At 32.1% G+C, this 72,089-nt stretch overlaps 2 protein-coding genes across 2 annotated transcripts in view; both read left to right on the forward strand.

Annotated features, from left to right (window-relative positions):
* Positions 1 to 3,636: 3,636 nt before the first annotated feature.
* On the forward strand, positions 3,637 to 30,204 carry LOC134253517 (uncharacterized). Its single transcript, XM_062736040.1, has 18 exons — positions 3,637 to 3,719; positions 7,340 to 7,415; positions 9,909 to 10,966; positions 11,275 to 11,356; positions 11,872 to 11,895; positions 12,225 to 12,248; positions 17,684 to 18,717; positions 20,103 to 20,196; positions 20,417 to 20,485; positions 20,749 to 20,907; positions 21,211 to 21,390; positions 21,578 to 21,763; positions 23,049 to 23,222; positions 23,637 to 23,822; positions 24,620 to 24,793; positions 27,570 to 27,743; positions 29,566 to 29,733; positions 29,837 to 30,204. Exons 2-18 carry the CDS (start codon positions 7,340 to 7,342, stop codon positions 30,127 to 30,129), a joined length of 4,155 nt encoding a protein of 1,384 aa, XP_062592024.1. The 5' UTR covers positions 3,637 to 3,719; the 3' UTR covers positions 30,130 to 30,204.
* Positions 30,205 to 60,201: 29,997 nt separating this feature from the next.
* LOC134253516 (uncharacterized) overlaps positions 60,202 to 72,089 on the forward strand; it is a 25,857-nt gene continuing 13,969 nt past the window's right edge. The window contains exons 1-7 of the mRNA XM_062736039.1: positions 60,202 to 61,020; positions 61,231 to 61,312; positions 64,529 to 65,523; positions 66,328 to 66,418; positions 66,876 to 66,929; positions 67,963 to 68,121; positions 68,886 to 69,074. Of these exons, the coding sequence (XP_062592023.1) occupies positions 60,202 to 61,020; positions 61,231 to 61,312; positions 64,529 to 65,523; positions 66,328 to 66,418; positions 66,876 to 66,929; positions 67,963 to 68,121; positions 68,886 to 69,074 (2,389 nt within the window). The remainder of the gene's footprint in view (positions 61,021 to 61,230; positions 61,313 to 64,528; positions 65,524 to 66,327; positions 66,419 to 66,875; positions 66,930 to 67,962; positions 68,122 to 68,885; positions 69,075 to 72,089) is intronic.

Here is a 72,089-nt window from a genome sequence, read left to right on the forward strand (position 1 = left end):
GCCACATGTATGCTGACAAAGAAAATTTCAATCCTAGCCAATCTCGCATTTTTTCAAAAAAGAATGATCCATCCATGCATCTAATCATCAAATCCGATATTTGTCTATACTATTTTATGAAATTATTTAAGAAGCAATTGTGATTGAAAGCATATTTTTTGAAATTCTGTCTGCTACAAAATTCGTATACCTTTGTTCTTAGGATCCAGGGCAAAGAGGGGGAATTTGAGATATCCCGAACCCGATCTAATTTTAGCTAACCCAACTCAAATAGCAGCAACAAAGTTAAAGGCATCTATTCTTTAATTAATAGATGCTATTATAAGTCTATGAAAGATAACTCTATTCAACATAAAAATAAAAACTGGCTCCCCCTGCAGTTTCTCATTCCATAAAGTATTTTCATAAAGCTGTTCAGAAGGCAACTTATATTGTTTTAAGATTTTTCTTCCATCTATCTTTCTAGGAAACGATCTTGGTGTATAAATTTTTTTCGGAATCTTACCCTTTTTACGAAATTTTAACACTTCTGAACTAAGGTGACATTATGATATGTTTGTAGCAAGTCCTCTTCGATTTTTGCATTTATCAATCTAATTACATAGTTGAAAACTGAGATACTTAAATCATAGAATGTATAAAAAAGAGAATTTTTATAACTATAATCAATTTCTCTTTGGTAATTGTTTCCATTTTTTGACAATTACAATAAAAAACAACCGGCATTAAATATCAGCAACCTTACGCGTGATGTCTAATTTCTTGGTACAGATCATAATAAAATTACGATAAGAAAGGTTTAAGGAAACATATTTCCTGAAGAGATATTTCCTTTGAAAGTAGATTTTCATAAACAAAATTCAACAAACAAGAAATGATAAAAGTTGAATTTTTCGAGAGGCGCATTGTCAGTCATTTTACTGAGTATAAACTACTACATGAATAAACAGAATAAGCAATTTCTTCGAAAAGAAAAAAGAAATACCTTAATTGAAAATAATGAATAATTGATGCAGAAATATACACGTTACTCTCTGTTGACATATTCTGAAGTCACACATATCTATTAAATCAATAATGGATTGGTTTTGAAAGTAGCTTCTAATCTTCGAGATGAAAATGAGATTGTTTCTCTGGATAAAGTATGAGGTAAATATGATTAAATTTACTAAATTATACTGATTTTTAAAACATGGCAATGTTTCATTTCGTGATGAGGAATTATGCATATGCTCATGTCTGAACACACTTCACATCCAAAGATTGCATAGATATTTGTATTGTTCTGTATTCTTGTGAAGTAGAATATTTTAAACTATTTATAGAAAAAATTCTTCTTATCAATTTTACTCAACATATCCGAGTTAACGCAAATAATAGAAACATGTACCACCTATTCGTACAGGTCAACAAACAATTAATAAGTTACATGACAGAAGGGTTTCTGCAGCTTTTTCCTCGTCAACTTTTCTTAATTATGCAGTTGCATGATTTTTATCCACAATCATCTTTTTTATCCATTTTACTTATAAAGTTGTTATTGTCTATCACTGTACAGTTCATCTATCTTATCAAGATGTACATGTATAAGGAAAGAAACCAAAATGTTGTAAATCATGTATTTATGACCCATGCCTTCATTAACCCATTGAATGTTTAGAGTGGACTATTATTGTAAGTGCCAAGTGAACTAAAACTAACAATTCTTAATTAATTTTCAAAAAAAAGTTAAGAACTTCAATTAATTAATTGATGAACGTCATATTCAGTCCTAAGTCTGTAGATTTTTTTTTATTTTGTTTAGCATTAAATATTATTTGACATGAAATTAATTGATATGACAAAAATATTCAAGCTAAAAAGTGCTTTCAAAACAATACAAATCAAGAGAAGAGCAAACGCTGACCCTTGAAACATCAGAGGTACGATCAGGTGCCATGGAGGATTTAGCATCCCTTGTCGAGCGATCACACACCGGCCGTGTGCTCCTTGTCATGATCAGGAAATAATGGGAAAATCCGTCCATTCAGAGTGGAAATAAGGGCCTATCAATAAGAATGAAAAACGTTAGTCGCCAGCCTTTCACTTCATGATTAATTGCATTTTCTGACATTTTGTATCGACAATAGAACCAATGATGTGATATAGCTATTTCATGATTTCCACTGTTTTTAAAGAAAATGTATCCACATTTTTAATTTCACATTTCTGAAGCAAAAACATAGTGGCATCATAATTGTGGATATGAAAACGATATATAAATAGAACATTTTATGAAATTCCTACTCGTGTTCTATACCATTTTCGCTTATGACTAGGACTTAGGAAAACATCCCATTAAGATATCTTACCCATAAATAAAAATGTTCTACTTTAACCTTTTAAAGATGCTTTGTTGCAACCACTATTGAAATACAACCACTATTGAAATAATTATATCAATAGTGGTTGAGGGAGCATTTCAATAACAAACATAGGTAATAACCACTATTGAAATACGACCACTATTGAAATAATTATATCAATAGTGGTCGAGAGTGCATTTCAATAACAAACATAGGTATTAACCACTATTGTAATACGACCACTATTGAAATAATTATTTCAATAGTGGGTGAGATTCATTTCAATAACAAACATAGGTAACAACCACTATTGAAATAATGTTCACTTTTGAAATAAAGATTTTAAAATGGATTTAATTATTGATTCCAATAGTACATTGAACAATAAATCCAATATATTAAAATAATTATTTCGAAAGTTGCGGACGCGGTGAAACTTTCTTTCAATACTGATAGTATTTTAGTAGTGGTTGAAAGCTATGGTAACAAAATTGAAATGCACTCTGACCCACTACTGAATAATTATTTCAGTAGTGCTGGTATTTCAATAGTGGTTGAAACCTATGGTTATTATATTTAAATGCTGTCTTAACCACTATTGATATAATTATTTCAATAGTGGTCGTATTTCAATAGTGGTTACTATGTTTGTTATTGAAATGCACTCTCAACCACTGTTGATATAATTATTTCAAAAGTGGTCGTTTTTCAATAGTGGTTACTTACTATGTTTGTTATTGAAATGCACTCTCAACCACTATTGATATAATTATTTCAATAGTGGTCGTATTTCAATAGTGGTTACTTACTATGTTTGTTATTGAAATGCACTCTCAACCACTATTGATATAATTATTTCAATAGTGGTCGTATTTCAATAGTGGTTACTAACTATGATTGCTATTGAAATGCACTCTCAACCACTATTGATATAATTATTTCAATAGTGGTCGTTATTTCAATAGTGGTTGCAACAATGCTTTTCTACAGAAACTACCGCGGTAGTTCTGTTTTTCTATTTTGCAAATTGGTGTAGAACTAAAATATATTTATTGTGATAATCATCATTAAATGTACAATCTTACGCACGTACGTCAAATCTACTTATTTACTGAAACATTTTATATCGATAAATATTAATGAATCTATATGTTGCATTTTTTTTTTCGACTATTTCTGACTTTATGAAGAAGAAATTTTAATTCCATTTTAAATTAATAATTCACAAATGCACCATGTCATGTTTATAAACTGTAAAGATCAATCAATAGTGAATCCTATGTTCAGCCAAACAAGTTTTGTCAAGTGAACAAGCATACAGAAAAAAAGAGAGCGAGTTATCACCTGGCTCCGCAAGGGCAGCATAAAGGTATCGTAAGTAGGCCTATTTGCTTATATAAATATATGTTTAATATGATAGAGACTATGTACGCTCATTATAATGATTAATTCTACTTATTTTCTTATTTTTCGTTAAATTTCATGTCTTAGTTAAAATGACGATAGTACAGATCCTAGAAATTAAAAAAAAATCTATTGTGTTTTATTAATTAAACATCAATTTCTACATCGTGTAATTAATCTAATGTAGAAAATAAGAAAAATATCTCGAATAAATAAAATTAAATAAAGGAAAAAAAAAATGCTAATTTTCAAAGCTTAGTATTAGTAACAAACAAACCACACAGTCCTTGAAAGTTGTTATCTTAGATATGACATAAGCCAATGGTTGCTAAATTGTTTGAGCTTTTTGCGAAAGAAAGAAAGCAATTACAGAATGCAACAGGGGCAACAGAGCCTCAAACTTAACGGTATAATATCCAACATAGGCCAAAGGCATGAATTTTTAAAAATGCACACGAAAGCAATTCCGAAGTAATCAGTCATATGTAGGGCATTCACTTATCAATTAATTTAAGGTAGCGAAAGTAGAAGGACAATTTTTTTTATTTCAAAGTGCAGATATAAATGAGGAGAAAATATGATGCGTATGTCATTTTCGACGAAATTCATTCGGTTTACGAAACATATGACCGAATCAGGGCATGGTTTAACTTTTTATATTTACATCCACTGAATATTTTCTTCTTTATTTCTTAAGAAAACCAATTGCGTTCATCCCTGCATAAACTACATTAGGCATATCACCTGTACAGATTTCTTGATCAGTGGCCGTTCCATCAATGAAACGTACAAAGACGTTCGCATCATTAACACAATAATTAATATTTTAATCCTACTTAAAATGATAATTTAAACAGATATAAATATAAACAATAAAATGTCTTTCTTTGTTTGTTGTTACTGGAATGAACGGTCGCAGCAATTGCAGAAAAAATTTACATAACCCGCTTACGCGGGTTATGTATTTTTTCTGCAACAGCTGCTTCCGTTCATTCCAGTAACAACAAACAAAGAAAGCATTTTATTGTTTAAATACTAACTAGTGTAATACTTTGATTTTCCTTGATTCGTCCGCGTTGCGCAGTGGTTAAAGAGTCTGTAATAGAGTTGCGAATTTCGAATCCCACTGTGGGACGTGGAGACTGGTCCTTCGGATGAGACCATATAAACCGAGGCCCTGTGTCGGAGTAGGTGCTGGCACGAAAAAGATCTATCACTGCTCAATAGTCCTGAGTGCCTAGCTGCAGAACGGTAGCTCTCTGCTTGAGAAAATTCGGACAGATAAAGCTTTATCTGTCCAAATTTTCTCAAGCAGAGAGTTCTGCAGCTACTGGGTGCCGAGCATAAGACAAAATTTGTAAATTGTAATATTGTGGCATATTCATATGAGTGAAAAATTCTCGAGAGGAACGTTAAACAACATAAAAGTTTGATAACACATGTAATTTCTGCAATTCAAAGTCGTCAATGATTTCCTATGAGAAGTGTTTATTGTATGTCTTGTCAATACTCCAGAAAAAATAGTTAAGTTTGGAAATATTGTTACTAAATGTATGAATCAACGCCAATTTAAAATCTATCACTTATTGAGTCATTATCACATTTTATTCATCAAACTAACTGAATGTCAAATCGTTCTTTCATTTAAGATGGTTTATAAACTCATTTTGTTGATATTTCAACTCATGAATTAATTATAAGCTGTTAATGACAACCGTTACTTTTCAACAATCATAGAATTTACTGGTTAAATCGTTTAAAATCGATTGAATATCTCCTTGTATACATGTGTACATACAGAACATCTGTGAAAGATTTTCTCCTCTCATCAGGATAATTTTGTTTATTGATTGAAAAGTTTTTGTCAATATAAAACAATTTCAAACAACCTGGCGTAAGAACTTGAGACTGCTCTGGAACAGGTATTTTTCAAACTATTCCCTTGACAGTGTAACATTTTAATAAAACAAGTAAATTTCCATTATCTAGAAGTGGATCTTGTTTTCCATAAATTTACAGAAATTAAATATTTATAGAGATTGAGTACAAAATGTCTGTTAACACTTTGTTAATTTTAACGTTCATTGGACAATTTTCACTCATACTGAGATGCCACCACTTGTTTACTTTTTCCATTACCAAATTTTTCCTGATACATATCTACATAACCCTGATTTTGACTGTGCTGTGCAAAAAAAGGTAGTATCTCTTTTCAACGAACATTTCATATAGTAAAAACGTGTTCAGATTGAAGTGTTCCACCCCCCATTGGTCCGCCTGATACTTCGAGGCTGAAGTGAGTGACTATTAAGAAAGGAAATGGAGACAGTTAACGATTATGTTTGTTCTTGGTGTCCAGTAAATACGGAACATATAGAAATGAATTTCGAAATTGAATAATTGCAATGAAATAACAGCAATTCATATTAAAAAAAAAATTCCGAGAATTTTAATAACAAAGGTAAATGTGATTCTTAATCATTGTGTATTTCTGTATTTTCATGCATTTATTTGGAACTGTGGCCAACATCTTTACGAACTTATTATTATTGTTATTAAATGGGGTTCACTTAAACTTAAAAATGATTTTTTTTTTCAAAAGTTAGTAACGTACATCAAAACTTGTCATGCAACCATTCTTGAAGATAAGTTAAAAAAAAGATGCATTCTAAACCTTTGGATTCATAAACAGCTGAATATACAATGGTCACCTAATTATTCATTTGTTGATATTAGCCCTCAGTCTTTATATAAAGTACTCTCAAGTTAATATTAAAACGATGATGGAGTTCCTCCTCCGCAATGTATAAGTATTGTTTGCTATCATGACTTCCACTATCTTTTGGAATTCCTATTTGATTCTAAATGTTGATTATCATAGCTAACTTGTTAACCTGTTCAGAATCTTTTCAATCCCTGTTCGTATTGTAATTTGAATACTACTGTTACGTTATAACCTTTTCTGATTTCAAGTTTCCTAGTTTCTATGGAGTTTTTTTTAGTATTCACATTTGATTCATAACATTTTTCGAATGTATTGTTGTACAGTACTCCGGCAGTTTCACTACTGTTAAAATTTTAATGAAGAGAAAAGGAAGAGATTTGGAAGAACATTTACCGGAACCTGTTATGAATCTTTGTAAGGTTTTTTAGGAAGTTAAGGAATCCAAGATAGGGGGGTAATTTCAAGTCCATTTTGGCTTCGTTTAGAAATATCCTTGAGTCTATAATCCACAAGGAAGTATTACAGTTCTCTTTAAAGGATGAAAAACTTTTTAAAAATCCTTTTTTTTTCGAACGACATTAATGACAAAAGTGAATGAACAATATATGTATCTTAGATTATTTCAGAATGCAAAAGACACAATGGTAAAACACAATGGTAAAAACCTAAATAAATAAAAGACAATAAAGTCAAAATACAAGGCTATTTCAGGTCCCAATTTATCTATGTCTGATATTAATGACCCAGTGAAATCATACTCGGTTATATGCATATATCAATATTTTGATTATTAAAAGTACTACTACGAGTGTCAACTTGGCTTTTTCAATATATATTTTAATTTTTTAAAAAATCTTTCCCACAGATGGCCATCGTCCTGATTTTTATGCTGTTTTTGAGTGTCTGTAAAGGCAATTTACCTCCTAATACTTGTCCAAATGGTAAGATAATTCTGAAATAAATAATTCTGATATCAATAAAAATGTATGGTATTGGGGACGAAAATTGCTTTCATAATTATATACTGTATATATATGCATGTACATGTTTCGAAGGAACTTTTTTTGAAACATTCTTGGGATAAAAAATGAAAAAAAAATCAATAATTGCAAAACAAGAGAATAAATAGTAAGTGCTAAAATACTGGTATTTGGTACGTATATATACCTTTCTAAACTGTTCTGATCGAAAATTGGATTTTTCAAGACTCGGTCAAAAAGCTGTTAGAATCATTCTCACATAACAAATATACGGTATGCTGTATTTAATATTGTACCATAGTTAGGTGCGATTTCTTTTGTTAAAAGCGTGGGTTTTCTGTACATAACCCACACTTTTCTGTAACTCCGCCCATCGAGCCGGTGTAACGTTGAATATTGAAGAAAAAGATTGAAAATAACGGACAAGCATGTGCACGTTGAATATTGAACCAGGGGAGTTTTTTCTCCGTTGAAAATTGAGACCAAAAGTCGTTGAATTTATACCCGGGTTCATTTTTCAACAGCTTGATATTTTTTTCTTATCCATGGTGACCACAAGTTAAAAATTGACCCTGTTGAATATTGACCCCAGCTCAGAGTTTGAACATTATTTGTATTTGGAGGTTGATTTATGGGATTTATCGATCAGTATTTCTATACTTATATTTCGGTTTCAATTGTTCCCTTTTCAAGAGTAATAGAAAAAAACCCTATCATCCAGTGTGTGTATTATGTACATTTTGATCAGTGCATGATTTCAGTTATCTTTAAGCACGGCAAGTTAATTTTTTGATTGATTGTATATTGTTTAACTTCCCTCTCGAGAATTTTTTTACTCATTTGGTGACACTGAAGTTGGCTGTGATTTTTTGAACAAAAGCGGTGAAAGTGATTCAAAAAAGACATTCCACTAGCTATAAAAAATGTAATTTTCATTAAATTGAAATATTTTATAGTTAACAAACATTTAATATTGTGCACATAGTATCGGGTTACAAAAATGTAAGTAAATTTAAAATATTTGATTTTGAGAAAATTTTTTATATCTTTTATTATAGTTGTAAACATTTTATTTTGAATTTTGAATCGAATCATAATTTAATGTCATGTCATGGAATATTTATAATAAACATTTTATAAACTGTGATTTACGTTAACTTTAGACAATTGTCATGACCGGCTTATTTTCAAAACAGGCTTATGCCACCGGCATGAATTATTAATGCAAGAAATGAGTGAAAAATTCTTCAAGAACCGTTATTAACAAATACAATCAATTTTTGAAAAGTATTTTATATATATCACTTACATGTATCGAAGGAACTTTTTGAAACATTCTTGGGATAAAAAATGAAAAAAAAATGTATAATTGCAAACACTTAATATTTAAATAAATCCGACCAGTAAGTGCTTACAAATGAATGATTTTTGAAAACTATATACACACTGTACCATATCAAACTTTTATGTGCAGAAAATTGGATTTTTCAAGACTCGGTCAAAAAGCTCATTGAATTATTCTCACATAACAAATATACGGTATGCTGTATTCAATAAAACTGTTAACCATTAAGGAGTGTTCGCCTGATTTAGAGGATACGAGTAAATCTCTCTTTAGATATCTTTGTGTCGAGATAGTTTTCATCATAATAAAGTGATAATAGTTTTTAAGGGATAAGTGTACAAAATAACCCAACTTTACCTTTGATTAACAATTACATGTACATACAATGAAAAGTTTCATAAAAAGATACAAGAAACAAAATTTCCACATGCATAAATGTATTTGGAAAACACGTCCATCATTCTCAAAAAGGCAGAGGTAAACAAGTTTAGCAAAGTATGTGGAATATCAGTATTGTCGGGGGGGGGGGGGGGTTAATGTTTGTGGATTCCTGGTTCTTACGAACGACTGGTCATGTCCTGCATAAGCAGTTACCCACGAAATTACGTTCCCAAGAACCATCCAAATTCTCATTCCAATAAAAACTTAAGCCACATGGAATCAATGAAAGGCTGTTTCACAAAATTTGTCGTAAAATACTGTACACCGTATGGATATCATAAACAGGCTTTTTAAATGCAAGTAAAATTCTTAGGTCAGGCTCATGAGGTCAAAACTATGGCATTTAGAAATTACAGCTGATATTAACTTTCTACAAATTAAGAAAAATTAAAGTCAAAAGTCAGGATCAATGATTCAATTTATTGGTAAACAAAGATAGCTATTGAAATATGATACCCAAGAATCAACCGTATAAAAGCTATGACCAAGGACTTTATTGTGGAAAAACAGACACACAGACCAAACTTGTATGCCCTTGTATCTTTATCCATGGAGGCATAATCAAAATATTAGGAAAAAAGTAATTTTTAGCCAAATTTCAAATTCATTTAGAAAATAAGTGCATTAATGAATTCCAGTTTCAAAATATCTGTTTGTTTTTGCTTTAGGTGGAGAAGGTCGTTCTCTATTTTTCATGTCTGTTGGATTCAGCGGGACACAAAGTAAATACATAGAGTCAACGTCAGATTCATGTGTTTGTGAAAAAAGTTCCAGCTGTACTTCATTACAATGTTTTCCAAACTGTACTTATGAGTCAAACAAAATTTATCAAGTTATTTCCCAAAAAGATGTGTATGGAATCTTGGGGAACGAATCAATAGGAGAGATGTTTAATATATTAAAAGATGAGCACCTGGGATTGGAGTATGTTGCCTCAGTGTATATTGATGTCACAGGCAAAAGCTTCATAGGATTAGGAAATCCTTCCAGTTCTGACATCGTTGTGAATATAGTTCTACCGGATATAAACAATTACACTCAAAGAGTATGCATGAATAAAACAATAACTGTAAATCTTAATAGCTTGGAAGCAACTACACTGGATTTTAACTGCGATATTACTGGGGCACACATTAGTGCATCTGGTAACATTATAGCATACGCTGCAAGTTTTTCCTCACTAGAACAAAATACAGTCTTTAATCTTGAGTTTATGGTCGAACAGCTCATTCCAGTCAACCAATGGGGAACACGTTATGCCGTAGTGCCTTATGGGAAAAATGAATACGGTGACATAATTAGCATAGTTACTTCTCAGCCCGATACCTTTGTTCATATCTCGGGGTATGATCACGTGATTATACCAAACAAATACGAAAATATACGAAGAAGAATAGACGGTAAAAAACCAGTGACAATACGCTCGTCAAAACCAGTTTCTGTGACTCAGTTTGTTTTGAATTCTGCTCACAAAAGTGCTATGGTAATCAATGTTCCAATAACATTTAACACCGATTACGACGCTCTAAATCACGATTCTGGATTTAACCATTCTTATATGAATATCACATACGAGCCAGAAAATGACAATAACGCCCCTCTCACTCATTTTTTTGCACATAGAGGAGATCTTTCTCCGCCATCGGGGATATTTGGATGTAGTTTATACAGAGATGGATCACGTTTTGGAGGCACTTTCTGTGGATTTAACCAGACTGAAGATAGTGTAAGTTTTTATCTTAACAGATTCAGCACATATAAATACATATATATGTGTCGTTTCAAACGTTCTTTAATTATGATGATAATGCTATGACAATGAAAATATAGGTATAGATTTTTTTCATTCTTTGATCTGTAACAAAATGAATAAAAAGCAGCAGTAATAGAATTCTAATTTTTCACTTTCGGAACTTTTAAGAATATTTAATCAGATAGACACATTAATTTTAACTAGTGATTTCTTGCTGAAATTTATCGTATAGATTATATTCTGATAATATTGTTTAAATTTACTTTTGATACCTCTTTCAGAATGAGCGACACTGGCCCCTAATGGTGCCTGGAGACGGAATAGATAATGACAGGGATGGACAAACTGATGAAGACGATTGTTGTAAGCAAGAATTTAAAAAATACAAAATTTAATTTTTGAAAAGAATATTTTAAATTACGTCAGTACTAGTCTGTATGTTAAACTTTGTCATATATTTAATGAAAGCTTTATATTTATTATTGCAATTTCTACATAGCTTTAAAAAATAATAAACAGTTTATTGACAGAAGTAACAGTAGCATGTAAATAAACAAATAATTATCACTTTCGGATTTAACTATATATCCATCTTTGCACTTCATTGTGCATAGTCTACAATAAAAGTATACATGACATGGACAAAAGAAAAATGTTGATACAATTGAATCTAAAGCTACTAGAATTGTTCCTCATTGTGTAATGATATTAAAAGAAAAAGATGCATTATGATTTAATTCCAGGTTCTGCGTCTTCCAAAAAAAATAAAATAATACTTAATGTTCATCAATAAGCAGAAAGGCTAAGAAAATAGAAGTATTTGTAATTTTACAATTTTAAACAAATAAAATCACTTACTCTTATAATTTCAATTTTAGATGCCAATCTATGGAGTGACTTAAGTAAGTTATATTGTTTATTGGCATCTTTACGATTTTTTTGTATACATTGGTATATTTACCAATTTTGAAACCTATTCCTTTTTCAAAATAACAAAATAATTTTAAGCACATGTCTATATACCGAATTTTGAGAAATGTTGGAGAACTAAAATTTGATCATAGAAAATGTGTTCAAAAATACCACACAAAGATATATATGTCATGAGTTATTTTTAAAATATCATGTTAAATGAGGATGTCAATTTTTCTTTACACCCGCTCCCGTTAAGAGCAATTTGATTGCAATGAATGAATCTAAATTCATTTTTGGTATTTTTTTCTTTCTGCAGGTAATCCATATTTATCGCCTTTGGGTGAGTTTAGACATGAGTGCGTTTCTTTTCTGCTTTAAATAAACATATTTCATTTCCTTAAAGAGGGGTACTATTCCCCTTATAATTGTATTTATAAAGCTATCTAATATTTTATATTGCGGAAAGTGCGACTCCTTTTTTTAAAAAAAACAAGATGTGTTTGTAAATCACTGATGCCCCCGTATGGCAACATAGCAAAGATTAAGCTTTTCTTAAATGCAAATTTAATTAATTGGTACCAAAAGTAGGGTATTCTCACTAGAAAACAATTGTTAAATTTTGAAAGTAAGCTAATGTTAAAGTTTTTTTTTTTAATAAGTACAAAAATCTCCAAGGTCAAGGTCAAAAGGTCAATGTTATTAGTATCAAATGAAAGGTCTTGCCACATAAAATAGTCATGTAGAGCATGAAAGCCCTAGCCCTTACTGTTCAGAAGTTATGGTCAATGTTAAATTTCTTAAAAAGTAGGTCAAACTCCAAGGTCAAGGTCAAAGGGTAAAAGTTATTGTTATCAAATGAAAGGTCTTGTCATAAGGATCAAATATGTAAAGTTTCAAAGTACTAGCCCTAACTCTTTAAAAGTTATGGTCAAGGTTAACTTTTTTAAAGTAGGTAAATCTCAAAGGTCAAGGTCAAAGGGTCAAAGTTCTAGGTATCCAATGAAGGGCCTTTTCACAAGGATTACATATATGAAGTATGAAAGTCCTATCCCTTACCGTTCAAAGTTATGGCCAAGGTTAAAGCTTTTTCACAAGTACGGAAATCTACAAGGTCAAGGTCAAAGGGTCAAAGTTGTTGGTATCCAGTAAAAGGTCTTTTAACAAACATTATATATGTGAAGTATAAATGTCCTGGTGTCTACTGTTCAAAAGATATTGCCAAAGTAAAATTTTGAAATTTTCATGTAAAAGTGGGTCAAACTCCAAAGTCAAGGTCAAAAGGTCAAATTTGGTGGTACCCAAATAAAGGTCTTGTCACAAGGAATACACATATGAAATATGAAAGTCATTGCTCCACTAAATCAAAAGTTATGGGCAAGGTTAAAGTTTTTGCAGACAAACAGACAGAGAGACAGACAGACGGACACGACAAAAATTATGCCCCCGAAACTTCGTTTACGGGGGCATAAAAAAATAACCATCATCTTTTGATTGCTATTAGAATTTTAATGTTTCATATTCATGGTATGTTGCTTTATGATTGATTTTATATATATATATATATATATATATATATATATATATATATATATATATATATATATATATATATATATATATATATATATATATATATTTGAAAAAAAAAATTAATCAATTATTGGTGTAGGCACTTCAAAACGATTACTTTTAAATGGGAATATAAAACATACGTTCGTAATCATTCTAAAAGAATTTTCGACATCAGCAAGTTTTTCTCTAAATATCTATGGCATCTCGATATTCTGCTGTGATGTCCCATTTTAGTCGTGTAGGTAAGAGCAACATATGCTAACTCCAGGCCGTGCCTTTGGAGGATGTTGTCTGTTTATATTCTTGTTTCATCAACTTGAAACAAGTGTTGACGATTGAAAAGTTAGTCACCACGTTTCTTGACCCTTTATAAATTGAAATCAATCTACTACAATCTGCTGATGTACGTGACATTATTTCTTTTTTAAATTTAAGGTATTGTGAGCACAGAGCTCACTAAATGACATCCCGCCTCTCATAATGGCACAGTCCATGTTTGCTCTGGGAGACGTCAAATCAGAAAGTATTATGTAATAAGAATCTGTAAAAGTTTCATTGAATTTTATTCAGTGGTATAGGAGGAATTGCGGATAAGAGATGTGTGCCCTTCAATATTATAGAAAGAATGGCAGTGTCAATGTTTTCCTATGGGAAACCCGAGATATGTGTCCGATCAAAAAGCAAATTAGGAGGTCACAATGGCACTATGTAACAAAGATTCTGTGAAAGTTTACCCCCAGCGGTGTAAAGAAGTACCGGATAAGAGATGGGTACCCCATAGGGAAATGGACGGACAAACATACGGACGGACGCATATCCCAATCACTGTATAACCTACCGCTTTTCATGCGGGTTATAATAAACCCACCAATTTTTTTTATTTCAAAATAAAATTATTCATTTAGAAAGTGAAAAACTAGGTTGGTTTAGATTGACTGATGGCTCTCTCTTTGCTATATTCTTTTCCTTATTCACACTGTTAGTAAATCGCTTGGGAATCTATATGTGTTTTATAATCATTCCATTTGTAGCTCTACTGGTCAGTAAGGTGTCCGTCATCCGTTGTCTGTCTGTCTGTGTCTTTCTGTCCGCCTGTCTGCCAGTCTGTAATCGATTTTTAGGTCACCTGAGTAAACTTAGGTGACCTATTGCTATCTGTTTTCGTCCATCGTCGTTCGTCGTGCGTAGTTCGTTAACATTTGAACATTTTCAGATTCTTCTCTGAAACCACTGAAACAATTTCAACCAATTTTGGCATATAGCATCTATGGGTGAAGGGGAACAAAAATTGTGAATTTCATGGTCCCTGCCCCCCTGGGGCCTGGGGGTGGGGCCAAAACCACTAAAATAAGAGTACAATCTTTAAAAACCTTCATCTTTACTCCGGGACATCAAGCAGTCAAACTGCTGGCATGATTATTATCAGCATTTAGTCCTCTACCAATATTGAGAAATTCATGGCCCCAGGGTCAGGGGTTCTAATGCTAGGGTGGGGCTACATTGATTATGTATTGAAAATGCATTATTTCTTTGAAAAATCTTCTTCTCTGCTCCTGGGTTTCAAATAATAATTACGATGAACAAGAATGCTGCTTCTAAAATTGTGAATTTTAGGGCCCCAGGGTCAGGGGCTCTGGTGTTAGGGTGGGGCTCCATTGAATATATAGTGAAAATGCATTAAATCTTTTTAAATAATCTTCTTTGCTCCTAGGTATAAAATAAACTAACTAAGCGCATAGTTATGGTGAGCAAGAGTGCCTCTGCCAAAATTGTGAATTTTAGGGCCCCAGGGTCAAGGGTTCTGGTGTTAGAGCGGGGCTCCATTGAATTTTTTGAAAAATGCACTAATTCTTTGAAATTCTTCTCTTCTCCTGAGTATCAAATAAACAAACTAAGTACAAAGTTATGATGAGCAAGAGTGCCTCTGCCAATATTATGAATTTTATGGCCATAGTTAAGATAAGTAAGAGTCCCTTTTCTGGCCCCAGGGTCAGGGGTTCTGGGTTAGGGTGGGGCTCTATTGATTATATAGTGAAAGATGCATCAATCCTTTGAAAATCTTTTTTGTGCTCCTAGGTATTAAGTAAACTAAATAAGAACAAATAAGAACAGAGCTATGATGTGCAAGAATGCTTCTACCAAAATTATGAATTCCATAGCCCCAGGGTCAGGGTTCTGGTGTTAGGGTGGGGTTCTATAATGATTATACATGTATAGTGAAAATGCATTAATTCTTTGAAAATCTTCTTCTCTGTCCCTGCGTAATAGCAAATGAACTACCTACATATATATAGTTATGATGTGCAAGGGCTCTTCTTCAAAAATTGTGAATTTCCAGGCCCCTGGGTCACGGATACCATAGGGGGGGGACTCGACTTATATACTGAAAATGAATTGTTTGAAATCTGCTCCTTGGTATCAATCAAACATTTTTGATAAGCAAATGTGCCTTTTCAAAAATTGTGCAATGTGTGGACCTAGGGTCAGGGGTTCATGTGTGGATGGGACACTTCTGATTATTGCTGAACATTACTGATTAGTTAATATGCATTTTTTGTTCCCATAAATTGCCTATCGGTATTAAGGAGGCTTGGGGGTCAATAAATTAAAAATAAATTAACCACCAGATATAACTTACATTTTTATATATGATATCTTTAGCTGTCAACTATCATTTGCAGACCTGCCTACCCTTCCGCTTTGGGCGTAATTCTTCCGCTTTTTACAACAAATTTACGCTCTTACGCCACTTTAAGCTTTTTATATTTTTTGTTTAAAATCTTTTTTGAACGACTCAATTTAGAGTTAAAGTACAACCTGCTAAATTGAAATAAAGTTCTCATAAAATAATTAATAGAGGATGGATTCGATAACATTCGTAATATTTATACCTTGCTCTTACATGTAAACTGGTATGGCGAAGATTCGAAAGAAGACGAGATGGCATAACATACATTAACCATTTAATGATATTGTAATTAGTACAGCCATTTTTATGCTCAATTTAGTTTATTTTCACATTGCTTAGAACAAGATAGAGAAATATGTGTTAAAAAGATAAAGTCCAATATCGTAATATACGATTTGTATAAACATGCAAACGGAAGCCTTCATTTAACTGATCTGATACAGATTGATCAAATGCTTCAGTAAGGGTTACGGTTGAATTGAGTTTGATATAGGATACAGGTATTTACAACACATTTGCAAATAAATGATTCGAAAAAGAAAACGTTATACCAGCTTTGATTAGTAATATACAATTTCGGTTGTTTTGAAAGAAAATAAAGTATAGTAAAAAACAAAAAGGAAAACACGATTGATTACGCTTTAACCTCTGAAATTCCACTAAAAATGTACTGAAATTACACCCTCGCAATGAAAAGGGTAGGCAGGTCTGCATTTGACAAAAAAATTTCATACATATCAGTTTTAAAATTTGATTATTTCGGTATATCTTGATATGGAGATCATCTTCTAAAGGAGATCGAAATAGCCTAAAAATGGCAACGACCACCTAGCCCGGTTAGACTAGCAATGGTGCCAGCCTCTTTCAAAATTAAGAATGCCAAAGCATCTACCTTAAAACATAAACCAAATTCAATCGTTTGGAAGTTGTTGTATGATTCTCAGGTGACCTATAAGGCCCATGGGCCTCTTGTTCAAAATGCTATTCCTCTGACAGTTTTGGTCTGATTTCAATATAACTTGGCACACATATAGACTAGACTAAGATTAACAAATTTTGTTTGTCGGTTTTTGATGTTGATGAACGATATTGCCGTGGTTACATAAATAGAAATTTCTTTGAAATACTTTAAAAATGCTACTCCTCCCACAGTTTTGGATTGATTTCAATATGACTTGACACACAAGTAGACTAGGTTAAGATACATTATTCTTTTTATCGGTTTTTGATTTCGATGAACGATGTTGCCGTGGTTACTAAAAATAGAAATTTATTTGAAACCAGTAGAGCTACAGTCCTCACAGAGACTTCTGCTTGTTTATATGATACACATGTTTGCTACAAAAATATCCCAAAACCATGATATAATAATATTTTTTCTTTTCTATATTTTAAGGCGCTTTCGACTGTAAAAGTAATGGTAAGCACGTTTAAAACATCAATTTCTTTAATGTTAAAATATAAATACCATCGGTTATCCTGTAAATGAGAAATTAATACAATTGTTATTTCAGTTGCTGCATCTTCTGTGAGGGAGATCTTTATCTTGCCAAGATTTGACAATATACCATCAAAAGTTAGATGCAGAATTGAACCACAAACTTCTATTACCGATATCATGTATTGGTATAACTCGACCGCCACAAGACAATGGCAACCACAGACTCGAGTTGAAAATTGGTATCTTTTTGAAAACATCCCAGATGGCAAACCACTGATAATAAAAGCAAGATCATCGCAAAAACTATCGTTGATGTGTAACTTTGTATGTGATTCAGTAGATCCATGTTCTAATTCATTTCTTGTTCCTCCTGTCAGTAATTTGGGAACAGAATATACTACTATGTTCCCCCCTTGTTATAGTGGTTCAATGTGCCATAACCAATGTGTTGCAAGCAACGTATTCAATAGTACAAGTGTTAGTTATGTCCATGGTGCTGAATATAGGAAGTATCCACTAAGACAACATTTAGTGCAACAGCCTTTGCATAATATTATTGATGGAAGCTACATCGTTGCAAATTATCCTGTAGCGATCATGTGTGCCAGCTTTACAACAAACAATTATCTGATACATTTTCTACCACCGGCTTCTATGGGAGGAACGGAGTACAAGATCATAAAAACAAATGACTTACAGAATGAAAAGTTATTCTTCGTGGCTACAGATGGCAATACCGTGGTAAATTTGTCTGGAAATGAAAATCAGGCTTTGGGTAGTTTCAGACAACATTTTTTGCTTGAAAATGCTGGTGAACAATATACAGTGGAACTAGCGTTAGATAACTCTGACTTCACTTATTCTTTTTCAAGCAGTAAACCAGTCCACGTGATAGCTGAATTTAAGCAAAATTATAGCACTGGAAATTTTAATGCACTACCTTTTAGTCCAGCTGGATACAATTTTGTCTATTTACCACCAGTATATAACATTCTCACTCCGACTGATGAAACGAAAATTTCCCAAACAGTCTCTAATGTAAATTATTATCATCTGTCAAACTCTGGTTGGCCTCATCGCTCAAATATCCAAGGACAAAGGGCCAAAGTAAGCATTATTTTTGTGGTGGGTAATTTCGAAAAAACAAGAAAAGAAAAATTAAATATGAATTTTATAAAGAAAGAGGGCGTATAAGGTGTGGACAATCACCCGCTCTGAGACAAAATGTTTCTCAATTTTCAAAATTCACAGGAAAGTTATATTTTTCTAAAATCATGTTCCCAGTAATGTCATCTTCAAAACATTGTATCAATTTTTTTTATTAAAATGACTTATTATTTGATAGTATATATTTCAAAGTCGACAGCATATTTAGTGGGTGTACTAGATCTATAAAACATGAATTTAGAACATGATCGAATTGGTCAAGTCTCCATTCTTCGTTAACGCTTAAATGATGGAAACGTAAATGTAAAATCTATTTCATTTGTCCAAAAAATGGAATCTGAACCCATTCTATATGAAAATCGAAAATTTCTGAAAAAAATGTACGCTTCATCAAACCAGTTTATTGAAATCACACCGACAGACGTCAATAATGCATATACGTACATGTACTTCGTAGCGTGGTTAAAGCGGTCGGTCTCGGACCAAACCCTGCGCTATGGAGAGAGTTCGAATCGTACGGGAAGCTTTTTCGTTTTTGTTTTCACATATCTTAAAGAGGCTGGGAGGGGGTGGGTGGGGATGGGGGGCCATTTTTAGACTATATTGATCTCCTTGAGAAGAAGAGCTCCATATGAAGATATAGAAAATGATCAAATTTTAAAACTAAATTTTTTGAAATTTTTCTTTGCCAAAATGAGAGGTTGACAGCTTAAGATATCATATCTAAAAAAATAAGTTAAATCTGGTGGTTAATTTGTTGACCCACCCCAGCCTCCTTCGAAACATGAGTGAAAAATAGATTATTAATAAAATATCAAAGCAATGAAATACAGAATCAAATGCGTAAAAGTTGATATAAACAATATAATTTTGAAAAAAAAAATAACTTTTAGAATTAAGAAATGTCTTTTCTCAGAGCGGGGGATTGCCCTCGCCTTGTACGACTCCATTCTTTTCTTCAACAGTTCTAAGATCAGTCTCTGAGTACACTTGAATCAGCTATTTATTTACTAAAACGTTAAAAAAAATGTTTGGGGTTTGCTAAAAAAAATCCAAGTTCTTAAATTTATGTTTTGATGCCACAGATTACAAATTATTACTGAATGTAAAAAAAGAAAATGATTCAATGGTAGAAAAAATCTACCTTAAATATATTTTACTTCCAGAATCTTGTTGACTCATGTTAAATGTAAAAAAACAATATGATCTACTTTTTTGAAGAACGTATCACATTGAATTAAACAATTATTTAATGTATTCGATTTGTTATATGATCTTTTATAACTCAAGTAACTGTCAACTGCTATTTTTTTTGCTATTTGCAGCCTTCTATAGATCGAAACCAGATACCTGGAGACGGCATAGATAATGACAAGGATGGACTAACAGATGAGGAATATTGTGGTTTCATTGTCGAAGGTTCATAGGAATCATATTAGCAAATATATAATAATACCCAATATAAATAGCCTTTGCACGTACATGTATTCACGTCACTTTGAGAGAATAACTTGAGATTGGATTATACAAGCTAATGTCAAAATAAAGAATGGTTTAAATATTACTTTCCATAAAAAAAAAAATGGAAAGTACGTCATGTTAATGAAATATATAATTTGGAATGTCCTGTTTTTAACAGAAAATCCCAGTGAAGTGGTAACCCTTCACGACATAGATCTAGATGGATCGTATAACGAAGATTGTAAAGGTAACAGCTATCTACAGGGAGATTTTTGCACCATTTTTTTTCGCCATTTCAGCAATTATATATATCTTTTAGCACATTATGTTTGGGCATTAAAATGGAGGCAAAATTGTTGCAAGTGTGATAGCAATCCTGCAATCAGTTTTGAAATTAAGGGTATCTTGAACAATTGTGTATAACAATTTTAATTTTTATCGTTTAGTTTTTTATGTAAATGTGAATATCTCAAATAGAAATAATACCTTTTATGCAATGTTTCGCCCTAGGATGCCAGGGTGGACAACAATTAACCGAGTTTCTGATTTGCATGGAATGTGACTTTGGAACCTACAGAGAAAACCAGTCTAAAATTGATAAATGTCTCTCCTGTGGTGAAAACTATACTACATTTGAACAAGGAAGCTTTACTATGGACCAATGCGTTCGTGGGTGCTATTTTCTTTTCATTCTATCTTCTCTATAACCGGGGATAAAGCACAAGAAAGAGTTATAAAAATGCTCAAATGAAATGAAGAATGTGATCTGATAAATTATTTACATTTGATGAGTTCAAGATATTTAAAATACATGGTTAACTATGGTTACATATGATAATGTCAGTTGTACTGTACCATTTGTAGTTCATAATATAACCGTTGATATATTAAATTTTATGTAACTGTATTTATATTTTATATTTCAAATTGAGTCAGATATCGAATTTTAAAGTCTTGTAAACATGATTTCAGCTGCTTGTATTGAGGGGATGGAACTGAGGGGTAGAGTTTGTGAACCTTGTCTGATTGGATACTTTAAAAGCGTATCAGCCAATGATACAAGCCTAAACAATACAGACAGGTTCTTTTGCAAACGGTGCCCTGATAGGCTGACAACATATGACGTTGGAACAATAACGGAAAATTGTATCGGTAAAATTATAAAAATAACTGAGGAACCATAATACACATGGACATGTATTGATAATATGTAATTTTTAATAACAAAAATATTATACATTCTTTCATTACACCGTACTAAGTAATTTTTGCATTAAAAAATGGAAATTGGGATACGCAGAGCTTATAATAGAAGTTTTTTTTTTACTTTGATATCTAGTGCATTGTAAAGAAGGAAAAGAATTAACGGATCAGGGAACATGCCAGGCCTGTGGTATAGGTTTCTACAAAACAGAATCGAGTACCAATTTGTCTATCCCCTCAGACAAACGCTGGAACTGCACGATATGTGAAAACAACAGAACAACTATTGAAAATGGCTCTTTACAAGAATCAAAATGTATAGGTAAATAATCTGAAAAGAGATTGAAAAAAATCTAAAAGCAAATATTTATTTTATTTGTCAATGCAAAGTTAATAAAGAATTAATGGGAAAAAATGAATGTGACTCCACCTTACTTCTTCAGGGCATAATTTCAAGTCTTCAGTCCTTGTGGGGTTTTTTTCAGAGACGATTTTTTAAAAGATTGATTTTCTCTTAATTTTGTCGTTACATGTAGAGTATCATGTAGTACAGTAGCTAACTTGATTCTTTCACGGTATATCGATCATTCAGGTATTTTCTTCATACAAGTAGTTTTCAGTTACTCATTGGTAATTTTTTATGCGCCTGGATCGATAGATCCCGGGCGTATATTGTTTTTGTCCTGTCTGTTTGTCTGTTTATCTGTTTTTCTGTTTGTCTGTCTGTCTGTTGCCAACTTTAACCTTCGCCAAAATTTTTGAACCATAAGAGATAGAGACTTCATATTTGGTATGCATACTCCACTAATAAAGTTCTTTCAAATGACATCAAGGTCAATGACCTATATGCTAAAAATAGTTTTTTCAACTGTTTGTCATAACTTTTGAACCATAAGAGATAGAGACTTCATATTTGGTATGCATACTCCACTAATAAAGTTCTTTCAAATGACATCAAGGTCAATGACCTTGTGACCTTGACTGTGACCTATATGCTAAAAATAGCTTTTTCAACTGTTTGTCATAACTTTTGAACCATAAGAGATAGAGACTTCATATTTGGTATGCATACTCCACTAATAAAGTCCTTTCAAATTACATCAAGGTCAATGGTCTTGTGACCTTGACTGTGATTTATATGCTAAAAGAAGTTTTTTCCTCTTTTTGTCATAACTTTTGAACCATAGGAGATAGGGACTTCATATTTAGTATGCATACTCCACTAATTAAGTTCTTTCAAACAACACCAAGGTCAATGACCTTGTAATCCTGACTGTGACCTATATGCTAAAAATAATTTTTTCCACTTTTTGCCATAACTTTTGAACCATAGGAGATGGGGACTTTATATTTAGTATGCATACTCCACTAATTAAGTTCTTTCAAACAAAGCCAAGGTCAATGACCTTGTGACCTTGACTGTGACTTATATACTAAATATAGCTTTTTCGAACTTTGTTGACGCCGGGCGCATAGTGTTTCACAAACACATCTTGTTTTACATTTAAAATCTCTTAACTAAGTTCTGGTGAGTAAAAGGCATTTTACAGTTTCTTCCTTTTGATCTCTCAAGTCTGATCTTGTTTTTTCTTTAATTTTTTATTCAGATAATTGTGTTGAAGGAATGTTCCTAAATGGTACAATCTGCTCGCCTTGCCCTGTTGGTTTTTACAAGAATACATCTAGTATGGATTACTCTCTTTCTTCGCATCTAAGATGGAATTGTACACAATGTGAAGATGGGAATACTACGTTCAGCATAGGAAGCCGGAAATGCTTAGGTGATCTTTTAAAAAAATTTCTTTCAAAAGTACAGGGCTGATTGTAAAAAAGAGTTTGCATTTTTAAAAAGAATTTAGATATTATGTAATATTTAAGTAAATGTGCGTGTGTATATGTTTACTTAGAATTATCTGTTCAGATGAAAGGCTTTACTAGAGAAGCATAATTAACGTACGGAAGTCCATGGAAATGGATCTACCTGTGTTTGGGTATATTTTAATCGTAAAAATCAAAATTAGTAGTATATTATTAAAGGTAACAGTTCTTGTGAATGGAACTTCCTGAAATGTATTTTCATTTAATAAAAAAAAATATCAATTACTTATTTTTTTCATCGCAAATAATCGTTGTATTAAAAAAATGGAAATTGGGATTGACAGAGATATTAATATTATTTATACCTGAACATCTAGGCCATTGTGAAGAGGGAGAAGGCTTAACGGATCAGGGGACATGCGAGCCCTGTGGTATAGGTTTCTACAAACCAATGTCGAGTCAACGTTTGTCTGTTCCCTTAGACAAACGCTGGAACTGCACGATGTGTGAAAACAACAAAACAACTATTGAAAAGGGCTCTGTGCAACAATCAAAATGTATAGGTAAAATATATAAAAATCTTAAAGCAAAATATATATTTTATCTGTCGGCACAAAGTTTATAAACAAATCAATGGAAAAAATTGTATCATTTTTATCTGTTGTGTAAAAGCTATTTCCGCAAAAATATTCTGTATTAATAGTACACATTTGGGAACTTCTGTACTTGCTACACGTAATATATTCTCGTGGAGTTGAACATGTTCTTATGTCTTGTAACAAAAAAAAATCTAATATATTCAATACTATCTAAATATTTGAATTAAAAAAATTTACATTCAGTTAGATCGTTCTGAACTTAATTCATGTGTTTTAGCTCACCAGAGCCAAAGGATTAAATGAACTTTTTGAAAAAAAAATCCAAAATCCGCCCGTCTGGCGTGTAGTGTCTGAAAGGTTTTCTTATTCTACGACTTCTCAAGAGCCAATTTTAGATAATTAAGAACTATTGAAAATCTCTGCTCCTGGTGTAACCAAATCTTACTTTTTCAGGTCATAATTTAAAGTCTCCTGACTGAAACGATACGATTTTTCAAAGATCCCGATAAATTTTCTCTAGATAAAGACTTTACATGAACACTTACATGTAGTACATAAACTAACTTGCATGTCGACTAAATTTACTTTCCCATTAATATGATTTTGCTGTTTCCTTAATACATACAGTTTTCACTATTTGGTATTTGCATTTTTGGGCGTTAAAATCTCTCACCAGTTTTGTGAATAAAAGGTAAATAACAGTATTTGCTTTTGATCTCTTAAATCTGATCTTGTTTTTTTTTCTTCAATTTTTTATTCAGATAATTGTGCTGAAGGAATGTTCCTAAATGGTACAATCTGTTCTCCTTGCCCTGTTGGTTTTTACAAGAATACATCTAGTTTGGATCACTCTCTTTCTTCTCATCTAAGATGGAATTGTACACAATGTGAAGATGGGAAAACTACATTCAGCATCAGAGGCAGGGAATGCCTAGGTAATATTTTAATAGAATTTCTATCAAAAGTGCATTGCCGATTGTACAAAATATAGTGTCTTTATCATAAGAGTTTACATATCAATTCATTTTTAAATAAAAGAATGTGTGTAAATGCGTACCTAGAATTATCTGTTCAGGTGAAAAGCTTTGCTAGCTAAGTATGGAACTACCTGTTTTCGGGGTATATTTTTTAGGGATGTCAGAATATTAATTTTCCTTAGTCGAACATTCGATTGCATTATTCGAACTATTGTCGACTATTCGGAGTATTTATTTTTTAATATAGCACATTGTTTTTGAAACCTTATTAATTGAAATAAATTGGAAAATTGAAATAAATTGGAAAAGGGGAATTGTAAACACACACTATCCACACCTCCAATGAAAATGTTAAATACTGTTTGTTCAGTTAATAATTGCCCAAGCTATTTATAGAAATGTTTTTATGTAAGATTATTGTTTTAAGAATTATCTATCTTTAAAACCTTACGGCTATACATATAGTGTGTGTTCCAAAGGATTTGAAATTCCTAGAGTTTATAAATAAATAATTGGTACAAGTCAATTATTGAATTAAATAATTTTCATAGTCCAGTATAGCGTTGCATAATTTACTACGTACAATGACAAAAAAAAAGTCAGTGATTGAAAAACAATTATCGCGGTATGTTTTTACTGTATTTTCCATATATACAATGTGGAAAATTATTTATATATTGTAACTGTGTTTGAGCTCTTATTCGTCTGAGGACGTACACTATACAGCTATATAGTTTGAGGAAGGACCTTTTTTCCAATTTTGAGATAAAAATTTCATTATCACCCCTTTTCTTGGATTTATTTAATATTCGAATGTTGTTTCATTATTCGATAGTAGGTCCATCTGACTGACAGTCGAATAGTCGACTATTCGTTGACATCCCTAATGTTGATACATGTACCTTTGAAGGGGAAAATGGTTATTTTGGGGGGTTTTCTTCTCAATGAAGGTCCTGCGAATGGGACTTCCTCGAGATATTTAGGTATCACTCCTTGTGTGAACTTGAATGCATGGAACAGTCAAAGGGAAGTGCAACTCACAATATACTTGTCATATCAATTTAAAAATACCCAGGGGATCATAATAATTATTAATTCAGAACATTAGATTTCAAAACAGAAGAATGGTTGGAGAAGGGATAGGAAAAGCCAATTATTATTACATCCCTCGCTTGGAAAGCTAGAGGGTATATAGTAATCAGTATGTCCGTCCGTCTGTCTGTTACGCTTAGGGGTACCCATATCCGCAACTCCTCTTATACCACTGAATGAAGTTTAATGAGACTTTCACAGAATCTTTATTACAACCCTATTTTGCTTTTTGATTCGACACATATTTTGGGGTTCCTTTAGCAAAACATGGACACTGCCATTATATTCATTAGGGAGGGGGGGGGTCATTTATTGTCTAAGGTAATACTTTAAAAATAATTAAAAAATATTTTCTTATTGCAACGGAAAAAATGAGAACGAGAACCTTAAACAGCCTTTTATTTTCTTTCATTTTATAAAAGGTAGAACTCCTATAGGATGAGTATTAAAATTTATTTAGAATGAGGACAAGAATGTCTAAGTATGTATTCGATGATAAAAATTACTCAGTATTTAATATACAGAACCTAGAGAATAAAGGTCATAAGTTCAAATTTTCATGAAGTTAACCTTTCACCATATTTAGCCTCAATATTTGAAAGTTAAAACTAAATGAATCATAACTTTTAGTAATTTTATGATTTGAAGGATATCCGATCCTCAGCCAGGAAGGCTAAATCCAAAATTTAACATTTAACGAGGCTAGGGGGTGGCAGCCATTTTTAGACTATTTCAATCTCCTTTAAAAGGAGAGCTCCATATAAAGATATACAAAATGTTAAAATTTTAAAACTAAAATATATGAATTTTTTCATTGCCAAATGATAGTTGACAGCTAAATATACCATATCTAAAAAAAATAAGTTAAATCTGGTGGTTAATTTAAGATTAAATATTTGACCCGCCAGCCTCCTTAATTTGAAATGCATTAGAATTAAGTTTGAAAATCAAATTTTTTAATGCAACAATTTTCATTTTATTCATCTTTATAAGATTCAAGGTCTTTGGAAATCTTAGAAAAGGTCTTATAAAAGTTGACATTTTTACCCTATAAAAGGGTAAAAAATTAATACAGTTTTAGAGAAATAAAATTTTCTTGAATCTCTCCTTAGATACCAATGCTTATAAGCATGATATGAAATGAAAAGTGATTTATGGTGTCTTGCAATGATAGCAAAAGCCTTTTACACTTTGTATTATAGAATACATGATGGAAATAGAAAACGAAAATACCAAATAAGAATTAAAAACAGTTTCTCTGAATACCTAGATACATATCGTTTTTTCACCTAAAATATATTTGTTGATCAATTTGCAATTAGAAAATGCATAGCTGATATTCCAATTCGCTTTTTCTGCGAAATATTGGAGATTTGACAATTTTCCCTATATAATATGATTAACTTTGATCTTTAACTTTAAAGAAAAATTGTGGATAAAATTACTTAACTTTGTGGATTCAGAGATACTTTTATGAGTATTTTTGATTACTTAACTGCTAATTTTATACATTTGTAACCCTGAGGATCGGACTACCTTAATATGGGGTTATTTTTATGTAAAAATTTTCAGAAAGGTAATGTGTCTACAGTGAGCATTGTGGCCCAATGGTCTCTCAGCCTTTCTTTTTAATCTGTTTTAGACCACTGCAGAAATGGTCAATATTTGAAGGATGGTACTTGTACACCTTGTGAAATCGGTTTTTATAAGAATACTTCAAGTGAGGACGAATCACTTCCGGAATCACTGAAGTGGAACTGTACCGCATGCCCTGCTGGAGAGACGACCAATTCCACGGGAGCGGAGAACTGTATCAGTACTGAATTGCCATCACTTTTCATTTTTAATTTTTTAAATCTCGATAGTTAATCCCGCTTTATTTTATAATTAAAGAGAAAACAATTTTGATCATGAAGATGGAATCAATATTTCACCTTAATTAAAAACAATTAGGCTAATAAGGACAAGATTATGTGCTATATTCTCAATGTTCTGAAAGTCATGAAATGGAAAACATATCTATGGGCAGCGGAAAGGGCAAAAATTACAATAATAAGAAAACAAACAATTATTTTATTTCAATGACCATAAAAACTTAACAAATGATATACAATGCATAATCAACAGACCTTTTCGCAGAACAAATATACATTAAAGCAAAACCAACGAACAAGTATGTAGCAAACATACATGAATGCAAAACCAACACACGACAAACGAAAAAAACTTAACCAACGTGCACGCGGTAAATCTAGTCTTCCCGACTCCCGGCTCCCGACGGTCCCGTTTTTTTTTCTTGCCGATTTCTTTTTTGTCGGCGCAATTTGTATTTTTCTTTGGTTATCCCCTCCTTTTAAAAACGATGCTACGTCAATGTATAATAATGCAGTACTTTCATTTTGCATTATTTTACCATGTTAGATTTAGCTATTTTTATGAAGAATTTGATAAAAATCTTTTTTGAAATCAAATCATTTTGATGTTATGAATTTTTATAGAATTTAATTGTTCATTTTTTTATTAACACCACCAATTTTCACTGAAATACTAATTCAATCTTTTTGAGAAGAAATATCTTCTCAATATCAATACCTTAAATATCTTTAAAGATACATGGACACAGATTTGAAGTTAATTTATTTCGTCTTAAAGTTATTAAAGTTATTGAAACAAGATTGCCACTTTTCCTAAGTATTAAGAATAAAATTAAAATTTGTGAGAGTGCAAGGATGTGTCAATCAAACCCGTCTAAAAATTTGAAGTTTTAATAACTTTTAGATGAAATAAGATTTTTAATATATTTTTTGTGTGAAATGCTATTAAAATATACATGTCGTAATATTATACAGAAAATATTAACTTCAAATCTGTGCCCATGCACCTTTACTATCTACGACACTTACGTCTCTCTGTATCGATGTCCGTTTTTGATTTTCATAATTATAACGGAGTACTACATTTACCGCTTTTTGAAGGTGATACTGATGATTCAGTAATAAATACGCAAATTTGATTAAGTTTTTACATATTATTGAATTCATTTAAAAAGAAAATGTGCCTGAGAAGTTTGCAGAGTTTCTGTGCACCGACAAAAAAGAAATTAAAAAAAAAATCCGATACCGTCGGGAGCCAGGGAGTCGGGAAGACTAGATTTACCGCGTGCACGTTGGTTAAGTTTTTTTTCGTTTGTCGTGTATCTATGTACGTTTGTACTGCAAAGATGATCGTTGGTTTTGCATTCATGTATTTTTGTTACGTACTTGTTCGTTTGTTATGCTTTAATGTATACTTGTTCTGCGAAAAGGTCTGTTGATTATGCATTGTATATCATTTGTTAAGTTTTTATGATCATTGAAATTAAAATAATTGTTTGTTTTCTCATTATGGTAATTTTTGCCCTTTCCGCTGCCCATACATATCCGTTGAAACAGATACGTTTGTATAAATGGTGTTCAACCAGAAGAGATTATAATTAAAATGAAAGAAACAAACTTACATGTTATTTTTTTCTTAATGATTAATTGATTGATTGTATACTGTTTAACGTCCCTCTCCAGAATATTTCACTGATGTGGAGACGTTTTTTCTTAATGATAGTAAATGGTTTAAGTGCTGCCTCTTTCATTTTTTTTTTTTAGAAACTTGTCCAATCGGTAAAGAGTATAACAAAACAACCACGAATTGCGATCCATGTAGATTGGGTACCTACAAAAACGTTAGTGGAAGTCATATCAATTGCTATCATTGTCCTGAAAATTACACAACCAGGCACACGGGAGCTGTTAGTTTTCAAGACTGTAAACTTGGTAGGTATCTATTTTACTATTTAATGATTAATTTTTTATATTGAAGCAAGATTAGACTTACAATGTCTTTTAATTGTGACTGAAACATACATATATTTGACAGCGGATTGTAAGTGTCCTTGTAATAGAGTAAATGAAGTGAAAAATTACACAAGTAATGAACTAGCAACCGTCATCGCCGAAATGAAGGAAGAGTTGACGGTTAACAAGGCTCAACTGTCCGCCAGTGTCCGGAAGAAGATCAGTGTCATGGACCGCCGTCCCTCTGTCCAATACATAGGGTCCTTTGGTGTTCTTCTTATTACTGGGGTGATGGCATTCCTCATCGGAATTGACTTTTTCACTCTAAAAGAACATTTAAAAATGTTTTTCAAAAATTTGAAAAGTATTTTTTGAAATTGTTCCGTTAATTTCTCAAAATGTAAAACTTATATTTTTTACTTGTTTAAAGTAGTAGAGGGTGATTGTAAATAAGTTTTGTGTGTTTTATTGTATTCTTTGCTTTATCAAAATTTGTAAATTTACTCTTCTATAATATAATACCCACGGAGCACATTAACGGCAATATAACGTCAAAACATAGCGTCAAGAATTTCTAAAAAATACTATCCCTATATATTTCACACAGTATAATTCAATACCCACTCATTGATCCTTGTTCTAATACTTGACATTTATTAGCTCACCTGAGCCGAAGGCTCAAGTGAGCTTTTCTGATCAAAATTTGTCCGTTGTCTGTCGTCGGTTGTTGTTGTCGTCGTTGTTGTCGTTGTAAACTTTTTTCTAGAACCACTGGGCCAGTTTCAACCAAACTTGGCACAAAGTATCCTTGGGTGAAGGGGATTCAAGTTTGTTCAAATGAGGGGCCACGCCCTCTTCCAAGGGGAGATAATCATGAATTAGTGAAAAATTAATAGCATTTTTACAAAATCTTCTTCTCAAGAACCACTGGGCCAGGGAAGATGAAACTCATGTGGAATCATCCTCAGATAGTGTAGATTGAAGTTTGTTCAAATCATGACCCCCGGGGGTAGGATGGGGCCAAAATGGCCGATCAAAGTTTTACATAGGAATATATAGGAAAAAATCTTTAAAAATCTTCTTCTCAAGAACCACTGGGCCAGGGAAGATGAAACTCATGTGGAATCATCCTCAGGTAGTGTAGATTGAAGTTTGTTCAAATCATGACCCCTGGGGGTAGGGTGGGGCCAAAATGGCCAATCAAAGTTTTACATAGGAATATATAGGAAAAATCTTTTAAAATCTTCTTCTCAAGAACCACTGGGCCAGGAAAGAATGAAACTCATGTGGAATCATCCTCAGGTAGCGTAGATTGAAGTTTGTTCAAATCATGACCCCCGGGGGTAGGGTGGGGTCAAAATGGCCAATCAAAGCTTTACATATTTCATGCCCCCTCCCCCCTCAGTAAACTTTCAGTTTTGATCTGATATGTGCTTTTTCCTAGCCAATTGCTCAGGTGAGCGATGTGGCCCCTGGGCCTCTTGTTTTTTAAGAATTGCTCTCGTTGTATAAAGTCCTTTGTTTAGGTTTTAATTTATTTTATTACTTAACTCTGCTTTCACAGGACACGCGACTCTGAAGCGCCAATGTCTTTCCTTGACATTCCTACTTTTAAGGTTTTTGTTAAGATTTTTACAGTTAAATCGTATTTTCACAGATTGTTCTCATTCGTTACAGAGTCTCTGTCACTGAAATACTGCCTGTACTATTTGTACACACATGCACAACTCGCTTGTGACATATTTTCTTGATTCTTCAAACATTTTTAGAGTTTATTCAGGAATTTTGCAGAGTAAAACACCAAATTGCATCGTTATCTGCTGCTCCGTGACGTTCTCAAACGTCATCGTTTTTGTCGTTTTCAATAAGGACTACCTATCTTCTCAAGTGATTTCTTTTCAACAAAGCAAAGAATAAAGCCATTATTTGGTATACGAATCGATGTAACAGTTCTTAATTTTAATTTCTAGGTTGTTTTTCGTTTTTGCTCCATTTTACTGAGAATACGACTATAGACATTATATAGTGTATTGTCTGTAACTTACCAAATTTTGACCAGCTCCGCGATCCGATTTTTGCATGTTTTGAATAAATCGTAATATTTTGGAAAAATTTACTAAGTAGTACAAATCATCTGGATTTATTGTAAAAATATTTCTACCAAATTTGGATAACATATAACGTCAAATGAAAAGAATATGACAGTTGTCCACGAACTTTTTGAACAACCCTCGTATAATAGAAATGTTGATGAACTTATATGAGGGTAATTTGGATTACTCCCCTTTTATCGAAGAACATGACTGATAGTAGCTCTACATTTAAATTTTATACAGTGTTGATGTATTGTTGAATTAATTGAAACATTTTGTGTTTCAAAATTTTGTTTCATAGTTTCATATCAATCATAATACAGACTATTATATTTCTGCTTACAAATCTTACATTAGGTGAATTTTGAGCATTATTACTATTTGTTATCTTGCAAATGATTGTATTTTTGTTACTATGACTAGCTGAAGCTCAGACATTGATATGTTGATTTGGAATTATTTTCCGATCAATATATCCTGTTGTCGCTATAATTTCAGGAAAAAAATAGACATGTTTAAAACATCAAATGCATTTCAAAATATATACGCGTATATAATGTGCAATGCAACAATGACCTTGTCGACATATATTTTATCATTTAGTCCGGACACTAATTGATAGGATATTATACACACACTGAATTGTCGATGGATTTTTCTGTAATTTCCCGATCATGACAAGGAGCACACGGCGGATGTGACCAATCGACAGGGGATACTTACTCCTCCATGTCACCTGATCCCACCTCTGAAAGACCTACATTAGATTTTTTTCTATATTTTGGACCTACATTGGGATTTTTTATTCTGACCTCATCATGTCAATCTCAACTTCCACATTGTAGTAGTTTTCTCATAAACCTCTGTCAAAACCTAAAATCCCATGGGAGAATGGCGGGATTTTTCATCCCACCAAAAATCCCACCAAAATCCCATGGGAGAAAAAAATCTTTGAGGGATTTTTTCTCCCATGGGATTTTTTCTCCCATAATAGGCGACATAGGATTAAAAATCCCATATTTGCCCTTCTTAGGATTAAAAATCCTGCAAAGTACATAATACTGGGTATTTTTAATCCCATGGGATAAATAAATAAGCAGATATAGGAATAATGGGATAAGAATGCAATGTCTGAATATACTTTATGAAGCATTTTATCTTCAATTATATACAAATTCAAATTATTTTTTATGTGGCAGATCTAGAGGCATAACAATGCAAAATTGACTGTTATATATCCATTGTTAAACTGCTTTTGTAGAGCCATTTTAATTATAGTGAGGGTCATAAACAAATACTATTGCCAGAGAAAACTCAACCAAATGACTTGCCAAGAGAAGAGGAGTGTCTGAAATACTGATTTTTATTTGTTAAGAAAAAGTACAATCAACCGAAAGGGGACTTAAATTTGTGCTAGTGACACTGTCTTATCTTTGTTTGCATACAATACTGAAATCTCCTGATTCTGCTGAGTAATGACCAGTTTCCAAAACTGCTTCCTGATGGAAAAAACTGCATTAGTGGGAATCTTCTGTAAACACTTGGATGGACAGCAATTCTTCTTTTTAAAAAACTAAAATAAAAAAATCCTTTGATCCACCACAAATTTTAAAATAAAAAATTTACTCCTCAAGGATCCACCACTAATGTAAGTTAAGACCATGATCACACATGGCATATAAGCTTAATGTTGAAATCAGTTAGCCATAATCATTTATATCCTTTGATCCACAACAAATATTTAAAAAAAAAATAAAATTAATATCCACTCCCCATGGATCCACCACTTATAAGTTTAGATCTTTATCATACATGACATATAATCTTAATGTTTGAAATCAATTAGCTATAAGCCTATAATCATTAATATCCTTTTACCCATCACAAATACATGTATTTAAAATTAATATCCACTCCCCTTGGATCAACCACAACTACTATATAACATAAATATCCACTCCCCCTTGGACCCATCACTTTAAAATTAAGATCATGATCAAACATGACATATAAGCTAAATGTCTGATATAAATTAACCACAATCATTGATCATTAATATTCTTTGATCCTGCACCCACCACCAATATTTAAAAAAGATTAATATCCACCCCCTTGGATCCACCACTTATAAGTTTAGATTTTGATCACACATGATATATAAGTTAAATGTTTAAAATCAATTTACCATAAACATCACATGATCATTATTGATTCCTTTGACACATTACAAAATTTGATATTTAAAAATATATCTATCCACCCCCTTGGATCCACCTCAACTATCAAAACAATTACCGGTGAAATATACATGCCTTTGATCCATCACTTATCACACAAAGAAAGGTTACTTAAATGTTTAAATAAATGTGCAATAATTATTAGTATATGCCATGATGATCTACAATAAGCATGATAAGTAATTAAAAATTCAATATCAACTCCCCTTGGATCCACCACTCATAACTTTGGACCATGATATCACATGACTTATAAGCAAACTGTTTGAAATCAATTAGCCATAATCAAAAAGATAAAGCCTCTTAATTAGATCAACCTACAAATAACTCATTTTGATTTGTCTGGGGTAAATGTGAAATTCAAAACCATGCAATAAACAAAGGAAAATATTGGAACCCATTCCCTTTAGATCCACCATCCTGTCTTTTGGATATTGATCACCAATCTGATTTATATTCTTTATCTTTTAATCATTATGTTGGGTATCTTCATCATCTTTATGAATGAATATATAAGAATGAAATTTAATTACATCTCGTATGTTTCTCTTTATTAACCAGTAACCTAACTGAAATAACCACCTACCGGCAAAAAAAAAAAACCCAGGTACATGTAATGAACATGATGAAATAAGACATTTTTATCAATGCATTAATTCAAAGCTACTACGGTGCTTTATTTACCACTAGTTAGTTTTTGAAATGTATCCCTATCACCATGATCACATCCATCAGCTTGACTATTAAAACTACATTGGATAACAAATCAATTAAGTTTTTACATACATTATGTTCACTATAATTAATGTTAGAATTTATATGTTGGAAGTGAACAATAATTCTTTATGTTTCTAATTTAGTGTTACTAGGGGTTTTGAAAAAATATCAAATTGTGAAAATGTTTGCATTATTCAAATAAATATACAAAAACAAGATGTGTTTGTGAAACACTGTGCCCCCACAGCAACAAAGTTTGAAAAAGCTATTCTTAGCATAAAGGTTACAGTCAAGGTCACAAGGTCATTGACCTCGGTGTTGTTTGAAAGCACTTAACTAGTGAAGTAGGCATACCAAATATCAAGTCTCTATCTCCTATTGTTTAAAAGTTATACCAAAAGTTCGAAAAATCTAATTTTAGCATATAGGTCACAGTCAGGGTCAAAAGGTCATTGTCCTTGGTGTCAGTTGAAAGTGCTTAATTAGTGGAGTCTATGCATTTTATATATGAAGTCTCTATCTTGATCTGTTCAAAAGTTATGGCGAAAGTTAAAGTTGATAACAAATAGAACAAGCATTCTGAGAGTATTGCATAAGCAATACATGTCCCCTACCGGGTTCCCCTTTTTCTTCTGGATGTCATTTTATAATATGCAAAAGTCATGTCCAAGGTAAAACTGAAAGATTTTCAAGTTGTAAATGCCTTAAAACTAATAAAATAATCCACATTAAGACGAAAATTCAACTCATTTCTCCACCGTCCTTTCCTCGCTTCATATTTTTGTCGACAATCGGAAGTTAGCGCAGTTAGAATCCGATCTCAATTAAGCGATTATGAAAAAATATTCAAAATGCCCTAATTCTGTCAAAAATCAATGAAGCAAAGCAAAATTCAAACTTGATCTGTAACTCATTAAGATACACTCACATACCAAAATTCAGCTCAATATCTGCAAGCGTTTAGGAAAAAAGTGTGGAAAACCAAGTGGGACAGACTGACGGGGACAGACATCTAGACAGACGGACGGACGCAGAGGAAACCTATAGTCCCCCCGGTTTCACCTGTAGGGGACTAATAAAAGTAGGTCAAACTCCAAGGTCAAGAGGTCAAATTTGGTGGTACCCAGAGAAAAGTTATGTCACAAGTAACACACCTATGAATTATGAAAGCCATAGCCCCTACCCAGGGTCCGACACTCGTCAAAATTTGGCCTCGCCATTCGGGCAACCTTGGTATGATCTCAGGTTGCCCAAATGAATTTCAGGTCGTCCAAATAAAATATCAATGGAAACAAAACTTAATGTGCAATTGTTTATAATTTGTTAAGATAATTAATAGAAGTTGTGTTTTTGCATTAAAAAATGTAAACCACACATTTTTGGAATTTAAAGATGTCTTCTACTGTTTTATCAAACAAAAATATAAGCAGAATCAGACATGCAGAATGCTTAAGTTTGTAGCTTAAAACATTCATTTTCACTTGCCATGAAGGCCTAAATATATAGGGTCAAATAACCCTGGACTGAATTAATCAGGTGTTACATTACAGTGGACACCCAAATTGGCTGTGTAGCAGCAAAAAAAAGTGATCATTATGATCAGAAAGTTGTAGGGGAAATGCAAGATGTTACAATGATGATTATTACTATTAAATAATTTAATATAAGGTGATTTGACTAAGTTAGCATCTTTTATATCTCAAATAATACTTTATTAAAGACTTTTAGTAAAAATTGCATCAGCTGATTGATCGAACAAAGATTTGGCAGGAGAATTACGTTATATCGCGACTACCAATGAGTACCTCGCAGTTATCTAACTTACTACCGCTCTTTTGCGGGGGAGTCGAGAAAAGTCTACATTTCTGGGGGCAAATAAAATTGTTTACAGTAGTGACAATCGAATGATTCGAACAATTTAATGCCGAAATCACGATGTTTTGCCAGATATTGGGCTCCAAATAGTAGATTGTCAAATAAGGAAAGCTTAGAATATTTGATCTGCTTAAAAATGTGACGATTTTCAATCAAAATTTTACGAGAAGAGTCTGCTTAATTAAAAAATATCGTTAAAAATATGATAATTAAAGATTGGCTCCTCTCAAAAATATATTAGGCTGGTTCAGCGATTGTTTAGCGAGGTATTCCACCAGGATTTTTTACATCTGTCCTTATAAATGCTACAATGATCGATCTTGCATTGTATTGAAAAGCACATTGCCCCCACCCAACAGACGAATCCTACCTCCTTCGCGAAAGAGTTCCGCTAAGTTAAGTAATCGCGATATCAAGTATTTAAACATGTTGAACATGTTGAATGGGTTGGTTTTGTTACAGGAAAATATGTTTTCAAGGTCTTATGAAGTTTAGTTTAAAATATTAAGCATCATTATAAAATATTCCCAACTTGTCCCAGGTCGTCATTTGGGCGAGCCAGACTGAAAATCAGGTCGTCCGAAGTCATTTTAGGGTGGAAATGGCGAGGTGACGAGCGCAAATGTCGAACCCTGCCTACCACTCAATAGTTATGGGCTAGGTTAAAGTTGGGGGACAAACAGACAGACAGACAGGCAGGACAAAAACAATATACCCCCCATCTTTCGATCCGGGGGCATAATTACAGAACATAATTTCCAGATTTCTTTTTCATCAAACATAGTTTTAGAAGAGGTGTACAAATCCATATAAAGAAAGTATTCAAAGTATTGTACCCAGGTCCTTCATTAAGTGAAACTCTGAAACTCCAGGGAAGATCCTAATAAAGTTCAAACTACCGGTATGTTGCGTATGACCTTTAAAGAACTGAATTTTCATTCTGCATAATGCAGTCAGGCGATATTGATCGCTATTGCTTTTGCATTGAAATAGATCTAAATGTATGTCAAACTTGATATATTTTTTATTATGTCAGCTACTTAAACTTCCTAAATATAAATTATTGTTAATTATTTAAAAGAAGACCTAAATTTTTATAAAAAGCATCTACCGGGTATATGCAACATCATGTCAAGGTCAGTCAATCCCTTTTAGTGTATGGTTCTATTGATTTTTGTCATCCTTTTTATCAAATGCAAGATTTAATGATAATTAATAATTGAATCTTATCATATGTCATCTGTAAGTCTGTTGGTTTGCTCATCTGTCACAAAAACTTAAAACCTTGGTCATAACTTTTGAATGAGATGAGATAGGGTTTTCGACATGTTCAGATTATAATACATGCATTCCCTGTGGTAATTCCTTTCATAATGAACTAGTACATGTAACTATGTTTTTAACTAATAATGATTTTTGACCATGGTACCTTGACCTTGAAGTATGACCTACTTTTCAAAAATCCTTTTGACTTTTGATTTAGAAGAGATAGGGTTTCATATTTTACATGTGCATTATCTGTGACATGATATTTCTGTGCATGCTATATCTGACACCTTAATATTTACCTTCATGTTTGACCTAATTCAAAAAAGTGGTGCTACATTACATTTTAATGACATATGATAGGTCTTTCATATTTCACAAAATATGCCGTATATGCTATCATGGCTTTTAGAACAACATTTCACCAAATATGAATAATTCACATGATACAGAAAAAAAAATTATGATTCCATAAGGTACTTCCATAAATATCATATGATTGGTTCTTTGATTTTGACGTGATAATTTTTGGTTCACATTTTTTTTTTAAAGAAAAATAGAGATTTTACATCTATACCACTGCAGCAGTTGATCAGATCCACCCTTGTGAGTACCCATAAAAGAACATAAATCCCCCCCCCCCATTTGGGGCTTCATTTTTGAATTTATTCCCAATGTCAGACCGAACTTTTATTAGTATCCATAAAAATACACTGAACTTGAACTTGATTAACCTTAGACAGGCACAATGTGACATTAAAATCTAACTGATATGTGACATCCTAGCAGACAAAGTTGCAACTTGTGGGAAAAAGCTATCCATGCCAAAACATATTCCTCCTCCCTTGGGTAAGACAAAAACTAATAAACGTTACTTACATCACTCCAGTCTCGTAGTCGTACACATATTCATTTCTTCAGACACTGACAGCAGAATTCCAATGGAAATTTTGGGGATGATGTTAATGGAGTAATTCACACACGCTAAATCAATCAAACTGATTTAAAAACCTGCGTGAATTAACCCTTGTTAAAATAAAGTTTAGTTAACTTCTTACTTCCATCATCATGACGGTGGTCTTCTTACAAAGCGCTCATTTGATTTTGACCAAGTGTGGACTAAAAGGCCGAATTGACTTTGACCTAGTGTTCACTAAAAGGCCGAAAAGATGATAACCCAACTGCAGTAGATTTATTATTTTTCTAATTGGAATTTTCAAATCTACTTATATCAACTGTATATTAACTGCTCAATCTGGTCTTGTTCTAATTAATTTTTTTTCTCATAATTAATTTACTGTTACAAGCATATGTAAGATACCAACATTACTCAGTTTTCTATTAAAAATATTCATTGAAATACAGCTAAATCCCCCCTCCTCTACCAAGTTAATACTACGGTAAAGTAATATAAAGAAAATGCAGTATATTATACCCCAAAATGGTACAGTAAGAAGTCGGCATAAGAAAAAAGTTGCCCCCCCCCCTCAAAATAGCATTTCCGAATATAGAAACTTGCGTATTTGGGCAATGTTTTTTTTGTGCTTATCAACTTCTCCAGGCCAAATAATTAAAAATCAATTAAAAAAAACAAAACAATCGTCTGGCTCCCCCTTTAAAAAACGATGCTACGTGCCTGAATCATCAGTTGATTTATTTTTCATTTCCATGATTTTTTTTAATTGAAAGAATTAACTATCAATTAATAAAAGTTTTGTGTTGTGCCAGATGGTATAACAACATGCTATATTGCTATACAATAAAATAAATTTTATTTTATAATTTTAATATTATTTTTATTCCACATTGCAAATGCATGGACATCGCGTACTAGGTATGATAGAGGAGGCACATTATTCAATCATTGTTTATTAACTTCGGCGCACAGAGCATGGTCGAACCACCCTATACACAGAGGATTGAAAATCTATTGTAAGATTCACCCTCAGGGCTGTATTCCGAGGGGTACACATACACGCACATGTGTATATTACAGGATTCGGATCCACACCTACATACTGACACCTGCCATTTCTTATTTATTGCATAACAATAGGCGTCTAGTCCCGTCTTCGAGCACTGTCTAGATGTACAAGTTTCAAAATGTTAATTTCAGATTTTAAAATTATATATGGTTCATCATTTCTACCTCATCTGAGGAAGTATGTAAAAGATTGCAAGCGTGTTTAATTTTTTAAATTTTTTTATTAACAATTAATTTGTTAATTTTTTTTTCATTTAAAGTTTTAAAATGTTCTTATTAAGATCTGCTTTTGAAGGAATATAATGATTTATTAAACTTTTTTTTTTCCTTATAGGTTTTTGAACTCTGAACATATTTTATTTCAAATGTCAGTTTGTTCAGCATTAAAAAATGTCAGTTTGTTCAGAAGTAAAAAAGAATAAGTGATGGTAGTGGAAAATCTACATCTGGAGCGTGTAGATATTTTTTCCAGGGACGTAGCATCCGGGGGGCCAGGGGGGCCTGGCCCCCCCCCACTTTTTTCCCCAACATAACCTTTACTATAGTAAATGTTCATTGATGGGATGGTTGGCCCCCCCACTTTATAACCATAGTATAGTGATAGCTAAGTTGGCTTTGAAAAAGTTGCCCCCCCCCCCCCCCCCCCACACGAAATAGGATTTTCGAGTTTGGGCAACTTTTATTATTTTTTTTTTATTTTTTTTTTTTTTTTTTGCTCGTCAACTTTTTCAGGTAAGTAAAAAAAAAATATCTCTCAGGTTGCCCCCCCCCTTTCAAAAACGATGCTACGTGCCTGTTTTCTCGGGAGTAAGCAAAAGAAGGATGAAAAGGTTTAACTCCAAACTCTACAGTTGCTGTAATATTAATCAAACATAATGTGAGATTATGAAAATAAATAAAACCAATAATTTTGATAAAATTTCCGTGAATTCCAACTCGGATGAAAAATAACACAAAAAAATTCACGTTCAGTTTAAGTTAATACATGGTCAATATTTCGAAGTAAGGTCTTTTGCCATTTACGGAAAAAACCTATTAAAGGTTGTCTAAAAGTTTATGGGAAAATAAATGATACACAAAATAAAAGTTTTAATTCTTGCTTTCAAAATGTCTCATATCCGATCTAGTCTTCTTATACTACAAGATCCGCTTTGCAGAGTTATGTCCCTTTCTACGATCAAAGATGAAGATTTGAAAATTTATACATATGATCATTTCATTACCTAGAATTATTTTTTAAACTAAACAATAATAGCTAATGTATTTTTTTATTTTACAATATGTAAGACGATAACTTTTTCTTTGAAAGTTTATTATAGAAAAATAACAATTTATAGATTATTGATTTAAATTATCTTAAGTAAGTAAAGCTGTCCCCGGGGAACTCTTGGTTTATAAGGAATGTAATACATTAAATGTACATGTATGTTTCTCCTCTTGTTTTCAGGTTTTACTGCTTGTTAAATTAAAGTCCCTCAAAAGCACAGTTTAATCTTCAAATTGAATTATCTCCGCCGCGATGGGAATTCCAAAATACACAATTAATAAAAATTTCAGTCAACAGTAATAATGTAATTGGATTAATTGATATTGAAAGTAAAGAAGAGCAAAGTACACAGTACACCATCTACAGTCGCCAAATAACGGAAAGCAAAAATTATATTCCTTATACATTTTCTCGTAATTCAGTAAACAACAACAACAACTAAAGAGACCCCCGACGTTTCAATTACGCTGCGAATATTATGGAACAAAATTTTAGAATTTATATTAAACCCCATCCCATCCAAAAAGAAAACAGAAGAGGCTTTCAGAGGCCTGATTATTTCAGTATGCATTTTACTTGATCTATTCGATCGAAACTTTCCCTCAAGTGTTGATATACAACTAACATATATATGTAACAGAATAATTTTTTTTAAAAATATGTACATGTGTATATGGTCTTTCTAGAACGATTAAAAAATAACAATGATGTCATCTTTTCAAATAAAGTGTTTAGTTGCTTTCTCCCGACCGACTGACAATTTTCATTAAAATGACCCAAATCAAAACTTTTTAAATTCCCGGTCGTGTGCGATGTTTTCTCTCTCTCATACCGCTGATGCAATAATTTTATACTGTGTCAAGAGAGGGAAAAAGGAGAGAGAGGAAGCCATTGATAGTCTGACCACTGAATGCTTACATGCAAAGCAGTACCCGATTGATTTAATTGCAGGAGTGTTGAATCTTGAAAAGCAGCCTTAATTAAAATCCCTTTTATTAGTGTTGTTATGAAAGAGATGATTTGCAGATGGGTTTTCAATTAATTAATTCTAAAAAATCTTTTTAACTTTGTACAAGAGCAATCAACCTGAAATCAGTGAATTTCACACCTTAAATTTCACACCTTTGTAAATATATTGAAATTTTGCCCGAATGAAGGTTCTCACACCTTTCAGAGTTTAAGTCTATACGATGATATACACATGTATTCCAGAATTCATCTCCACACTGCATGACTGATCATTACACGTGCCGTTTCCTGTTTATTCAATCCAATTGTGTATGTACATACCCTGGTAGCTTGTTTCAGAGTAACTACTTTCAAAATTATTTTCAAAAGTTTTCCAAGTAAAGAGCACATTTCAAAGTGTTGATTGATGAACATACATGAAATATTAATTATCATTATTAATAGATACTATTTTTTGAAATTTTATTAATTGATAATTATATTGACAAGTGTAATTACCAATGAAAACAGTCATGAAAATTATATCTTTTAAGTGAAAAATTCAACATATTTGGATGTGAGCAGAGACCTAGTAATATCTGGTATTTATGTCTCTGATGTAAGACTCATTCAAAAATCTGTTGCAACTTATTTCAATAACCATGATAACTAAGAATTCATACATGTATAATATATTTTTCAATATCTTCTTATATTTGGAGAATCCATCATTAGATTATACCCAGTCAATGGTGTATTCTCTTAAATGGTCATAATTTTTCCCTCTCTTAATGAAATTTGGCAAGTATGGTTTTATATTTCTTACAATGGTATAAACTCTCTAAATCATACATGATGAATTGTAAGAGATCTGAAATTTACAAAGGGAGAATCCATCACCAGGCTATATGCAGTTATGCAGTCATACCGGTGTGTTCAGTTACCTTAAATGGCTAAAACTTTTTCCTCTCTCAATGAAATTTGGCAAGTATGGTTTTATATTTCTTAAAATTGCATAAACTTTATAAATCTTACATGATAAATTGTAAGAGATCTGAAATTTACAAAGGGAGAATCCATCACCAGGCTATATGCAGTCAGTCGTACCGGTGTGTTCAGTTCCCTTAAATGGCTAAAACTTTTTCCTCTCTCAATGAAATTTGGCAAGTATGGTTTTATATTTCTTAAAATGGCATAAACTTTATAAATCTTACATGATAAATTGTAAGAGATCTGAAATTTACAAAGGGAGAATCCATCACCAGGCTATATGCAGTCATACCGGTGTGTTCAGTTCCCTTAAATGGCTAAAACTTTTTCCTCTCTCAATGAAATTTGGCAAGTATGGTTTTATATTTCTTAAAATGGCATAAACTTTATAAATCTTACATGATAAATTGTAAGAGATCTGAAATTTACAAAGGGAGAATCCATCACCAGGCTATATGCAGTCATACCGGTGTGTTCAGTTCCCTTAAATGGCTAAAACTTTTTCCTCTCTCAATGAAATTTGGCAAGTATGGTTTTATATTTCTTAAAATGGCATAAACTTTATAAATCTTACATGATAAATTGTAAGAGATCTGAAATTTACAAAGGGAGAATCCATCACCAGGCTATATGCAGTCATACCGGTGTGTTCAGTTCCCTTAAATGGCTAAAACTTTTTCCTCTCTCAATGAAATTTGGCAAGTATGGTTTTATATTTCTTAAAATGGCATAAACTTTATAAATCTTACATGATAAATTGTAAGAGATCTGAAATTTACAAAGGGAGAATCCATCACCAGGCTATATGCAGTCATACCGGTGTGTTCAGTTCCCTTAAATGGCTAAAACTTTTTCCTCTCTCAATGAAATTTGGCAAGTATGGTTTTATATTTCTTAAAATTGCATAAACTTTATAAATCTTACATGATAAATTGTAAGAGATCTGAAATTAACAAAGGGAGAATCCATCACCAGGCTATATGCAGTCATACCGGTGTGTTCAGTTCCCTTAAATGGCTAAAACTTTTTCCTCTCTCAATGAAATTTGGCAAGTATGGTTTTATATTTCTTAAAATGGCATAAACTTTATAAATCTTACATGATAAATTGTAAGAGATCTGAAATTTACAAAGGGAGAATCCATCACCAGGCTATATGCAGTCATACCTGTGTGTTCAGTTCCCTTAAATGGCTAAAACTTTTTCCTCTCTCAATGAAATTTGGAAAGTATGGTTTTATATTTCTTAAAATGGCATAAACTTTATAAATCTTACATGATAAATTGTAAGAGATCTGAAATTTACATAGGGATCCAGAATCCATCACCAGGCTATATTCAGTCAGTCGTACCAGGGTGTGTTCTCTTAAATGGTAATCACTTTTTCATTTTTCAATGAAATTTGGCAAGTATGGTTTTATTTTTCTTACAATGGCATAAGTTTTGTAAATCTTGCATGATAAGCGGTAGGAGAACTGAAATTTACATAGGGAGAATCCATCACCAGGATATATGCAGTCATGCAGTCATCACCGGTGTGTTCAGTTCATTTTAAATGGTCATCACTTTTTCCTTTTTCACTGAAATTTGGCAAGTATGGTTTTATTTTTCTTACAATAGCATGAACTTTATAAATCTTACATGATAAATTGTAAGAGAACTGAAATTTACCTAGGGAGAATCCATCACCAGGTTATATTCAGTCAGGCGTACTCTGGTGTGTTAATTCTCTTAAATGGTAATAACTTTTTCATTTTTCAATGAAATTTGGCAAGTTTGGTTTTATTTTTCTTGCAATGGCATAAAATTTGTAAATCTTGCATGATAAGCGGTAAGAGAACTGAAATTTACATAGGGAGAATCCATCACCAGGATATATGCAGTCATGCAGTCATCACCGGTGTGTTCAGTTCCCTTAAATGGTCAACACTTTTTCCTTTTTCACTGAAATTTGGCAAGTATGGTTTTATTTTTCTTACAATAGCATGAACTTTATAAATCTTACATGATAAATTGTAAGAGAACTGAAATTTACCTAGGGAGAATCCATCACCAGGTTATATTCAGTCAGGCGTACTCTGGTGTGTTAATTCTCTTAAATGGTAATAACTTTTTCATTTTTCAATGAAATTTAGCAAGTTTGGTTTTATTTTTCTTGCAATGGCATAAAATTTGTAAATCTTGCATGATAAGCGGTAAGAGAACTGAAATTTACATAGGGAGAATCCATCACCAGGTTATATTCAGTCAGGCGTATATGTACTCTGGTGTGTTCTCTTAAATGGTCATAACTTTTTTTCTCTTTCACTGAAATTTGGCAAGTATGGTTTTATTTTTCTAACAGTGGCAAGAACTTTGTAAATCTTACATGATGAATTGTAAAAGATCTGAAATTTACATAGGAAGAATCCATAACAAAGCTATATGCAGTCAGTCGTACCGGTGTGTTCAGTTCTCTTAAATGCATGGTCATAACTTTTTCATTTTTGAATGAAATTTGGCAAGTATGGGATTTTTTTTTCTTATAAAAGCATGAATTACTTTCGAAATCTGAAATTATAATTTGTAAATATTAAAGGACTGAAATTTTCATGGGGAGAATCCATAATTATGTTATGCTCGAAGAGTCATAATGGTGAGTTCTCATAAAGGCAGTTTATAGTATATGATATAATAATTTTTTTTAAAGGATAGGGGTGTTAAATTAAACATTAAAAAATATATAATTCAATACCTTGGTACTTGAGAAGCCTTTCTACTACTTATTCAAAGTTGTTTTAATCAAAATAAATCCCTATCACAGGTATAATTAGTTAATGACACCTTAGGGTATTTCACTGTGTATTCATTCATGCAGGTAGACTGCTAGCTCCAAGGCAATCACACCTGTACAAAATTAGCCCCTCCCTCACCTGGAATAAAAATACCACCCGGTAAAAATTCTCTGCCTTTAAATGACCATTTCTTTTTCTTCTTTTTTTCTCAATCATATTAAGCCAATATGGAATTATTTTTGTTGTTGTTAATATTAAATGTTGTTGAAATATTTAAGATAACTTTCTTATCTGCATTATATCAAGTTACATTTTTATCCACATATATTACTTGCACTTACAAAAAGAAGACTAATGTTAAAATGTAAAATTTTACATACATGTATATCTTGTTGCAGTGATGTTTATTAATCAAATTTAGTTGTCTAAAATATATAATATATTACCTTTACAATTTAAAAATATGTAGGAGTTGATGCCTCAGATTTAATTACACAGGGAAAACAAAGACAATCTGCGCATAATGGTATAGGAAAAATCAGAGGCATAAAGAAAACAAGAGGCCCATGGGCCACATCGCTCACCTGAGTAACTTGGGTGATGCAGATCTTTTTGAAAGATTTGTTCTATATATATTTCTATGTAAAACTTGGATTCCCCATTGTGGCCCGCCCTACGCCCGAGGGTAATGATTTTAACAATTTAATATCTACACTACTCAAGGATGCTTCCACATAAGTTTCAGCTTTCCTGGCCTAGTGGTTCTTGAAAAAAAGATTTTTAAAGATTTGTTCAATAAATTTCTATGTAAAACTTGGATTCCCAATTGTGGCCCCGCCCTACCCCTGGGGGTCATGATTTTAACAATTTAATATCTACACTACCCAAGGATGCTTCCACATAAGTTTCAGCTTTCCTGGCCAAGTGGTTCTTGAGAAGAAGATTTTTAAAAGATTTGTTCTATATATTTCTATGTAAAACTTGCATTCCCTATTGTGGCCCCGCCCTACCCCCGGGGGTCATGATTTTAATAATTTAATATCTACACTACCCATGGATGCTTCCACATAAGTTTCAGCTTTCCTGGCCCAGTGGTTCTTGAGAAGAAGATTTTTAAAGATTTGTTCTATATATTTCAATGTAAAACTTGCATTCCCTATTGTGGCCCCGCCCTACCCTCGGGGGTCATAATTTTAACAGTTTAATATCTACACTTCCCCAGGATGCTTCCACATAAATTTCAGCTTTCCTGGCCCAGTGGTTCTTGAGAAGAAGATTTTCAAAGATTTGTTCTATATACTTCTATGTAAAACTTGGATTCCCTATTGTGGCCCCGCCCTACCCCCGGGGGTCATGATTTTAACAATTTAATATCTACACTACCCAAGCATGCTTCCACATAAGTTTCAGCTTTCCTGGCCTTGTGGTTCTTGAGAAGAAGATTTTTAAAGATTTATTCTATATATTCCTATGTAAAACTTGGATTCCCAATTGTGGCCCCGCCCTACCCCCGGGAGTCATGATTTTAACAGTTTAATATCTACACTAACCCAGGATGCTTCCACATAAATTTCATCTTTTCTGGCCCAGTGGTTCTTGAGAAGAAGATTTTTTAATGACCCCACCCTATTTTCACATTTTCTTGATTATCTCCCCTTGGAAGGAGTCTTGGCCCTTGATTTTTACAATTTAAATTCCCCTTTACCCAAGGATGCTTTGTACCAAGTTTGGTTAAAATTGGCCCAGTGGTTCTTGAGAAGAAGTTGAAAACGTGAAAAGTTTACAGACGGACGGACAGACAGACGGACGACGGACACCGGGTGATCAGAAAAGCTCACTTGAGCTTTCAGCTCAGGTGAGCTAAAAACCTTTGTAGAGGAGTTGACTCCTCAATTTTTTTTAAACCTTAAGTACGACTTTGTTTGTGTACGAGTTGACTGTAAATCATCAGAGATCTCAACTGCGCTTGGCAATCGTAGTAAAATAATACATCATTTGATGAATTGTGCAACAGAGATGCAAGAACTCGGAAAGAAGAATTTGGTGATTTGATCCGATTTTAGTCAATAATTGATTTAAAGACTAAATTTTAAGGATTAATTCACGTACATTTAAATCAATTTAGTCTCATTCATATTCATTTCTTTGAGATATTGGTTTAACATGCTTGAATTAGTTCATTATCATCTCAACACAAAGTAAAGCAACTAGCAAGTGAGTATATAAATCAGTAAATGGTCAAAGTTATATCAACAGTTACAGATAGTATAGCTGTATATGAGCCTTGGGTAAATTCACCTTTCAACAGACACTAAACAGGTGTAAATAAAAAGAAATACATTTTATTATCAGAAGAAGTGTTAGGAAGGAGCATGTTACATATTGTGAACAAATAATGAAATATGACTGTATCAAACACAATAACAGAAGAACATGCAAATCTGTGACTTTGACACATTTTTAATTGAAAGACATGTAAAAAGTACTGTCAGAATTATGAAGTTCATATCTTGGATTCATTAATCATGTTAGTTAATTATGTTAGCAGCTGTCATTATAATCATAATCATTCAGACAAGTTAAAGAAATAATATATTGTTACATAGATAACCTGGGTAGACCTAGATATTCATATGATAGATACATGTATAACAAATATCATTTCAATGTGTACAACCACTGCAAAGAAAATGAATGGCAACTGATGGTGGACAGACAAATCATCAGTAGCAAGACAAATATGCCTTAATTATTGGTGGTAAATAACAAAAAATGATAATGAAAAAAAAAATTTGAGAATACTACATGTATACTACATGTTACATTCTTCGGCACTAGAAATAAAACACCACTCTTAACGGTGCTTAAGGTTACTTATTGCGGTTATTTCAGATTTGTTATATATTTAATAGGTTGGTGGGATAATTTCTCCCATCACATACCAAAAATATGGGATAAATCCTATATTGACATCAATTAGTGGGATATTTTGTCCTGTGGGAAAAATAATCCCATTTTTGCAACAACCGTGGGATTTTTTTTCCCATGTGGGAGAAATTATCCCACAGTACTTTTTCTCCCATGGGATTTTGGTGGGATTTTTGGTGGGATGAAAAATCCCGCCATTCTCCCATGGGATTTTAGGTTTTGACAGAGGTTTATGAGAAAACTACTACAATGTGGAAGTTGAGATTGACATGATGAGGTCAGAATAAAAAATCCCACCAAAATATAGAAAAAAATCTAATGTAGGTCTTTTCGAAAGGGTACCTAAAAGTCCGGACTTTGTCGTGTCCGGACTTAAATGTCGCAGTGTTCCATATATTTCATATATTATGGTAATGAAATGCATAACTTTCTCAAATATTGAGTAAAATCAAAACATAGCAATAAAATGCATTTTATTGTGCTGACACATTGAAATAAACTATCTATATACAACTTTTAATGAGTTTTGGATCAACTTTTATTGAGTTTAAGGGTGAATTACATTGATCAAAGTACATTGCAAACTGATGATTGCCATGTTGTGAATGAAGTGTCAACAACATAATTTCTCCAGGATGATGCAAAAATCCAAACAAAGTGTTCAACATGTTATTTTTTACTAGTAGTGTTTATGAAACATCACTTGGGCTTGTCTAGCGGAATCTGACTATAGCAAATCCATTTGACCGAAAGGTATAGAAGATAGTCATGCTATTCTACTTGTGCAAAATATAGACATTAACTTTTTTGACTTGCTTATATATTATTTATTCCCAAGGCCTTTGATCAGTATCTTCCTACATACCCATCTAGTCCTTCTTGCACACCTAGAGGCACACAGGGCAAGGGCTAGGTGTGTCCATTCTTCTGTTTAGTTCTTATCTGTCCTCTCCACTTCCCCAAGTAAAATTCATGTTCTTCAGGTGTTTTTTTTTTATAACAATTTGCCTTTTGGATCGATTTTTTGCCTCTTGTAATTTGAAATCTATATTGTGATATCGTTTGTTGGCTTTCTTACGACATGACAGATCTATCGCTATCTGCATTTTTTTTGTTAATGACCTTTTATCTATTTTTCTATATATTTTTTTGGGGGGTGGGGGTGGGGTCTTTGCCGGCCAAAATATTCTCACGATCTTTTCTAAGGGTTGAAATTACACAGCCTTTTTACATATTTCAGAAGAATGCTCAATAGTATGTTAAAAGAGCTAACAATAGAGCATTTGAATTCTACACCTAAGTTAAATGGTATATCATAGTGTCTTAGGATTTTTTAAAAACTGTCTGTGGATCCTATCAAAAACATTTTTCAAAGTCAATGAATTTTATGATGAGTTGTCTTTTTCCATTCTGTCCATTTTACTTATATGTTTCTTAATAAAACACTTAACACAGCAGCTCTTTCATTTTATGAAACCTGCCCATTCTTTTTTACGTTTCTGTCCACTGTTGTCTTTCAAATTTTTGTACAATTATTTTACCAAAGAGCTTGTTGGTATTTGAAAGTCATGTAATGCCTCTTCAGTCGTAGCAGTTTGTAAAATCTCCTTTTTTTCGTAGTTCTATATTATTACCTTCAGATAATGATGCTGATTTCATGGATAAAAAATCGATGAGAATTTCAAATACTCAGTAATTGGAGTAGGAGCCTGTATTCATCTGACACCATACTTACAAAAATTAAATTTTGTACATAATTTATAAATTATCTTCATGTTTCTAGAATACTCTCTTCTAATAAAGAAACAAAATATATTCCATTACTAAGAACAGTGTAATAAGACCAGTACAAATACGTGATGATAAAACTTGAATCAACATTCATCTCATAGGATTTGTAGAGATCAAAGGGGGGTTGGCTTAAAAATGTATTTGCAAATATTTTGCATTTATATTTCAAAGTTATGACAATGCATAAGCTTTCCTGAGTAATGGTAAAAAATTATATAACTTTGAATTGTAATTTGCTCTTAGCCCGATCGTAACCAACTACGTTTCGATATTATTGATTAATATTTTTTTTCACTACAAAACCTTCTGGCATTCTTATTGAGAAAAAACAGGTTTCTGTGATATCAAAAATCTTTGCTCTATATTTTGTCGGAAAGAATGGTTGTATAAAGTGTGAGAAAGGTCTTTTAATGCTTTTGTTGTTTTAAAAGTTTTAAGATCTAAAATATTTAAAGAAGCATTCTTTTAAATCCACATCTGATTTTTTATTTGATTAATAAATGTGTGAAAATTAAAAAAAAAATCCCTGATTGACACCATTTCCTTGAGAACAATGCATTAGAAGCTCCTTCTGCTCGGCCTAATACTTGGGTAAGAGATAAGGATAGGGGCATGGTTAAACATATACTGGATCTTGCTATAGATTTCTGAATTCTATCTCGCATATTAAATGTCATTTATTGCAGCACTTGGGCTGGAAATCTGACTGAAAGTTTAGACAAAATAATTCATGAAATTTTAAATCATTGGCTGAGAGAAATATTGAAATCAATACATATCTATGTGGATGGTTCTGCCTGTACATAATCACCTGCTTTATATGTCAGATGCACCTATGTATATTTTATAATTTTGTCGTCCTCTCAATAGAGATAAATGACAAAAACTACATATTTTCTATGAAATTCCTGTTTATGTCAACAGAGCTCAAACATTTAATTTACAATTTGAATTTCTTTATATTTTCACGTTAAAGAGCTTTCGATAAAAAAAATTATTATTACGATATAACATAACTATTATTACGATATAACATAACTTGGGGCAGTTTACGCTTTATAAAGTATAAGTCACATTATCCAACGATGGGGTATACGATGAGAAACCGATGCGTTTTTTTGATGAAAAAAGCTTCATTCCTTATAATTTAATTTCAATGTAGACAATGAGACAATTTTTTTCCATGTTTTCCATCGGTAGGAAATGATTCAGTTAAAAAGCATATTCGCTGGACCGATGTTGGGGCATTGCTAATACCGCGGATTACCACCGATTAGTTAACGTCAATCATAATAACACGTCTTTCAAGGTCACTCATGTATGACTTAGCATCAAGTTAAAAAATGGATAAAACTGTTTATCTAATCAAATGACGTGTTACAACAGCTTCGCGGTTTATAGAGCGTAAACTGCCCCAAGTTATGTTAAATCGTATAACATAAGTTGAAATAAGCTTCATTCCTTAAATGAATAAAAACAAAAATCAATAGCACATTTGATAAGTGTTATTAAATATATATTAATGGCTTCATAGCAACTTCAGCAAACTGATTTTAATAAATAAGCACAAAGTGTAAAAATTCAACGGTTCCCGTTCTTTATAAAATGGGTTCTTATTTAAAGAGATATGGACACGGTTTCAACTGACATTTTTTAAAACCATATTTAATGAATATTATTTCCTGCTTCTGCAATTCTAATGAAAAGCAAAAATTTAATTTTTTTTGGGGGGGGGGGGGATTAGAAAAAAATAAAGAACTTAAAATTCTTTTCAATGTAAACAATGCTAGAGCCTTGTTTTTGTTTTCATATAGAAAATGAGAAAACGAATTCAACAACCACTGGACATTGTCTAATTATACCCCCGCTTGAAAAGCGGAAGGGTATATAGAAATCGGGATGTCCGTCCGTCTATCCGTCCCTCCTTCTGTTACGCTTGGGGTACCTATTTCTCATCCACAACTCCTCTGAATGAAATTTAATGAGACTTTCACAGAATCTTTGCTACATATTGCCATTATGCACCTCCTAATTTACTTTTTGATCGGACACATAATTGGGTTTTCCAGAGCAAAAAAAATGACACTTACACTTTTTTCTATATTATTGAAGGGTACTCATCTTTTTGGGCAACTCCTCCTGACTAAAATTGATGACACTTTGACAGATTTTTTATTACACGATGCCATTGTGCACCTCCTATTTTACATTTTGATCTGACACTTATTTTGGGTCTCCAAGAGCAAAACAAGGACTTTGTCTTTAAAAACATATGGAAAGCGGGGATATCATTTATTGAGCTTGTTCCTCACAGTATTTCTAGTTATATTTAGAATTAACATGTGTATTTTAAAATCTGCTTTGAACGAACATATTTAAGTTCATTTAACCTATGCAGACAAAAATATGACACGGGGCTTGTTCACATAACAAAGGTTGGGGGCTCTAAATTCCTCTTAAAAACCGACATTCAAAAGTCTGATAATCATTATACCCCCGCTGAACCCCCGCTTGAAAAGCGGGAGGGTATATAGTAATCGTTAATTCCGTCCTCTTTTACCAGTGAATGAAATTTAATGAGACTTTCACAGATTTTTTATTACACGTGCCGTCCGTCTATGTTACATTTTGGGGTGACACTTATTTTTATCCGCAAAACTCCTCTCATACCACTGAATGAAATTTGATGCAACTTTCACAGAATCTTTATTACATATTGCCATTGTCCACCTCCTATTTTACTTTTTGATCCGATTCATATTTTAGTTCATTTCCTATGCCACAGGAAAAAATGACTTTTTCACCAGTTATAACCATAAGGGAGGCGGGGGGTATTCATTTAGTAAAAGCTCATCATTCAAAACAGGTACCTCTAGTTAAAAATACCTTAGTTAAGTATTGTAAACATACAAAATAGAAAAATAAAATTTGATTTTTTAGATGAAATTATGTCCCTTTCCCTTTAAGGCTTCATAACTATTTTCTGTTTGATTATATCATAATCTTTTAAACTTTTTCTAAATAGTAGCTCACCACTTTCCTTCAATTAAGAATTAAGTATTGATATTCTCCAATTGTCTTAATGTATTACATAATTATGTAAGGTTATACAGTTATCTATTTATTTTGAACCAAGTAAATGACTATTCTAGCATGAGCTTGGGATCTGAAAATGTCACCTACACGGTAGTGCACAGTTTCTTTTTCCTTTGTACTTTCTAAAATACAAAAGTGAAACCAATTTTTGGGGATATATCAGACTTAACGTTAATTATAATCAATTTGATAATGCATAGTATACTAGTATTATCAACAACTAATGACATTACATTTTTTCATTACAGCCTTTTAAAAAATATTTTCCACAGTGCATGGTGAACAAACACAGTACCGATTTTAACATGCATTATAGATCATTTCATTTCAGAAAAAATGTACGTTTCCTTGTTTTCGACATTTTCCAATAAAAGATAAGATTAGACTCTCTGAGGATGCTTTATATTCTATTAATTATTAAATATGTTTTCCAATGAAAGTCTATGAAAATCTATTAAAATAGCTCACTTACAGACCAGTTCTCACATTGACATACAATGAGGACACGAAGCATGAAATAACACGATGAAGAGCAAGGTTTCTTCTTCAATTATCAAGGTAATAAATTTTTCTTTTATAATTATATTGAAATGTGATCTAACTTTTAACAATAAATTACAATTCTAAAAGAATGGACAAGAGAGGAAAACCCATCAATTTAGACCAGACAACATCTGGACATAATTCAATCTTAGTTGTAACGAGTCATTTATTGGGTAAAAGATTTAATCCATTTCGTATAACATACGTCACAGTGAGTTCCGTCAAAGAAAGTATTACTGCACTTGACGTTATTCTTAAAACATGCTCAGTTTGAAGCCTTTTTACTGGAGATATTGTCTACACTGAGATTAATTATAAGAAATGAAGCTTATTTCAACTTTTATTATGCGATATAATATTTCTTGGAGCAGTTTACGCTTCGCGGTTTATAAAGCATAAATTGCCTCAAGTTATGTTAAATTGTGTAACACAATTAAGGAATATTACCGTCTTATTATTTTTTTTATTTCATTATGTGATCAATCGAGTGGTTTGAATGATAATTTGCATAAACGCAGAAATTGTAATTTCATCTCGGACAAAGACATTGGAAATGTTAACATTTTGAAATAAGATTCATTCCTTAAAAAACCGTATATACTAACCATTAATATATAATATTTAGTTTCTTGCTAGGTGTCTTCTGGTCTAACAAAAATAAATTAATTTTTTTTTCGTAATAAGTCATTTCATGGATAAAAGATTTATATGTATTTATATAACATAACTTGCCTACGTCATAATGAAATTCGTCAATACGTATCACTCCGCTTGACATTAATTTTAAAACATGCTCATTTTGAAACTATTATTGGAGTAGAAATTGTATTTTTTGTCTATACTGAAACAAAATTATAAGGAATGAAGCTTACATGTACGAGGGCCTTTCAAAAATTACGCGGACTTGTTGCACAGAAGAAATATTTGACGACATAATCAGGCAGAATTTCACAAATAATATAAAAGAGTCTTTACTTATTTGGTCTTCAAAATTTCATATCAAAATGTTGCAAATTGGTATTAATTTTGAGTGATTTTTCAGGACATACCATTAAGTCACAGCGCAGCAAAATCTTCGACGTCACAAGCATTATAGAAAATATGTGAATGAGCTTTCATTTTCTCAACATTTTCCTTTGAGTACCTGTATAGTTTGAGTTACCTTATCTACTCAACATCAAAACACCATTTCTTGTCAAGCTTAAAAGTAAAGAATATTCTTTTTTTTGTTTTAAAATCAAAAACTACTTATGAGATATAGTGTGATATTGGTGACTCAATCACGTTCTTTACAGTCCGGATAAAGTTAACTTTCTAAAATTTCAATTTGCTATTTGTGGGCGAATGTCACGAGTAGCCTAGTTTACTACATGTTTTATTATGCATATTTTGGATCTATGTTGCCGATATCTTGTGCATTACACATTTTTTAACAAAAGTGTGGTGCGCCGACAATTCAGGAGACGTCATTTTCACAGTCGTTTTCACGGGAATTGCATCAGAGAAAATCACTATATTTCTATTAGTACTTCAAACATTACGTCCGAAATCTAAATACATAATAATAGAACACTTTAAAGGTACATTTGAGAAAATTGTTGAAAAATATCGCGATTTTAGACAATCAATGAGTTAAATTTTTGAATCCGCATCTTTTGCTTCAATTTTTTTGTCGTGCGAAGTACCTCTCCATCAACGATATCAACATACCGATAATTTTAGTAGAATTCTTTTAAAATACAGAAATTTTGCCCAAACTTTATTGGAATCTTTAAGATACATATTTCTGTTAATTTTTTAACTATATGACGTCTGTAAGAGTAAATAATAGCACAGTCCGCGTAATTTTTGAACGGCCATCGTATGTTATAGGATATAACATAATTTGGGGCAGTATACGCTTTTTTTAGAAACTGCTTTTGTTTAAAAAACGTAAACTGTCCCAAGTATCCAAGTAGCCTATAACATAGTTAAAGCTTCTTTCATTATATAAAGAAATTCATTTTGATATAAATTAAAAGGAGTTTTGTTGAATTTAATGGATTTGTATTTTGTTTTTAACTTACCTGTTATAATATTTTGTGCGTTTAAGGGTGTTTCTTGCTTGATAAAAAAGTAGTCCGAAGTATTAAAAAAAATCGCTTGGTTTCTTTTGTTATGCCATATGCTGTACATGCATATGTCTCAGTAATAATGTTATAGGGTATAATGAAATTGACTGATTTTTTAAAGCAATATTTAATGAAAATGTTTTATTGAAAGTGACAATTGTTAGGCATTTTTAAGATGAAAGTAAAATTTTCTTTGGATCATATGGTCTATTTATAAATTTCCTTTTTTTCTACAAATGTACAATATAAACGAATACATGAGAAAACAATTTATTGATAAAGTTAGTAGATATCTTCTATGTATTTTAACCCCGTGGGAATCCGGGTTAGAATAGGTCCTCAGTACCCCCTTGCTTGTTGTAAAAGGCGACTAAATGGGGCGGTCCTTCGGATGAGACCGTATAAACCGAGGTCCCGTGTCACAGCAGGTGTGGCACGATAAAGAACCCTCCCTGCTCAAAGGCCCTGAGTGCCGAGCATAGGCCTAAATTTGCAGCCCTTCACCGGCAATGGTGACGTCTCCATATCAGTGAAATATTCTGGAGAGGGACGTTAAACAGTATGCAATCAATCAATCTATGTATTTTAACTTAAGAAAATGTATTTTATTGTATCTTTTCTTTTCCTTCTATATATTCCTTCCTTTTAAGAATGTACGTTTTGCTTTTCGTGTTATCTTTACTAAGATAAATCTTAGCGATTTATATGACAGTATAATTGTATCTGGTAATGAAATGTTTTTTTACCAACAGATATTGATCCTGCTTATTTTTCCTCCAATAATCCTAACAGAAGGTAAGGCTGAATAGATGATATCGGACGAATCTGGGTAATCATTTGTGATAAATATTTATTAACTTTGAAAATCTTTTGATTTGATAATTATACGCACGTTAGGTCGTAGTAAATAATACATTTGTTTTACCACTTTTTATATTTTGAGATTTAATAAGGTAACTCAAGTCCGACTGAAAGACAAACGCATTTTAGGAAACAAATTCAATAATTTAAAACAAAAACATTAACTTATATTTGAGAAAAAAGTTATATTCTTTATACTGTCAGGTACTTCAATAGTCAAATACTGGTAAATGATTTATGATTTTGGGTCATCCAGACCTGTATTAGTAATAGTTGGATTCAAAAACCGGTAACTAAAATTTCTTTTGAATCTTTCTTTTCTTAGTTAGTTAGAAATGTTAAATTGTTTCTTTTTATTTCAAAAACAAAGGACATAAAAGACATTTAAAAATGAAAAGCATTCAAATTATACAGGGAAAAATTGTTGAAAATATGACAAGACTTGTAATTTTCAAGATTTTAGCGAAAACCAATGCGCTATGGGGCGTAAAACAAAGAACTACTTTAATCTAGCCTTTATTTTAACTGTTGATGTCTCTCCATCTCCTTTTTGAAAAAAAATATTTTTGAATTTGTTTCAGCCTATAATCCTACAAGATAGCAAATACATGGTACATATGCTTTCACTGAATCCCAAGTTAATGAAGATTTATCAGAATTCCCCGCCCCGCGAAGTTATTTCAAAAAACACAATTTTCTGACTTCTTTCTCATTAATATTCATGTAATTATTTATAGCGATATAACTATATACTTATTTTTTTCATATCGACAATACTATATTGATGCAATTAAATCTTCGTTAGATTGACATCTGAAAATCAATATAATATTTCTGTCGAGAAAAACTTAAAGCAATCAAATTTATTGAACAAAAGAAGTTGCCTACAATCCTGTAAAATATCTTAATATATTAATTTTAAGATATGTGTATAAATAAGGAGTATTTGTTGAAAAGACGATAAAATTTAAGACCATATACAAAGTTATAACACGACAAGTGTAGAGTCCTTTATGGTTCCGTAGAAATACTTTTCAGTTTACCGCATTATTTCAATTAGACATTATTTGTAAAATTTGCTATAAACTCTAGATTTTAACACCACAGTTCAGAGGAAAAAAACCAAATCCAAAGGTCCAAATGCTGCTCGCTCTGTTTAAAACTTAATATATTCTGTCAACCTACATGAATCGATAAATTATATAAATCAATTATGTTATTCATTCTTTTTACTTATGTCCTGCTTCCTATACAGGTTATCCAATAAACATATACATCCTATTACCCCCAAAACCTTGCATGCAAATTATGATGAAAAACCATTACACAAAGAACTTATCATCCTGAAAAACTTCCCTCACATCTATGCATTGATTATCGGGTGCACTTTTTTTCTTCGCTTTTTCATCTGACTTTGGGAGATGCATATCAGTTTACCGCATTAGGATAACTAGAAACAATGTTGTAAATATTGCATTAATCTCCACAAAGAACAATCAAAATTGGAAACATGAAACAATCTGCCTTTCATCCTGTTTGTAGTCTGCTACTTTCCCAAAATTTTAGAATGAATTAAATACACGGAAATAACGAAGAGTATTCAAGCTCAAAAGTCCATTAATCAATACAAAATTGGAGCAGAGCAAACACGGACCTTCAAAACACCAGAGGTGGGATCAGGTGCCATGAAGGAGTGAGTTTCCCCTGTCTAGCGGTCGCATCCGTCGTTTGCTCCTTGTCATGTTCAGTAAATAATGGAAAACTCCGTCGACTATTCATTGTGTATATAATGGCCTTTCAATTAGTATCAAATATGACAACCATCTTTTGTCTGAATGAATGATAAATTGTTTTGCTGACATGGTCATTGAACCGACCATAGAACTTACAAAATAATGACCTCCAGCAAGACTGCTTATACATGTATTCTTGTTTCAGCTGGACGTAGGCGAAGTTTAAACATTTTCACATCATAGTCTAAACATTTATTACATCATAGTCTAAACATTTATCACATCATAGTCTAAACATTTATTACATCATAGTCTAAACATTTATCACATCATAGTCTAAACATTTATCACATCATGCACATTCGCAGAGTAAACTTAACTTCATTCCCTTGAAATTTCTAATTACCCTTTTGAAGAATCCAAAGCAAGTCCTTAATTTCATTCTTCAGCTTCAGAATACAAGATTGTATTTGTGATTATTGAAGTGGCCTACCACAGGCTATTCATGCAATCAAATGTGAAAAGAGGTTATCAATTTGTTTAACCCGTTCAATCTTGCACTCTTCCATATTTCAAGTTTTAAAGTCAAAACCCGACCCTGCATTTTCCTCTGATATTCCAAACCTGATTTATTCAAACATTTAGATTATTAAAATTTAAAAAAAGTGTCTAGATATAAAACTTTGAAATAATTTTAAAATTATTTTTTGTGCTGTTATTCAATTTGATTTGGGGGGGGGGGGGTAATGATTTAAACATATAATCATACCTTTTCTATACTTTAATCTTCGGGGTTTTTTTTCATGGCAACGTACTAGTATTTAATGCTGTGATAATTATAAGTGCTACAAAGTACAAAGAAAAAATGTCAGGGATATGCAGTGCAGCATATAAAATGTAAAAAAAAACATCGAGCGGACAGTCGTTTAAATTATTTTGCAGACAGTTGTTAAATTAATGTCTACAAAAAATCCTGATTGATTGTAATACCCTTCTGTTGATAGTGCATTGTATGATGAATATGATAATTATTAGATAAGAGTTATTTATAATGACTTTTTAAAAGACGTCTTTCTTTTGATGCAGACATCCATTCATATATTTCTTTTGAGCAATTCGGGAATCAATTCAGTCTTCCTTTCTACTCCCACCAGTTGGACGAAAATAAAGCAATACATCAAATTCCCTCCCAGAAGGATATCTTCGGAAAAATTTACAATGAATGGTTTCATATTATGAGAGATGAACTTTTAGGAAAGGAATATGTGGTACCTGCTTACATTGATCTTCATGTTAATTACTCTCTTGCATTTGGAAACCCTCAAAATAAAACAGTCACAGTTAACATTGAATTCCCGACTGTCGATGACTATTCCCGCAAACTTTGTAAAAATCAGACAAACGTGTTGATTATTCCTGCTTTCCAATTCAAAATTTTGGAATTACAATGTGATATCATTGGAACACATGTTAAAGCCTCAGAAAATGTCATTGTTTACTCTGCAACTATAAAAGAAGAAGTCGGAGGGATACCGGATTTATTGATGATTGAACAGCTCATACCAGTAAGACTGTGGGGAACCTACTACGTAGTAGTGCCCTCTGGGAAAAGCCCCGAGGGGGACAGAATTTTGGTGATAACTGCACATGAAAACACCACAGTTCATATTTTAGGGCACGATCATGTCACCATCCAAGGTAAATACGACAGAATACAAAGACGTATTTTAGGAACATCGCCAATCACCATCAAGTCCTCAAAACCAGTGACTGTGACGCAATTTGTTGTTCGGAGTGACGACACATCTATGATAAACATTATTCCACTAAAATACAAGATTGATAAAAGCGACTTGATGAAAAATGACTCTCTCAGTTACACTTACATACAGGGTGAAAAAGAAGATGGCACGAATATTTCACTGTCTAAATATCACGCATACAGTGGGAGAAAGTTTCCGAAGTTACCCGAGTTTATACTAAGTTGCACCCTTTTGCATAAAGAATCCGAACTGCTTCCTAGGAGTAACTGTGGTTTTATGGATGAATCCCAGGTAGATTTCTGATCGACAAGTTTTTATAACCACATACTTATGTTCAAATCAAACATATTCTCAAAATGTAATTTTTATACATTCCTTACCTCCTATTATCTTTCGATGGTTTGAAAAACAGAATGCATAGAAATGATTAACTAGATGATCTAATTTTCAACTTGGTGAAATCATTTTAATAAAATCTCCATTTTGTGTTCTTTCTTTCAGACCGAGGATATCTGGCCGGTAATGGTGCCCGGAGATGGCATAGATAACGATGGCGATAATCAAATAGATGAAGACGATTGTTGTAAGTTCGTTATTAGGGCCCCGCTTGGCGGGCGCCCTATAGTGATCAGTCTGTCCGCCCGTCCATTCGTCCGAGATCTCTTGTCCGGAGCATATCTTCTCTCTTCTTGGCCCAATCTGGCTCACACTTCACCCACAGAGTGACTTTGGGTGACCAGTATGCAGTGACCTTGAACCATGTTTCTAGATCAAAGGTCAAGATCATAGCAGAATTTTATGAAAAATCCATGTCCGGAGCATATTTTTTCTCTCCTTGGTCCAATCTGGCTCATACTTCACCCACAGAGTGCCACTGGTCAATGGATGTGCAGTGACCATGGTCGATGTTTCTACGTCATGATCAGAATTAGCCTCTCTGTTTAAAATCTTTGGTGCATAATATTTTCTCCTTAATTCCAGTAAATTTATGTAACTGGCGATACAAGATAACTTCGATATATATCTGAAAATTCGCAATATCCGTGAAGTCGTACTAAATGACCTTTACTGTATTACACAAATGTTCCTCTTCAAAATAAACCCTTTTAAACTACCTTACATTTTCATGTTAATTGTTGAAAGCGGGGCTTTTTGAGATGGCCACCATCTCAATGATATCTAATTTATGGTCCGTGTTTGCTCTGCTCCTATTTTGTATTGTTTTATGGACTTTGATATTGAATACCATTCGTTATCTCCGTATCCTTCTTATCAAAAATATATATAAGAAAATCATTGGATTGATCTTTGACGTTGAATTGGTTAACACAGGAGTCTACAGCTGTGGTGGATAATATGCTTACTCCTAACAGCCCCTGAAGCCAGCTCTTGTGGTTTGGAGGCTCGAGTTTGCTCTGCTCACAGTTTATACCATTTTAATGGAAATATATGCTTGGTTCTTGTTTGTAATCTTCATATTTTTATGATTGCAAATAAGTAAAAAAAATTTTTACGAATACATTGATGTATATTTCATCATAAGATATTTTTAAATTTTGCAAGAGTATTTGTGTAACTTTTGCAAGATTTTGTACTTGTTAACCAAAAGTAAATCAATTAAAGGAACCCCATTATTGTGTATGAATTAATTATAAAGACCCTATTGTTTGTTTTCTGCAAGAATTTTGATTTTAAAACAATTTAACCGACGGTAAGCAGTATTATTCTGTTGAAATTTAAAAAAAACGAATTTCAATATTTTAAAACAAATTTACACAGTAAAACGATTATTCAAATTTTTGTCCAGTAAAGAAATGTATCATACATAGGAATTGTATCCTTTTCTATTAAAAACAATTGACCGACGGTAAGCAGTATTATTTCGTTGAAATTTCAATGAAAGCCGAATTTCAATATTTGAAACAAATTTACACAATAAAAAGATTATTCAAATTTTTGACCAGTAAAGAAATGTATCAGGCATAGGAATTATATCCTTTTATTTTATGAATTCTAGTTCCATTACATTCTCTGAGAGTTATTTTTCTGAGTCTTAATAAAGTTCAAATATATGTAGGAGTAAAGAAGCACTTATGAAAGAATTTGCATGTATTTCGATTCAATCCTAAGTAATCGAATTAGGTCAATTTCTAAAGCATTTTCGGATACTTCGTTATTTTACTTTCACATCAATGCTTAAATATCATTGTTTTTGTCAGTTTCAGCTTTCTTGAGTGAAACTGGTAAGCAAAATATATATTTCTTACTACGATTTTTTATTTCCTCATATTTTTGTAAGACCATGTATTTTTAGCATTTTAAAGTAAACTATGATTTCTAAACTATTGGAAAACAACATGAAAATGGAAATATTTTCACAATTTTGGTTTAATGGGCAAATTGGAGCAACACATTTTATATAACATTTGATTTTCTCCTGTTTATTCATTTATACATATTTCTCATATAAATTTAATGCATTAAAACAGCAAGGAATATATTTTTTCTGGGGAGTGGGAAGGGGGAGGGATAAAAATAAACTAAAGCTAGCTTTCAAATTCTCTGCAAGAAGATGACACAGTTAAAAAACCCATGGGATGTAGAACTAATGATCAGTGTGACATATTTACATAATATTTGTAAATACAAAATAATATTCGAATTCCAATCATGATTATAGTGGACTGTAAATAACTTCATTATTTCGTGTCATAAATTATAATTTGGGTGTTTTGAAAATTGTAAACTACATGTAACATTTATAAAAAATGTAAATGAGTTCATTAAAACTTGAATATTTCATTAAATTTTTTATGCCATTTGGGAATTTAAAATGGTATCCGCCACATGTGGTCTGAAGGGCACACACGCAGTATCAGTGGAGGGGGGCTGACAATTTTTGGAACAAGGTGCCCTTTTTCTCCAAGCGTATTTTTTCAAAGATTAAAAATGTTAATCGAATGGCTGGTTGCCTTCTTCCCCCTTTTCTTGTTGTAATACAGATAAATCATGGAAAATTAAATGTTTGAACTGTTTTTCTGCGGTTCAACCAGATTATTGTTAGGTTCCTTTGAAAAAGAAATGCTACCGGTAACTAATTAATTCAATATTTGTACTTTAACTAGCTTTGCTCAAGATGTTTTTTATTATGTGAAGTTCTAAACTTTTTTTAAACAAACAATATTTATTTTTACTTCCTTTTTGATTATAGAGTTAGACGATTGCAAAGCACAGTCAAACACTGGTAAGTGAGTGTTGCAGCTAAACTTGTATACCCGGTATCACATATATAGTGTACACATTTTTAAAATTTTAGACAAGCCTTAATTAACTTTAATAATATGCTCTCGTGTAATTTTGAATGACCCTTTTAACATCAGTTAGAAAATACGTATTGATTTATAACATTAAATGATGTAAACTTTATTCCTTTTTTCGGTAAATCCAATTGTTAAAGGTATGGACTCATACGGAGGATTTCTATGGAACAACATTGTCGGATTTGATCATTTACTCTTATTTAGTAAAGTCATTGTTAATAAGTATTGAAAGACAGAAAATGACCAAGTTAGATATACCAAAATAAATTCACAGAAATAGTATTTAATCACAATATTAAGAATGACGAGATACACACTTTAATTATTTAAAATTTCAGCAATTGATTTTTCTTCGAAAAGTTACGTAGGGCGAAGCTACTAGTATCTTACTTTAGTTAGTTTATATACGTATATTGAGATGTTTAGTTTATAACAGAGAACAGAGTTATTATTAAGACCATTTATTTTTAATCTTTCAGGTCAGTCAGATTTGTTTGGAACTCTGTTTGTTATTCCGGTTATTCCTTTGAATACGTATACTGTTTTGAATACGTATTTAAAATGTTCTGTCAGTGGACAAGATGAAATATCAGTTAGGTTTTCTAAATATCCGACCATAAATTGGAGTCCACTATCTGTCCCCAGGATAGATAATATATTTGAAATAAAAAATCTTACAAGAGATCCCTTGATTGTAAAATCAAATAATGAAAAAGAAATTTTATTATCATGCCAGTACATGTGTGATTCAGGGACACAATGTTCTAACAAATTTATCGTGCCTCCAGTGGATATTTTACAGACCGAGTATTTTGCAACAATTCCACTTACCCCAATACCGGAAACTGTCTCTCAGAAAGGATGCCTTGTAGCTGGAATATTTGATAACACGAAATTCACTTATCTTGAGAATACACAAATTTTAACACTCCAAAAAGGTAAACAACAAGCAATCCAACTTTTGACAGTCAATGGAACATTTATTACATCAAGTCATATTATATCAGTCCTGTGTTTTATCAAATATAAGGCTGATACCTCTGAACACTACCTAATAAATCATGTCCTTCCAATTTCTGGAACTCGATTCAATATAAAAACATCAGACAATCTTTCTGAAGAAAAATTGGTACTGATATCAACGGATGAGAACACGGTTTTAAACTTGACTTCTATAAATCACGCGAATTCAGAGAATGTGTTCAATGAATATCGTCTCATTCAAAAAGGAGGTCAAATGGAAAATCTTGACTGGGAAAACACGTCAAATCTCGAATTCAGAGTAATTTCTAGCAAGCCTATAATCGTAATGGCATCATTTGAACGAAAAAACCAAGATGGATCCCATTCTAGTGGGTATGACTTTGTACATGTTGCACCAGATCCAAATACAGATTCCGAAGTTCATGTATACAGAAGCTTGGACCGTACGGAATCTGACCTGTCAAAATTTACCATCACGGAGAGAATTTACGTAAGTTAATTTATATTCGACCTAAGAAAACAAGAACTATCTGTATAACGTTTGGAGAGGTTCTTTTATTAACTTTTTTGTGTAGAAAACATTACTTTTAAATCTTTTTCCAGTGCAGTGCGGTTACAGTTGTTCCCCAAACGGCCCCTCTTCTTCCTCGTGGTTCCCAAATGCCATTATTCTTGAATAAATAGGCTATTGCCAAAACATTTACATGATACTACATGTACTTATACTCTTAATTTGGGATCTATTTTATTATCATATAAATACCACTGAATCCAATTCCTGTGCTATTTAAAGGGTGTTTTAGCATATTTTACTAAATAACTCATAATAAAGGGCGACATTTTACATTTTAAAAATTCAAGAAATTTCAATGAAAACTTAAAATTAATTTAACACTTATGCAAACGCTCTATTAGATAGTTTTAAATTTAGATACTTCAGAAAAGATAAAATTTATATACTTCAGAAAAATAATGATTTCTAATTCAAAATAGCAAATATAAAAATTTTAAATTGGTTGAACAATGAATGAAGGAATATGAGCATCTGGACCTCCAGTACGGCGGCCAACGGGAAATAACTCTCGCTAAAATCTGGCCTATCGAAAACTACTGAGGTAGTGTTTTATAGTTTAATTTAAACTCGATGCATTCAGTCTATAAGAAAGAAAGGTATAAGCCAATCAGATTATATTCATAATGTAAAAGAAGATTGTGCACACGATCCAAATTCTGTCTATATAGTTAATATTTTCTGTGCCGTGTATTTCCCCCTCATTTCCTTTACATTTTGTAGCCTTTCACTTCACATCAGATCCCAGGAGATGGCGAAGACAATGACAGGGATGGACTAATAGACGAAGAATACTGCGGGTTCCTCTGGGGCGGTGAGAATGGAATCAATGACATTCCTTTTATGTTAAAAATAATTTGTTTTAATTCCCCTTGTATTAAAAGGAAGTGTTATTTGTACTTGTATGATAACATAATCATAAATTAAAACATTGCCTTAATATTCTTTTTCTAACATTTGATAAAAAGCTTCGAAAAATTTCATGAGTTATGTAAACCAAAGTATCAAAGTGCATACTTTAGTCAATTTTATTAAACTATATATTGATTAAGGTAACTTAAAGAAAAAAATTGGTAGAAATATTACAGTTACAAATGTTTTTAATCTCAAAAAAATATATTTTTTTTTCTAGAAAAACATCTTAAATTCATAGTATTTAGGTGGATTTGTAGGGTATATTTGTATATGTTAAGATATTTCAATCTTTATCAATGATTAATTATATAAAACTATATAATCATATAAAATTAACATTTTGCTTTAATCTGAAGACGAGGTTCTCGTGGACTATGATTTAGACGGAGCGCTGAACGAGGATTGTAAAGGTCGGTTTTTTGTAAGGATCGCACATGTAATTAACTTGTATTGAGAAAAAATGACAGTGCTTGTTTGAATGAAAAATATGGAAAATAGAGTACACTGCTTAATTACATGTATTTTATTGTTACATAAAGCAAAAGTTCAGACTAAGAGACCAAAAAATACCATATAATTATATACAATTGTCTTCCCCCATTAGATCATGTTAATTAATAGCAAAACACATTCTTTGGACATAAAAATTTTATGTACCCAACAGTTTAAAATGGATACACAAAGACCAAGTACTTAGTAGTAAGAACTATTTCCTCACCAATATCAAGGCTTGATACTTGAGCTGTAAAACGACTATTAAATTCTAAATTAAATAAAAGTACATTATTTTGACTGAAAACAAAACTTCAATGACATATTCAATAAGAATTGCATGCTATATAAATATGCCTTTAAATGGGATTAGGACATCTGTTATAAACTACCGTGAAAATGTACGAATTCCACAGAAGTCAACCTCGTGAATTGTGTGAATTCAAATGTGTTTGATGCCAAAAAAAAAAACAAACCCTGCACACAATGAAGATTAAAGTTTCATTATGTCAATTCAATTGCTTAGTGGAAATCAATCTTTAGCCGCCTATTAATTTCTTTAAATATTATAGATATACATTAATATAAAGATTAATTGTTGAAATATTGTACCAGGAACACACTAACCTTTTTTTCTCCTATGGAATTACACAGTAGATAAGTATTTATTTCATCTGATGTCAGTGGTGTGACCGGTCAACAGGGGATGCTTACGCCTCCGTGGCATCTGATCCGAATTTTACTGTTTTTTAGAGGTCCGCGTTTGATATGCTCATGATTTGTATTCCGAGCTTGATAACTGTTTTTCATAACTAAAGGTCATGTACAATCAGTGTTTTGTATTAGAAGTTCAATAGACCAAATACAGAAACAATGTTAGAAAATATTTAAAGAATTATAAAGTATTTTAAAACTAAATTCTATTTTATGATATTTTTCGTGATATTTTAGGATGTCCAGAAGGCAAAGAGCTACTTTCTACCTTCATTTGTGAATTTTGCGAAATCGGAACTTACCGGGAAAATTCGTCTCGGATTGATAAATGTGAACAATGTGGAATGAATATGACTACATACAACAATGCAAGTACATCTCAAACAGATTGTATTCGTGAGTATCCTTTTAAAAATTTTTTAAAAAGTTCCAGTTGATTGTTAAACACTTTAAAAAAAAAATCATTTACAGAAATTGAAATTTCGTCTTAACGATTTAAAAAAAAATACACTCCATTGTCATGTTCTCTTGAGTCTTGCTTCTATTTTTTTTACAATGGCATTCAGATATTTACAAATCTTATGAGTTACCAAGAAAATTATTTCTTGAATTATTCTTAAACTTTGCATAGTTATTTTGGAGTATACGTTTTAAGTTTTTAATTTCTGGTTGGCAATATACATGTCTATGGTCATCCAACAACTTATTGGACTTCTCACAGGTACTCATTTCCCTTATTTAAAAAATCATTATTAGTTTATGTGAACTCTTAAGAATGTTAAAAGACATTTACTTACAAAAGTGACATTCAATTTTTGATGAGCTGAAGTTAGTCACATTATCACACTTTTTTGCATAATGAAGTCAAACATCACGAGACATTTGGAAGGTCATAATAATTCAAATGTGATCAAAATGTTTAATCAACTTATACATTTAAATCTCATTTTATACTAATTTGCTTTCTCAAAATATATCATAGAAACTTATTGTAATAATCGATTATCGCATCAGGAGGCTTCTGCAAATACATATGTAAAATTTTTATCTTTTATCCAATTTCCAACACAATACTTTTATACATTTAACTGAATACTTTTTTGTGTTTATTAAAGATCTTTACATTTAAAGAGGATTTCCTTTATTTCAATTTATATAAGCTATTTGTGAGGAAGGAATGGAGCTAAAAAATGTTACTGAGAAATGTGAACCTTGTCCATTTGGATACTACAAAACTGTCTCAGCAAACGACACGAGTCTCCGTGTTTCTGACAGGTTTTGGTGCAAGAAATGCCCAGCTGAGAAGACAACTAACGATACAGGGTCTACGAGCATAAAGGATTGTATAGGTAATTTATAATTTATATCATCAAGAAAGAGAACCATGATTATTATCTGTTGAAGGAAATAAGCGTTGATTTTATGTACATTCCTATTTCCTATTCCTTCCATATTTTATCCTAGTGTTAAAAATTTTCACAATTATATTTCTACATAACAGCTGTATTCTATTTGTCCAAAAATATCCCGAAAAGTTCAGAATGAATTTTATAGCTTAGGAACGAAAAATGGTTTGACAAAAAATCATCTAATTTTCCTTTGATTGCAAATCTGGAGTTTGTACACAGATGTTAAAGCATTGCATTGACATCAATATATAAAAACGAGATTTGCAACGAAGTTGTGGCATACTAGAGTAATTGCTCTCTGACAGCTGTTTTTGATTTCATTTAAATTTTATGATAAGAGCGAGACAATGAATGCCCACCCACCAATCCCCTTTGATATCAACAGTCTGATTTGAAATAAAATTCCACAACTTCCAACGTCGATACGATGATTTGTCAGCAAATACAATCAATTATAATGTCGAACACTGTCTGTCCTTTTCATACAAATTGTAAACATATAACATGTATAAGTTACACGCTGAATAGTCCATGGATTTTTCCATCTGATACATCGTGCTAAGGGGCACATGTTGGTAGTGACCGGATTACAGGGGGGATGCTTACCCCTTCAGAGCAATTCTTTCCCCCTCTGAGGATTTTAGAGGTGTGTGGTCCCTCTGTTCCCGATATTGTTTTTTTTTTTTTTACTTTTGAACTTGATTCTTGTTCCTTTTTTATATTTCTTGTAATGACGGCTTTTAGACTCACCTGGTCTTCATTTTTGTTCAAATCTGATATCAACTTCCAGTTTGTTCCTACTTAATTCTCGTTACAGTTTTCCCAGCAATGACTAATTACAGATGCTTCAAATTTTAGCACAACGATTTTATGCAATCGAAATGGTGGGATTTATTTTTTTAGAAATTAGATGTTTGCATTATAGTGCACATACTTACATCAGAGCGGGGTGTTTCTAGTGAGCATTTGCTGGTAAACTTCTTGTTTTCTATACATTGCGTAATTGTTTTATCACAATTTAATTTGTTATTTGCAACTTTTCAACAGTACTTGTCAAGTGTAAAATTTAAATACAATTTTTTACTCAATTGAAGAATGACAATTTTTTGAAGCTAGATGTTTTAAGTCAATCCAATTTTTCACCCCAAAATACCTAATGGGAGCTGACTGAGTTTTTTTTTTTATAGTAAAAACTACAATAGGGAAACTCTTTATTTTATACCATACATATTTAAATTACATTCATGTCAGTGTACATGCCAAGTTTGGGGAAAATCTACTCTCGAGGTATTTTCAAGATAATACATGTGCATTTACTATACGATTATTTAGGAAATTGTCAATTTTTGCACAGCTGAAACAAAACAAAAATTTCTGAAGTATGATAAGCTATCAAAAATTTAGCATTCTTGCAAATTCGACGAAATATTATTTGGTATTAACTAAGTACTGGTCGGGAAAAGAACACGATATTCTAATGCATATTTTTGAAGAATTGACGTTTTTTGCTGGATCTGCGCATGTGCGCGGGAAAAGCATCGTGAGAATCATCAGGTCGAGGATACTATTTTTTGTGACGTCTGTTCAGTGAGGAACCAACATGACTAACAAATTAACCAATCAGCTCAATGAGTTGCATTTAATGCATTTATGGGTTACTACATGTGTTTTTAGAAAAGGCTAGTTTTTTAAAAATCTCTCTCGGAAAGAGGTGATGCATTTTTCTAAGCATTTTACACGCTTAATGCATTATGTACATTATTTTCTTCTAATCCCATGCTCAGATTTGCATACAAATAATTATCAATGATAAAAATAAGAGTAATCCCCACTCAATTGTACAGGTTCGTTTGTTTACAATTTTCCCGAGCTGTACTAGCGCTGTCAGTGTAAAGACAATTTCTCGTGGCTATTCCTCGGTACAAAAAGCAACCAACTCTGAGGTTTGCTCACGTATTGACAATGCTTACAACGTATACAACTTCGAAACATACAGTATGCTACTTAATACACGTTCTACGATCAATGCACATGAAAATTAATATAGAGGTAATTTTTTTAAAAAAAATGTGAAAGTTAAGTCTTTTTTTATAAATGCATAAACTTTAAATTTCTAGTAACAAATGACTGAGCAACAACTTATTCAACTAGTTACATGGGAAATTTACGAATATATCGAGTTTAAAAACTGGAGTCTTATTTACTTGTAGAAACTTTGTGAGCAGTATTTCAAAGTATTTTTTAACAAGAAAAACTGAATTTGTTTGTTGATGTGAGCATGGGAATTCTCAATTAGTACCTTTTCTTCCTACTTTTTTCAAACACTTTTCAGAAAAATTGTAAATTGGCTTTCAAGCAGTCATTTGAAATCGCATCCTAAATTTCCCTAACCCACGTGTTTGTAGTAAATTAAAAAAAACGTAGTAGACCATCATGCTTTTCGGCTCATTCACGAGATTGGGCCATTGTTTGCTGTGAGCTGCGAGATCACGTGATCATGATTATTTCAATAAGAGGCGGTTTAATATCTGACTCGGAGAGAAAATACTTTTTACGAAATAATATTTCATAACTTTTAAAAGTGATGGAGTGGAATTGTCTTACTTGCAGAAAGTATATAACTTATATAACTTAATGAGACACCACATATATTTATTTTTTTTTTAAATAAAACACTAATATACGGCATATATATCTTTTACGAATTTTCCTGTTCGTATAGAGTACAACAAAATATGATTGATACAAATACAAATGATGCAGAGATTCTTAAATTTCTATGTTTTACTTTTCAAGAACATATACGTGTTTATTTCTTTTTATCGTATAACATTTTTATCCTTTCTTTAAGACATTCACATTATCATACCCACCCTAATAACGACGTCAATCTACCCATCGGTTGAAAATCGATTTAAAAATCAGTTGTGAAAAATTGTAATTAATTTTTTGAAC

The sequence above is a fragment of the Saccostrea cucullata genome, unplaced genomic scaffold, assembly GCF_032062105.1.
Source record: "Saccostrea cucullata isolate Sc308-1 unplaced genomic scaffold, CSIRO_AGI_Scuc_v1 ctg1437, whole genome shotgun sequence".
NCBI classification, from domain to species: Eukaryota; Metazoa; Mollusca; class Bivalvia; order Ostreida; family Ostreidae; genus Saccostrea; species Saccostrea cuccullata.

What these genes read in the sequence shown, in the direction of transcription:
- LOC134253517 (XM_062736040.1), top strand. Translation starts at nt 7,340, where the DNA reads ATGGCCATCGTCCTGATTTTTATGCTGTTTTTGAGTGTCTGTAAAGGC. An exon ending in TCCATATTTATCGCCTTTGG is followed by an intron (nt 12,249 to 17,683) that starts GTGAGTTTAGAC and finishes TTGTTATTTCAG; the next exon opens with TTGCTGCATCTTCTGTGAGG. An exon ending in TTGTGGTTTCATTGTCGAAG is followed by an intron (nt 20,197 to 20,416) that starts GTTCATAGGAAT and finishes TGTTTTTAACAG; the next exon opens with AAAATCCCAGTGAAGTGGTA.